Source organism: Phalacrocorax aristotelis, chromosome 9 (genome assembly GCF_949628215.1).
Source record: "Phalacrocorax aristotelis chromosome 9, bGulAri2.1, whole genome shotgun sequence".
NCBI lineage: Eukaryota > Metazoa > Chordata > Aves > Suliformes > Phalacrocoracidae > Phalacrocorax > Phalacrocorax aristotelis.
This window is the reverse complement of record NC_134284.1, coordinates 128,147-195,577: the sequence shown is the minus strand read 5'-3', so window position 1 is coordinate 195,577 and position 67,431 is coordinate 128,147. Positions and strand designations below refer to the sequence as shown.

The 67,431-nt window shown below is 50.0% G+C and overlaps 1 long non-coding RNA gene across 1 annotated transcript; it reads left to right on the top strand.

The window, feature by feature from the left end:
* The first annotated feature begins 9,460 nt into the window (after positions 1 to 9,460).
* Positions 9,461 to 35,324, top strand: LOC142061733 (uncharacterized). Its single transcript, XR_012662225.1, has 10 exons — positions 9,461 to 12,120; positions 13,305 to 13,398; positions 14,342 to 14,431; positions 17,342 to 17,433; positions 20,244 to 20,296; positions 22,240 to 22,334; positions 27,557 to 27,639; positions 29,596 to 29,662; positions 32,601 to 32,703; positions 33,190 to 35,324. It is a non-coding gene; the product is annotated as an uncharacterized LOC142061733 (long non-coding RNA).
* The last annotated feature ends 32,107 nt before the right edge of the window (positions 35,325 to 67,431 follow it).

Here is a 67,431-nt window from a genome sequence, read left to right as displayed (position 1 = left end):
GCTGCCCTTGCCGTGGCCCCGCCCCTCCCAGCCCCACCCCGCCATGCAGCAGAGCACGGGAAGCTGGAAAGGTACCCGACCCCCACAGTGAGGAGAATTAACCCCTTCTCAGCCAAAACAGCACATAAGATTAAAGGAAATTTTTATTTTCTTTTTTTTTAAGTGCTGAGAGAAGTGGTCATTGACCATGGCATTAATCCCTGAGCCAGCCACCCCTGAAAAGCGAGGCTGTGAGTGCTTACTGTCCACAAGGCTATTGGGCTGGCTGCTTGCTGTCAAATTCCTTTGTTTAATAAACTGGCATCTTATTTTCTGTCTTCCTGTAAGCCTCCTGAAGTAGTGCTATATCCACAGCTAACAGTTTGATTAATATGATTCATGGGCCATCCAACATGGATCTGGGTGGCTTTGAAGGGTTGAGATTGATGGAGGACTTTGTCTGGAACAGGTCACTGAGACCCCATGATTCTCACCAAGGGATGGTGTCAGATTGGGTTATACATCTACAAAGGCTCATCACTTTAATTGCCATTTGCTGAATGACTGTTTTCTTTGAGCTCTATAGGATAGCTCCGACTTCTGATGTGACACTAAAAATTTAATCACATGCAAAAGAAACATAATCTGTCCATGTCTCACACTGAAGACATGGATTGATGATGGTTGCTTTTGTTCCATTTAAAATAGCCTCTGTGCACAACCGTATGTCTGGGAAGTTGGAGCATCATTTTGATGGGTACATTTGACACTTTATCTTTGCACAAATGATATAAGTTAAACTTGAGCTGGACTTTATTTCTCCATGTTGTTCCAGGTACCTGCTAATACCTCCCATAATTGCTAATGATTCTCTGGGTTGAAAATGGTTGCAGAGCCTGTCAGAAAGGGCTGTAAGAAGAAAGGGAATCTGTACTGGAAGGCAAAATCTGAATCCTTCCAACTCTGCAGCAGCTCTGATCCAAATCTCAATTTCTTGGCCCCAGCCCAAGGTTTGGTTTGTTCTTTTCTGCATAAAGTACTATTGTAAGGCTGCACAGAGCATAAAGGTATAACTTTTCACTTAAAAAAAAAATACAAGCTGCCTCATCGTTTGCAGTAAGCTGGTATGTGCATCCTTAAAATGAAAGGAAGCATTTTCCAGCTTGGAGGGTGGCCTGTCATGATGGAGTATTACTTCTGGGCTAGTTTGCACTGCTGTCTGCTTCAAAGATTTTTTTCAGCAAAATTTTATTGACTTGATATGTAGGAAAAATAGAGACAACATATTAGCGCAGTAGTTCCTGTATCAGTACAATCTCTCTCCCTGTAGGAAGGTTTTTCTGAATAAAGCTCCAGCTCTTTCTCTCCAGGATGTACAGCTGTGCTTCCCCTGTGAGCCATCAAGAATGAAACATCCTTCTAAAATCTTTAAATTATTATTCTGGAACAAAAATCTTTCAGAGAAAGAGGGCAAGTGTAATCTGTATCCCTGGAAAGTATGGCCACCTCAGGTTGCTGTGCACGTAACAGAGCCAACCAAGCTTTTAGCCTCTGTTGCTTTCTTTGAGGGACAATTCCACAGCTTCCTTGCTGTGATGGTTACACACCTTCTCATTGATTCATGGCTAATTTAGGACCCTGACAGGCTTGACAGGTGGGCCCATGGGAACCTCATGAAATTCAATAAGGGCAAGTGCAAGGTCCTGCACCTGGGTCGGGGCAATCTCAAGCACAAATACAGCCTGGGCAGAGAATGGACTGACAGCAGCCCTGAGGAGAAGGACTTGGGGGTGTTGGTTGATGAGAAGCTCAGCATGACCTGGCAATGTGCACTTGCAGCCCAGAAAGCCAACCTTATCCTGGGCTGGATCAAAAGAAGTGTGGCCAGCAGGTGGAGGGAGGTGATTCTGCCCTTCTACTATGCTCTGGTAAGACCCCACCTGGAGTACTGCATTCAGCTCTGCGGCCCCCAACATAAGAAGGACATGGACCTGTTGGAGTGAGTCTAGAGGAGGACCATGAAGATGATCGGATGGCTGGAGCACCTCTCCTATGATGGCAGGCTGTGAGAGTTAGGATTGTTCAGCCTGGAGAAGAGAAGGCTCCAGGGAGACCTTATAGCAGCCTGCCAGTACCTGACGGGGGCCTACAAGAGAGCTGGAGAGGGGCTTTTTACAAGGGCATGTAGTGACAGGACAAAGGGTAATGGCTTTAAATTGAAAGAGGGTAGATTTATATTAGATATAAAGGAAGAAATTCTTAACTATGAAGGTGATGAGGCACTGGAACAGGTTGTCCAGAGGAGTTGTGAATGTCTCATCCCTGGAGGTGTTCAAGGCCAGGTTGGATGGGGATCTGAGCAACCTGGTCTAGTAGAAAGTGTCCCTGCCCATGGCAGGGGGGTTGGAACCTGATGATCTTTAAGGTCCCTTCCAATGCAAACCGTTCTGTGCATCAACCTTTACCAATACACTAAGATGGGAAAGAACGCTTGAAACTGGACAGCAATCAAATTTTCCCCTTCTCATTTAAACAAGTGAAGTCCTTGAAGCTTCCTGTCATACTATGGCTTAACTATCCATGTGATCACCCCTCAAGTACTTCTCTGCATCTCTTCAGGGTTGGGGAATCTCTTTGACCAGAACCGTACAGAACGGATCTTGTGTGGGTCTGGTACAAGGGCTTATGTCTGCCTTAACTTGTAATGCAGACCATGACTGCATTTTTCTTTTTGCACTGTTGTGACACGATTGTGCTGCTAAGGTCTGATACTCAGGTCTCCTTCCTCTGCTCTTTTTAATCTGTGAGCTCATCATTTAATTACAAATGGATTACCTCTGTATAAATATCTATGTGCTATGGGGCTGTTAGGTTTTACCAAGATCTTATAGCAAAACCAAGCCTGCTTATGCTTCCCTAAGGATTTCTGTCCCCTGGAATTTGGAGAAGGCACTTCTGCAGGACCTCACTCTCCCTACTCTCCCTGTGGTGGACCCTTTTCTCTTGGCTGGGTGTTATGACACTGTTCTTTTGACCTCGAAGTTCCTGGCCAGGTGAAGTAAGTTCTGCATCTGACAGAAGTAACTTTGAAGAACCTTTAAGCTGGCCCTTATGCTGTTACCTTCTGTTTGAGAGGCAAGTTGTTTAGACCTGTTGTGTTGCTCTCCTGCTCTTTCCTTCAGACAGGCCCCCAATTTTAGATTAGTACACACATAAAGGAAATGTTAGCATAACCACTGTTTTTAAAAATTACCTTTTCCAGACACCAGCAGTTACAGAACTTGCCCTGCTGCTGTTTACTGCCCTTGTACTGCTGGTTCCTGCCCATGTTTAACTCTTGGTGACTTTACAAAAGCAAGTTGCTTTTTATTTCCCCTGGACCTGCCCACTCGAAAGAATTTGCTGTGACTACTCAGTCCCTTGCTTGTCCTAGAAGTTTCCAGAGGAGACAATATCTGCATTTTTGGTGTTTGAAGCCGGAGAGCTCTTTTATCTCTTGGTCTCTGCAAGATAAAATTAAGTAAAGAAGCAAAGGATGAAAACCTGCTTTTCATCACTGAAGGTTGCTGCTATCAGATCTTTGCATCGCTGGTGTGCAGTACAATGGCAGAGGTACTGGATTATCCTTACACAGGAGCTCTGTGGATTTTCATTGTGCATTTGTAAATTAAGGTGATGTTGTTGGACCCACAATCCTTTTTACTCTTTCTGCAATGTAATTCCAGGGAAATATTTCCCTCTCTGGAAACCCTGGTTATAAGTAGTATTTTCTTTTCAGTGCAGAGTGTGGAATGGTCACTACAGGGTTAATACTTCTGGAATGCAGTCCTGTGTTCAAGAGCTGGGTCTCAGGCCAGATGGAGGCATCTCTGCTGCTCTCCCCTGTTCCCCACCCTCTCCCTTAATGTCACTCTGAGATGGGATTTGCTGGTGCGTGGGACATGTCTGGGACAAAAGGCCAGTCAAAGCCAGGGGAAAGTAAGTAACAAAGCATTGAGTGTGCTGACTCCCTCATTTAGAGATCAATAGTGGCTTTTATCAGGGACCTGCATCTATAATTTCCCTAGTACCAAATGGAGCCTGTGAGCTTGAGGCAGGCAGCCTGCATTTCCTTTATTTAAAATGGTTTGTAAGTGCCTGTGACCATGTAAAGCTAAGTGGGCCTGTGTCCAGTGCTGAGATCTAGCCTATGGCACATCCCAGGGTACTAATATCTGGGAATGAAAGTACCGTGTGTCTGCAGGGTGTCACTTCTGAATAACTACATTGTGAAGGGCTGACATTTGGCAATTATAGCATCAACATCAATATACATAGGGTGGCATAGGTCAAAACAGTAGCAGATGCTTCAGCATGTATGTGTCCGTATTGGTTATACTATGCCCCAGAAACTCCAGATGCTTCACTAGATACCGTGCAGGCAGTTCTTCCCCAAATCCTAATCCTGGAGGAAAGGCAGGATGCAGGAAGGAACAATATGATGCTAATGTGCTTTCCTGTGGCCATTACAAAAGATGGGATCTTTTGGAGGACTGTTGGTATCTGTGCAGGGAGGAAGGGTTTCTAAAGAGAAACACGGACTTAGGGAACTAGAATAAAAAGCTTTTTGCAGGAGTACTAAACAGGAGATGAATGGAGACTTACCTGAGCTGTGTGACATGATCCTATGTCTCTGTGCTGTGGCCAAGAAGGAGCTGGTACCTAAGAGGCAGGGCGGAGGCTGTGCTTGCCACAATAAGCTGCAGCAAGGCATGGAGGCAAGCCGTATTTTGATCCTCTAACTTTGATCAGTAATGGCCCTTTAAGGCTGAGCAAGGCATGCAGCATAGACACTGCCCAGTCCAAACCCGGCAGCCACGTGAACTGTACCTGGGTGGGCAGTGCCAGGCTGGCACAGCAAAAGCATCCCGATGGCAGAGGAAATCCGATTGAACTTGCTGGCTTCCTTCCACCCACTCTGCTCCCCTTTTCGTCTGGACAAATGAGAAGCAGCTGTCTCCAAGCACAAGATTTTGGGGGTATATGTCAGAGTAAAAGATGCCTGACAGTAAAATGTCTGTCTCACCCTGATTTCTGCCTGGGGTGCTGCAATGTCGAGTAAAATAACCTTCCAAGCTGGCTCTGGTGCAGAGGTATTTTGGTTTATGTTATTGCTGGGAGCTTTCTCTCTGATGAGCTCTTTCTGCCTCTCTGTGTTTCTGAACTCTGGCTCTTTTCACTCTTTTTCCCTTGGGCTGGGATGTGTGCTGTCTAATGCATCAGGAAGTAATGTGCAATGAGGAAACTCTCATCTGTTCATCAGGGAAAGAATTATTGACTGAGTGCTGAGAAGTCAAGTTATTGATTGAAACCGTAGCCCAGCCTCTCTGTCTGCTGCTTGGAGTGGCTGGTTATGTCCTTCTGGTTCATTGCATTTCATCGGATTCCCTGAGCTGCTGCACAGAGGGTGAGAGTCAGAACCAAATCCAGTTCTGTATCCCCTTCTCCATCCATGGAGCAGGCAGATTCAGATGCTCTGGACATCAGCACCTAAGTGCAACTGTATGGTGTGCTCTGGAAGAGACCCTTTGGGAGGCAGTCAGCCAAATGGTCTAGGAGGTAAGCCACAGTTCTGGAGGGATGCTCAGGTGAAATACAAAGCCTAAGGGTGCTGGGGTAAGTTAGAGCCTGACTGCTTGGCTCTTCAAGTGCAGCTAGCCAGGCAGAGACTAGGCGTGAAATTTTGGGCATAGCTTCCCTGCTGTTCTAAGCCTGCCTTACACACAACACCCCACTGTGCTGCCTTCTTTATCTGCCCAGCTCCTGTGCTATGTGCATTTCAGGGTGGGAGTAGGGACCAGCTGCCTCCTCTGGATAATTATCCTATCACCATTTCATAAAAGAGGAAGAGACAGCTCATACATTTTGCCCCAAAACTGCTTGAATTTGTGCATTAGCAGTTGTGAAAGCTCTTTGAGTCCTTTGAGTATGAAATGGCTAGGCTGAACTGGCTGCATGTGGGACTGTGGGTGTGCATGTATGGTCTGTTAGGAGTTTGTGGACCAGCATCAGTATTGCTGTGCTGCATGACAGTGATGGCACACTTGGAACATCAAATGTAGACTCTTCCCCTGGGGGGAAGGTGGCTCTGAATTCTCTCCCATCTGGTGCTAGGGAGTTGTAAGTGGCTGTGTGCTGTGTATTGGCAGCCAGGAAGTTTGGAGCTGGAAAGCATTTGCTATAACCTTTTACCAAGGAGGGAGGCATATCTCTAATACTGAAATGATGGGTCAGTTTGAGGTTTAAAGTTGGTGGAATTTCTTTATGTGAATTGCTGAATCTCACAGGAGAGTTTTCCGCTGGTTGTCAAATGATGAGATATGACTGTTTATGGATGAGTATGCGCACAGAAACATGTTACAGCTCTTTGTCACTGCTCACTGGGGGTACGTGATCCAATGGATTAAGTCTTCCAGCATTCCTGGATGGCAGATTAATGTCACTGCTGATAGATCTCATTGGTAAATGATTCAGTTAAGACTGGCAGCCGAGAAACTTGCATTTTCATCCTGTCACTGCCAGAGATCTGTTCTGTGACCTAGGATTAGATGTTGTGATCCACTAAAGAAGGATAGTAGTACTTACCTGCCTTTAGTAGTATGATATCTGCAGATGGAAAAGTCTGCCAGAAAAGTCAAGTAATGTTTCCCCCCACACCACTGGGGAAAGGCACAAATGAGACATTAAGGCAGCACCAGGAAGCCTGAGCTATCTCTGGAGCTGAAAGGCAGTTGTGTAGCCTTTGTAGCATAGTGTGTCTCAAAGCTTTGCAGAAGAATAACTTAACCTGCACATGAGCAATGTCTGTCAGCTACCTCTGGCACTTACCTTTTGTGAGTACCTTTTTGCTGCAGTCTGCAGTGTAGACACAACACATCAAATCCATTTCTAAACCCAGCTTTCCCAGTTTTGCTCTGTGTAGTAACCACAGTGCTCTCTGGTCTAAACCTGTGAAGATGGCACGGCCCAAAAATAGTTAAATTTTGCTTGGGAAGCAGTCTTGTGTTTGTAGCCATCTTTGACCTGCCTGCAGGATTTATTTTGTACTACACACCCGTCCACCCCTCCTGAAAACAGTGGCCTTTTTTCACCCAGGGAAGAATTTGTGCTGATGCTCCCTACTCAGCTCCCAAACACTGATGTTTAAATGAATTATGTCTGGAAACTAATGTGACTGTGTTATGGAAAAGAAGTGTATAGATTAACAGAAGGGAAGGTAATTTGCCATGGAGGAGACATTCTTGAAAGGCTTTCTTCTTCGTAATCAAAATTTCTTGCAGGCAAATGGCCCATCTCTGTTCTCCCTAACATTATTTCTTTAATGCTGTTCTATTCCTAGAAGTTGCTCCCATCTTCAGCAAGTGGTAAACATTTTAGTGATAGCAGGTGGGAAAAGCTGGGGAGGTGACTGTGGAGCAGGGATGATGTGGAAGGTTAGCCGCAAGCATGGCAGCTGAGGGTCCTGGGAGACCAGAGACAGGTCAGTGGGAGATGAACACAGGGAATCAGTAGGGTTTGCAAGGAAGGGGTTTCTGAAGTAAAAAGACTGGAATAGGAGGAATAAGATTTTCTTTATCACAGGAGAGATTTGCTTTAAAGTAAAAAATCTTGCATGTTGTTATAAGTCAGTCATTATGGGGCGATAAGGAACAATTCATCCATTCCCACCATGTGCCCCTCATGCCCAGCAGGACACAGCTGTCAAGTGTATCTTTTTATAAAAAAGAGATTTCCCACTCCAGTTAAGTTAAGAGGAAAAAATTGACTAGTGCTAGATACAGTTGAGGATCTGATCTCAGAGCAATGTAGATTTTGTCCTGAAATCTTGGATTACTACTTTTTATCTATTTTTAATTTACAGGTAGTACATTTGCTGTGAAGTAGTTTTACACTGGACAATAGTACTACTCCCTGTCCTGAGGAAAGTCTTTCCAAGTTACAGGAGATAAACCAGCATGTAATGGGAGGATTGATCACATCAGGTAATCAGCCATGCAGATGGGCATGCATGGCTCTTAAGAGATGTGTGATACTTAGTGGCTTGATCCCATCCATTTGGCTGTAGCAACAGTGCTGCTGAGAAGAAAAGCAAGTATTTAAGGGAAGGATGGAGGCTGACTGGATAATGGATCAAGGAGAAAAGTTCAGGCATGTTGTCCATTGCTTTGGTGATTGAAATCCCAGGTTTGGGGATTTCGCAGTGGTAGTGGTTATGCAAGGAGCAGGGAGGGATAGCAGAGCCTTGTTTTAGTCAGGGCTGACATCTGATGGCACCTGTGAGGGCAGCAAGATTTGACATGAGGCAGTGGTCTGGAACACTTTCAGTCCTTTCCCTTGCCCACACAATGCAGCCTATGCATTTGTGAGCTGGCTCAGGTACTGACAGGGAGTGGGCTGGGTGCTTCTGGTACTGGACCAATGTGGCTGTGCTTATCTTCCAGGCCTGACGTCTGAGCATGCTGCCTTTCAGCGCTTTATTTTGGAATGCCATTAGCAGCATCCTAGCTCTTATCTCTCCAAGAGAAGTTGTTCTATTACTAATGTGAATTCTCTTTCCTTGTGAAGTAATATCCTTCCAAGAGAGATGCAACCACCTTCTGAATTTACTGGTGCTTTTGACCAGTTTAAGCTTGGGTCACTGCTGGAGTGGCTTTGGAAAGTCATATTCTCTGCCCTTGACTTATGGTCCTTCTCTTCCCACAAAACTGCACCCCATTCTTCCTTCCAATTAACAACAAGCAGTTTAGTATCTTCCCTACTACAAAAGTTGTACTGGTAATGGCATCACCCTGGCATGGAGTCTGGAACGAAATACAGAAAGTACATATCGGCCCTGGATGCGGCATGAATGGGGTGCTGTAGCATTGCACGTAGGAAGTGACACATCTTTCTCTACTGCAAATAATCCCAGCCCCATATAGAAACATCAGGCTCTAAACTGTCTGTCACTATTCAGCTATGAGACTTTGGGGCTAAGGGGGACAGTTCCAGGAGGGCGTCTGCTCAGTGGTCAACCAGAGTCAGAGAAGCAAAGTAGAACATGAGGAACTGAAGGGAATAGAGAACAAAACACAGAATATGCTTATATCTCTGAGTAAATCCATCAGAGATGCCAGGTTGCTGCTGGAAGGAGGGAAATATAGCACAGTTAAGAGAATTTTTATCTTCTCTTAGACTAGTCCTGGCTGTGGTACTGCAAAGTATTCATGTAACCTTGCTTTCCAGCAGAGTAGCCACCAACTGTCACTGGATGTGGTCACAGGACAGATGGAAAGGATAATTGTTTAGGACTGTTTTCTAAAATGAACTAGAAAGCACGCAGCTGTGTGTGTGTCTGTGTGTGTGTGTGTCTGTGTGTGTGTGTGTCTGTGTGTGTGTGTGTCTGTGTGTGTGTGTGTCTGTGTGTGTGTGTGTCTGTGTGTGTGTGTGTCTGTGTGTGTGTGTGTCTGTGTGTGTGTGTGTCTGTGTGTGTGTGTGTCTGTGTGTGTGTGTGTCTGTGTGTGTGTGTGTCTGTGTGTGTCTGTGTCTGTGTGTGTCTGTGTGTGTGTGTCAAGCAGACCATATGCTTCCCTCTTGTCCTTGTAAACTTCCCACTTGGCTGTTTGCTGCCAGGAAGCATCCACCTCCTCCCACTCCCGACCTGGCTGGGCGCCAGGGCAGGAGGCAAGCAGGAAAGCCTGGACCTGTCAGGAGAGGAAGAGTGAGGGACAGGTACTGCAGTTTCTGACCTGACATGCTGACAAAGATCATTTGCCCATCGTTTTCTTGAGCTGCCCCAGGGAGTGGGAACTGGGCTGACCTAGTAACTGCTGCCTGTGTTCCTGGACTGGTGCCCAGAAAACCACCGTTGGAAGGAAGGACCAGTGAGACTGCTGCAGTTTTATAATGTAAATATGTAACGTGGGCCATTGTCACTTCAAAAACTTTTACAAAGATTAGCTAATTAATCTCAGCCCTCTGTGACACAAATAAAGCACTTCATCCCCAGAGATCAGGTATCTCTACTTGTCCAGTATAGAGCTGTCATGTCTAATCCTGGCACCTCTCTGGCTTTACATCCAAGTCACTCAGATTGCTACTGTTCCTCTGCTATTCCAGTTTAATTACACTTGTGGTTTCAGTGGTTTCTTACTGCGAATCTAGTGACAGGGGATGGGTGACCTAAAGGAGTTGACCATGTGTAAATGGCTCTTGTATTACTTGTACTGCGTGTGGAATGTGCATGGTTCTACCAGCTCTTCTCACCTCTCTCACCTTTGCTGCATGTCCAGGCTTTTTGAATGCTGCTGTTTTTAAATGTCTTCTTTTTTTGTTTCTTTTTTGTTTGTTTGGTGTTGTTTTTTTTTAATTAAAAAATCTTCCCCTGTCTCTCCAGCACTCCCTTGTCTTCTGCTGGTGCATTTGTGCCTAATTCAGCTATGTGGTCAGTGTCTCCAGACCCCTGGTCCTAACTGGGTGTCTCTCCCCATTCTCCCTTGGCCATCTTTTCCTTTTCTGCTCTTGCCTGGCTGATGCTTCAGTCTTCAACTTGCTTTTGAGTCTTGTAACCTTTTCTCCTCTACTCCTTCACTTCACCCCTCTTTCCATGGTGCTGCATCAGTTATCCTTGTATTGTTGTATGGAGACTTTGTCCTGAAAGTCAAAGTTAAAGTTGTTATCTCGGTTGCTTAGGTGTTACCTTTCAGATAAGGAGAGATGAGGGAATATGATCTGAGCATAAATACATTGTGTCTATCAACTACCCAGATTTTGAATGGTTTTCCTTCTTTATTTGCTGTGGGGTTTTGTTGTTGTTATATTTTTTAACTCTTATCTTGTACATTTTAATTCTAAATCCCCACAGATTCTTTCCACATCTGTGAGCTCATGGATCTAAAAGTTCATTAATCTGCCAGAGGCACGTAAATCTGAGATCTGTGCTATGCTTTGTTCTTGTTTTTGTTCTGGTTTTGTTTTCCACTGGAGCATAATCTATAATATAGGGATTATAATTAAAATTATTTATTTAATTTTAATTACTGTATTTATTTAATAATTAACTAAATTAAGTCATTGCTCCTACTTAGGTACAACTTGCTGGACAGGCTGCACTGTGAATGAGCACCTCTTTGGTCCCCAGCCAACTAAATGAGCTCAGTACAGAAGACTGGTTTTTGCACTGAGTCATGCTGTTCTGCTTAGAGATTTTGCCAGGCTGCGGTCAGGAACAAGAGGTGAGGTTAGGCAGTCAACCATGGTGTTCCCAGAGTATCAAATGAGAAGACAGTGTCCTACTGAGGAAGCAAGCTGGCTGCTTCTCCCCACCTCTGATGTCAATATGAACAGGTATAAATGAGTAGGCAAGGAAAAAGAGAAAATTTGGGGCATAATAATTGATGCTGGTGTTTGTATGTTCTGAAGATTTCTGGATGTAAATATACACATGTTCGATGACTGTGACTTTTAACATTTTGGAACAGGTGCACAGTAGGTCCAGAACTCAAGCTTGCTGCAGGCATTCAGAAGTTTATCTTTGTTCTGTGGTTTTTTTCAGTCCCTCTGTGAGCCCATGGCTTGTCTTTCCACAGCATGTAGCAATTTTATCTATGTTGCCAGAGCCACAGCAGAACATCAAGAGATAGGAGCTAGGGGAAGTGCTAAAGTTCTTCTTCCAAGTATAACAGTGATAATTATTATTAATAATAATAAATTATAATAATATATAATAATTCTCTGCCAGCTTCAGCTTCTTTGTTTAGCTTTAGGAACTAAACTGGTACCAAATTGCTGTGTTCATCTGTACTTGGCTCCATCTGATGGGCCTTCTGCTTCAGCAGAGGACCAGGGTGGGGACAGGCATGTGGAGTTATTAGAATTGCTCTTGTGGATCAGACCTCTCATCCCACAGTCCACCCCTAACACTGGCTTCAGAGGAAGGTGCAGGAATCCCTGGGCTGCACAACTGGAAAGCACCGTCTGGAGAAGTCTTTTGGATCCCTCTCAGTGGAGGCTTTCTGTCCAGAAGCAGGCGGCTTTCCTGGGGATGTTCTCAGTATTTACAGAAATACTGTGAATGTCCGTTCCAGATTCCTCATGCAGTCTTGTCCTCGGGACTATATGAAGGTGATTTACACAGCAGTGTTTTGTGCATTGTAAAAAGGCATTCTTTATTAATTTTGAGCTTATTGCCTTTCACTCTCCTTCCAAATCCCTCTCTTCTCATATTAGAAAATATGTAAAGAACAGTGCAACTTATTTTCTTTGTCACTTACTCTGTTGAAACCTTCCTATTAAACTAGTCCCCATCTTTACAGCTGTTCTTCAGCATTTTTGAGTGCTGCAGAGATTTAGACTGAATTTAAGCTAAGTCAGAGATCTCTCCCCTGTACAACTGCCTGCAGGGTAAATGCAATCTTAATTTTTGAAGGAAAGAGGGACTCTCCCAGGGGCATTTTCAATATCCAAATAAGCTAAAAATAGGACTTCTTTTATCACAATTTTGAGGACATGCTCCAGTAAGTTAGAGGCTTGGTTTACAGAAGATGTGATACTTTGTGGATACTGTATGGTGTTCATCAGAGCGTACCTAAGGCTAACTGAGCAGAACAAGGCACACTTTAATGTGATGCATATGAGAAGAAAAAAATTCAATTTCCTTTGTATTTACAAAGGTCAATGAGAGGAGACTTTGCCAGGAGCTCTGCTTAAAGTTATCTCTAAAATTTATTTCTGCTCCTGAGTGCTCTTGTGGCCAGTCTTTTGCCTTGAGACTTGCCTGGTGATGCTAGTCTGTGACTCCCTGCCATATGACTCACTGTTGTGGTGGGAACACTTCCCTTCTGGTTTATGCCAAGATGGCAGGAAAGAGGGTGGCAGGGAGTAAATTGCAAAAATAATCTTTTAGTTTCTCTTAGCCCATGTGACACCCTTAAAAAAAATAATTAAAAAAAGGAGCAGCTCACTTCCAATAGATTGAATCCAACGCGTGAGCCTGTACGGGTCAAGATGCCAAAAGGCTTTGGCTGTGCTCCTGTCTTTAACTCAGACTGCTGTCCCATTCCCCTGTGAATAAATGATCCTACAGTTTGTCTTCAACTCTGGTGTGTGCACAGAGCACTTGAACTCAGCCCTTGATGTTGAGCACTAGTACTTAGCTATTAACAGGAGTGAGGCACCTCACCTTAGGCTTGGATGGGAGTAGTAAACTCTTCTGCTCAGAGAGCAGCTTTAGTTAGGTGGAGATTGTATTGTGCTGTGAACCACGACCTCTGTTCTAGCAGAATTTATTTCCTTTCTCTATCTTAAAGGTTCTTCATCATTAAGGAAATCTTCCTGCTCTACTATGCTAAGAGTGAGAAGAAGAGCTTTGAAAGCAATAAATACTTCAACATCCACCCCAAGGTGAGCAACGTCTGCACAGGAGGAGGGGATTGTTGTCTTTCTAGCCCCCTCCCCCCAGCCATGGGCTCAGCAAGTGAAGAAGAGGTGAGCTACAAACTTCTCACAGATCCAGGGAAGCTTCATAAAAAGCAAGAATCATGTCAATACCTCTTCAGGCTCCATACTGATTCAGCAGGTACTTGACTTTAGTATTTGCTTATGGGATAATAGAGGTATCCCCTGGTTTTCTTGATCTCCTAATCAACTAATCTTGTGGGCTTGAGAATACTGTTGGCAAAGCCAGTGGTGGAGCTAACATCTTTGGTTGCTGCTTGTTCCTAACCTGTACTTGCACTTGTAAGTGGTTGCAGCCAGCCCCTGCTAAGCCTGGTGCTCTCAGCCCTGAGAAGCAGCCTCTGTAACTCTGCTGCCTGGAGCTCTCATGGTGGGATTCTGTGCTCTGAGTCTGCTTTTAGGCTCTGTAGTCACTGGAGACTGATGGAGCACATGTGCTTCCAAAGGTGCTGATTTCACCCAGCCTGGTTAGGGACAGCAGGCCACCCATCTGTCCCTACACAGCACTTGTGGGGTGTTGACCTACTGGTGGTGACTGTAATGGATGCACCACCTCTCTCATGCTACCACCTTCTGACTCTGCAACATCTGCCCCTGTTGGGAGGTCCCCCTTCTGCTTGATAAATGTGTTCCCACTTCCATTCTAGCTAGAAGACTTCCCTCCAAGCTGAATGCAGGAGACTCATCTTTACCTGCTTTCGGATACCACTTGGAGGTCTCCTGGTGGTGGTGGGACTCCTTCTGCTTTTCAGGGACTGTGTGTATTGCCCCTTCTGGGATAGCCAAGGCAGGGGCCCACAAGTGGCCAAGGGTGAAGGTTCAGCTCCTGGTTAGTTAATAGTTATACTTGATTTTCCTGACTGACTGGAGTGCGCTGGTTCATCCCCAGGGTGTCATACCCCTGGGAGGTTGCACTGTGGAGCCCAAAGAAGAGCTCAATATGCCTTATGCCATAAAGATCTCTCATGAAGACTTCCATGTAAGTAGATTTTTTTTCTCCTCAAAAAATCCCAAGCACCACAAAACATTTTTATTGCTCATGAGCAGAGCTAGATTGGCAGTCTCTCCCGCCCCACCAGTGTGTGCCTATGCTTTCTGGGCAGACTATCCTGAGAAAGAGGGTGGGTTAGTATCCTAAGTCCCCTCAAGGCTTTGCTGTTGCTTCTCCTTTGACAACCAACAAAGAAACTTGCTCTTTCTGACAGCACGTCTTATGATGATACTAACAGATCAGTATACAGATATTCAGGAGCCCTAAAGCTCATGTCGCTCTATCATTTTATTCCTACCATGACTGCTTGCTGCGTACATCTCTTTCCAAGCAAGAATGTGTGGTAGGCCTGGGTCATAACTGCTGCCATGTGATGTCTCCTGGGGAGGTGGAAGCCTGTGGTGGGCTCTCCTCCTGCCACAGGTGTGCTAGGTGTGTCCAGTTCATGCACAGAGGTCCGTAAGGCACCAGCCTCTGTAATCTGGGTGTTTTTTCCCGCTCCCCTCCCCTCTGTTCTAGCAGCTGAATCAGAGTTTGAGCAGGCTCAGTGGCTGGAGATGCTACATGAGTCTGGAAGAGTGTAAGCTTCTTTCTATTTCTTATTCTCTTTGAACTGCTCTGTAGATATGTAAAGGATAACGAGGAAAAAGCCTGACTAGAAGGACTATGGGGAGGCACAGAAACTCCCCAAAACTAGTGAGACCTTTACTTGCCTGTTAGAGCAGGCTTTCTAAATCTCAGCAGATGTAGGAAGATGCAATGTTTAAGAAGGAATTTGACTTTCCTAAGCCACGTAGAAACTTCCAGAGCTGTAGAACAGAGCCTACTATTCATCTGAACTTGAAGCAACAAGCACTTTGCTCTGCCCTTCCTGCCTGCATTAGAATGTGTATGTGATCTCTTGCGACTGTAGGGACAAAAGCTGCTCTTTCAGTGAAGTTTAACTTTTAATACCAGTGTGTGCACTTCCTACTTGTCCCAAGAGCCTTCCTGATGCTGTGCGTTCCAGAATTTTAAGTAATGTGGCTTTTTAGGGTGAAAACTCACTTGGTAAGAAGTACAAAATAAAAAAAGCACTTGCTCACACCTCAGCTGAATTTATAGCCTGTATCTCCCCACTGCTGCAGTTACGCACCAGCACTGGTTCCAGCAGATAAAAGCTTAAATGTTGCACAGTGCATCTTCTAAGTTATACAGCAGTAGATGTAGTAACCTTTGAGTAACAGAGAGAAACATCTTGTTAAGCTGGGGAAGGGAGTGAGCACCGAAAAAGTGAATCTAATAAACAGATACCTTAAAGGCTACAGCCATTTTGGAACCCTCCAAGTAATCATATTGAAACTCTGTCATAGTGTCCATCCCCCCTTCCCCCCCACCTTGAGCTGTTTGCTGTTGGTTTCTCTGGAATCAGATTCATCCTGTATCAGAGAATGTTAGTGGAAAAATATATTCACACCCACATGAGTTCACTCAAGATGAAGATGTCTACCTGTGGGCAAAACATCACCTTTTAAATTAGTGTTCTTATTTCCTCTGCACTTTAGAAGTATCCTAGTTGCTTATTAGCTGAAAAGAAACCCATCTGTCTGCAAAGTGCACAAAGCAGTGCTTGGGCTGCTGGAGCTGTGAGCTGCTTGGTCCCTGGGGTGATGTGTTTTTAATATATTTGCCTGGCTTTTGTAAGAGATGAAGTACAGGTTGCCTTGAAATTTTTTATGAGAGGTTGCCAACTTAGTGGTTTCTGAAAAGCTACTATTTCAAACAGATCACAAAGAGGTTTGGTACTAGAAGGCTTACACGTATTTAATATTAATAAGCTCCCTTAGGATTTAACAAAGATGGCAGAATTTCTAGGCAGCAGTTGTTGTTTCTGTATGTGCATCTATATAAATAGATTGGGATGAATTTTACATATGCATACATACATATTGTGTGTGTAGATATTTTTTTTCTAATGGAACACTAATTGCAGTGAGCATCAAACTCCATTTTTAGTTCTGTTTTTTGATTTGTCTGTCCTTGTCCTTGGTATTTAATGTCTGTGTTAAAGCCCACCCTGTCCATCAACTCAATCAGTAATGAGCATCTGCTCCACAGGCCTTTTCTGCAGCTTAGTTTTATAATGTGTTGAAAAGACCATGAGATCCTCTGGACAGTGGTCCTATGGTAACATGAGGTACTCTTTGAATATGCCTGCTTCCTTTAATTCTGCCTACCTGCCAGCATCTTGTCTAGCTTTCATCTCTGGTTCTGTATTGTTTTTATAGGGAGAGGCACTTAGCTCACAGTGTAAGGCCAGACACTAAATACTAATGGTTTGCAAGTTCATCACAGGTGGGATTGATTGGTTCCAGAATGGATGGATGATGGATACCAGAAAGGCTGAATATAGAGGGCTATTGGGAGGAGTCAATAAACAGTTAATGTTTGCAGGGAAGAGTAGCTATAGCAGCAAAATATTGGAAAGGATGCAGAAGACAATGTCACCAGCAGATGGAAAGTTAGTTGAGTTAAAAGCTAAAATCTGGTTCTGAAGTCTGTCAGTATCCATTTAATGGGTTCCAGGTACATCCTGTTGCAGCTGGAGGCTGTGCATGTGCTGGTTTGATCTGGAGAGCCCTTAAGGCTAAGCTTGGTGTAGAAATCTCTGAAACACTGGAAAAAACATTTGAATAACTGTGTGGTGTTGATGCACAGCTCCTGTATTTAAAAAAAATAATTACTGAATTCCAGGGAAATTTCTCCAATTCATTTGTGGAGAAAAATTTACAGAATCACTGTTCCAATTGATGAGAGTCTGTCTGAATTCGTTGGCAGATTGCTAGGCTGAGTCCCCTGCCTCGATCTGTGGAACACTTAGCTCTCTTACATTGTCTGCTTTGTGTCTGCTCTCCCTAGGACCTGGAAGAATGCCCAGCTGGGAGAAGCCATGACTGAGAGACTGGAAGCCCAAGGGCTGCAGCTGGCCAGGGAGAAACAGGAGTAATTAGGTAGGAAACTCTTACTTCCAAAAGCCATAAACCCTAAAATCGCCCTTTTGCTTTTTTGGAATTGTCACTATGGTCAAGCCAAGCAGCTACAGGTTTTTACTGGTCACTTTTACTGGATGAAGCTTTTGAGTAGGGAGCAGCTGAAATTCACATTTTAGAGAGAGTCAAAATGTGAAAACGTTAAGGTAGGATCTGGACATTTGTGTGGAGTGTGAAAGGAAGATTGTGCCTTGGCCAACATCCTGCAGTCCTGCATCTCTGCATGGCTGGACTGTACAAATGTTTGCTGCCCCTCCAGGTAGTTTGGGTGTGCCTATTTCCACTACTCACCAGGCAAACAGCCAGTATTCTTGTCTCCCTGAATCACACAGGACTGGTATTTCTGAAGCTGATCACAGCTTTTCATGCAGGAGTTTTCTTCCTCTAGTTGGTTTTATTTATTTTTTGGTCTTACTCAGTCTGCATTTGCCTACACTGTTCATGCTGAAAATGGAAGCATTTACATGGGCTTGTTTGAGGTGTCTAATGGCAATGGCTAATTTATCATTGCTCTCTCTGGGGGCAATGGAGAGAGAGCAGCTGCTCCAGATGAACACAAAAGGTTGGAAGAGACTTCTGGAGATTATCTAGTCCAATCCCCTACTCGGAAAACAGCCTCTGGATGGCAGTACCCTCCTGACTGCCTCAGGAGGTCCAGCTGTCTCTCCTACATTGTGTATAGCAAGAGCGAAGGGAGAGCAGCCTCTTTAAACCAGATGTCTCCTAAGTTGGAGCATTCTCCAAGATAGACATAACAGCCCTTCTGGCCTGGGAGCTGCTGGTCACATGTCCAGGCCCAGGGATTTGCCTGGACAGTCGTCTACTCTAAACAAGCTAGCGGCACCTTTGTGTGCTTTCAGGTTGGTGATGCCTTGAGCAGGGGCTCCTGGTTTCTACTCCTAATCATCAAGCCACTAGAGGAATTTTGAGCCTTTTGCATTTCTGCATCCATGCTGATCGGGGTGATCTCACTATATGGTTTCACGTGTAACAGTGATCATAATTCAAGAATCAAGGCATTTTGTTCTAGCCATCTAAGTGCCATTCACACATGTGAGCTGATGGATGGGCTCATAGTGAGGCGGGGGGAGGAGTGGTTCCACACCTGCCAAACAGATAACAGGTAGTGCTGAGAGGAGGACCTGAAGAGACAGGAGGAAAGTTAGAAAGAGGAAAGTTTTTGTCAAAACATTATTCTGCAGCCACCAGAGCAGACTAAAGAGGGCTAAAAGACAAGGTGATGGAGGAATAGAGAAAAACACATTCTATGGCAAACAGGAGGTATTTGGAATATAAAATATACATTCCACTGGGTTCTTTAGCCCATGACAAGAACATTCAGAACTGGTCAATTGTCACAGTTGGTTACTTTCTTTTGACAGCAATTGTCCATTTATTTCTACGTAACTGCTGAGCCTTCTACCTCATTAGCCTTATCTTCAATGATCTGTGTCCATCCTGTAGGTAAGTTTTGAAGTCAGGCACTGCTCCTGGCAGCAGCCAAGGCTCTCTGGAGGAGGCAAACACTGCTTTGGGAAACTGCCTGAATCTCCCAGAGTTATTCTTCTACCTGCTCTGCTCCTGTCTGCCCCGCCCCCACTGGGATTTGGGTTTCTCACTCAGGGTGGGAATTTGCAGAAGCCTATCACACCATGGGGTTGGCCACACTGGGAGGGGCAGAAGAGAGAAGGTGGGAGAGTGTCTGTGTAATTACAGTGCAGCTGCGCTGGGTCCAGACAAGGAGGAAGAGGGTGGGAGTGGGAAGGGAAGGCCAGCAGAACTTTAGTAATGTAACAGGACACCTGTGGTGAGCAGGAGGTAGGAGAGATCTGGGTTCCTTCTAGCAGTAGGAATCCACCCAGCAGGAGTAACCTCTTCAGGTGCCCAGTACAAAGGAAACTGGTAGCACCCTCTTCACCTGATATGGGGAAGACTTAATCATGAAGTGCTACAGTGAATCTGCCCCAGCTTACATCGCAGCCAGGTGGCAGAGCTGAGAGCTAACCCCTAGGCTTAACTATGAGGACTGTGTTTCTGTGTAGTTTCCTGTAAGCATGACTAAGCGCTGCCTAAGGCAGAGGCTCTGTTTAAGGTTAGAGCGTAGCACAACATAGGTACCTCTGGTCACAGTGTAAGGACCAGAGCAGAGTCTCTGGTGGGCTTGTGTCCTTCTCAGTAGAGAGAAGCAACTGGTGGTGAGGGGAGCTATTCTTAACAGCAGAAAGGTTTGTGGCTAAGTTTGGGGATTGATGTCTGGGCTTGGCTGGGACATCCTAAGGTGGCAATAGGGAGCTGGCAGCAATGCCCAAGGAGCTGAAGGAGAGGGTGATGCGCTGGGCGAGTAGGGATGGGGCAATGAACTGCAGGAGGAGAACTGACTGCTGCTACACAGTGTGCAACCCTGGGCACCCACTTAACCTATCTGTGCCTTTGCTTCCTTATGTGTGAAGCAGAGATAACGGTATTTTCCTGACTCAGCTAGAGGATGGCAAAGATCAGTTTGTCGATGGTTTTTAAGAACGTTGAGAGGAAACCTTAGGAGGAGTACAAAGCAATATGGTTGCTTAGTTTCATTAAAGTTTTTTGGTAGGCAGGAAATTACAGAACATCCCATTAGTGTCGCCTCAGCCTTTAGATCCTCCCAGACAGGTACATACAGAGCAAGAGGGAACGCTGCATTTTCAAGCTGCAAGCACTCAGTGTTCCATACTCATAAATATCCCCAGGGCATAAATTTCTTTTCTCTGTGTTTGGCCTTTGTGTGTTTGCAGATAAGCTTATGGAAGAAACAGAAGAGCTGTGTCTGCAGAGGGAGCAAAAAGAGGTGTGTTCATCACAAGCAAATTCCCTTCATCTTCTATATGGCAGGTCTGGGAGGTTGGGAGTTGCTGGTTGGAGAGCACACCAGGTTTCAGGGAGGGAGGCTGTGCAGCCCAAAGAGTCTCCAGCCAACCTCTGGGCTCTGTTTATGGAGAGAGGAATATGAGCCATGCTATGGGGTGAGTCTGGAGGTGTTTCTCTGCTCCCCTTCCCAGGTACTTTCCATTCAGCGTGCTTGTGATTACGTCTCCAGAAGGGCCAAGGAGGAAGATCAGATTAAATTAATATTCACTGTGTTGAATTAAACACTTATTTGGTAGATTCAAGAGGACTCTGACAATCAACTTGTCTGTCTCCCCAGTTAGAAAGCAAACAGACCTGACATTGTTCTAGTGTAGAGATACTATTGTGAGAAACAAGGAGCAGCAAGAAGCAATGTGGCTTATTCTTTGGACACACCGGAGACGGGAAAATAGTAAACATTGCACTAGGGAAAACCCAAGAGAGCACTCCCTTAGATGTGACTAATATACCTTAATTTATCATAGTTTATTATTGTTTTCCAAACTATTCCTAACTTATAATTACTTACCATAGTAAAAGTAGCTCATTCTTATATTTACATCAAATCTATATCAGTTTTTATAGCACCATCATAAAGTTATTCCAAGATTTCTTTGCAAATGGCTTGTCCTATTACATGGTAGGAAATCCTGCATGGATGTGGACTACCACATTGCAATCTTGCAAACTGCTGCATGCTCTCTTTTCCAGTTAATTGAAAATTACTGTTGTCCTTCGTTAGCAAAAGATGGCAATGTTGACCTAGTCTTCTTAGGCCTGTGTTTTTCCTGTGCACATTTCTGCACAGCTAAAGTCCAAAGGTAGTTTAGACACTTATTTAAGGCTCAGCTACTTCTGCCTTTGCAGGGAGACATCCCTTTCTGGTGACACAGCCTGCTGCTCAACCCGCAGCTGTAGGGAAGGAAATGCCCCTGTCTAAAGACTCTGGAACAAATCTTGGCTCTTACAGAGCCATGCACAGTATCTCCATTGCCCACAAAGAGCGGATGGGACCATGTTAGTTTGAAGGAGTCTGTTACTGAGCTGTGACAATTTGACCTGCTGTGAGCCTGAAGGCTTCAGAGCAATATGTTGGGAAAGCAGCTTGAACCATGTACCTGCACCATAGAGCAAGAGTCTTATTATGAATTTATCTGGTGTCAGTGCTGTTCTGTGAGCTGCCTGGGCATGCAGCAGGAGTTCTGCCTAGCACCTAAGGCTGCAAGGGGACCTGAGCAGGAGTGGGACCCTTGCTGTATTTCATCCCTCTCTCCCTCCATCTGCAGTAAGTCTCAGTATAACTGCTTCCTCTAGACTAGGGGAAGAGACTGTTTCACTGCTTGAGGATAGCTTGTTGTATTCAGTGCTTGTTAAGCATGGTTTTATTAGTCCAAAGACAGTGGCAGGCTGATAAACTGTGCAAAGCTGTAACTGTGCAGTTCATGTTTTCCTGTCCAGTGGGGATGGGAGGCAAGGCTGAGTCAGTAGAAACATCACACTTCAGGCCCAGCAGTGCTGGGGCTGTCACATTCCTGTTGGGCTTTCTGTACATACACATGTACCTGGAAATGGTATATGCATGTGGAATCCAGCTTCCCCAGGGAGCTTTGGGCCTCCTGTATATGTGCAGCAGAGCTGATCTACGCAGGGAGCATCTCTGGGATTTCCAGGTGCCTGGTAACATGGCTGGGACTTCCGGATGTCTGGAAATCCTCAACCAACCTTCAGTCCCTTCTAATTGCCCTGGTCAAAAGTGTGGTGGAATTGGACACTCAGTGGCTCTATGTAGCTCAGGTTAAAAGTCCTAGGCATTGTTAACAGGAAAGATTTTCCAAACAGTAAGTGTGTCAGCCGAGTACATTCTTGTCTTCTCTTTTGGTGCAGAAACTCGAGTGTCTGAACCAGGTCCTGGAAGCAGAGAAGCACCAGTTTAAAGAGGTGGTATGGGACCTGCGGCTGGAGCAGGAACAGATCAGACGGTAAGGTGGCAAACTGCTCAGGGCAGGAAAAGGACACGAACTCCCACAATAGGCAGAAGTGCTGCTGCGGTGCTGAATCAACAGTTCATAAAATCCACCTATTTTGCTTATGTAGGAGAGAGATAAATGCTATATGGACCAAACCAGGAATGGTTGCGATGTTTACCTGCATTTGCTATCACTTGTGTGATGAATAGTCTACAGCTTAGTTTCATTTTGCGTTCCAGGCCCCAGCAACTTAATTTTCAAAGGGGTGGGACATGAGCAAGCCCCAGATTAGTTGGGGTAGCATGCTGTCATGGATTAGGCGGCAGCTCAGCCCCACACAGTCGCTCGCTCACTCCCCCACCGGTAGATGGGGGAGAGAATCAGAAGGATAACGCTCGTGGGTTGGGATAAGAACAGTTCAGTAATTTAAAAAAAAAAATGCAATGGAAAAGAAAACAACAAGAGGTGTGAAACCCAAGGGGGGAGGGGAATGAACTGCTGAAACAAACCGCACGCGCCGCAGCCGCTCGCCGCACGCCAACGCGACGCCGCGCTGCTCCCGAGCCACAACTGCCACCCCTTAATATACTGGTCATGGAGTCACGTGGTATGGAATGAACATCCCATTGGCCAGTCAGGGTCAGCTGCCCTGGCTGTGGCCTCGCCCCTCCCAGCCCCCCACCACGCGGCAGAGCATGGGAAGCTGGAAGGGCAGCCACCCCCCCACGGTGAGGAGAATTAACCCCTTCTCAGCCCAAACCAGCACATTCTCCACCCCTTATTCCATACCATTTACACCATGCCCAGGTCCCATATGATCCAATACAACCTCACCAACCACCACCCCTCCCCTTCCCATAACATAACACACAGACATCATTCGCTTAGTTCATGGACATTCCCTGTAAAATGTCCATTAAAATGTCCATGAAAATGTCCATTGAGTTCACCCAGTCCATGACTCTGGGCTCCATCTGCCGTATCAGGCTTTCAGGGCGGGAGAGATGGTGTGTGTGCGTTGGGTCACTGCATAGCGAGTCAGTCATTGTTCCATCACTGCTGCACTTCGCTTGTTTCATCAAAGTTTATCTTCCATGGGTTGGGAGGTTTGTACTATGATATCATTGATACAACACAGAGGTGACACACAATATTATATAGCAGTTTGCATTGTGCCATTCAGTTCATTGGCTGTTTTCACCCAAAATCAAATCCCCTTGAGGTGCACATCGGATTTCTCCATCATACTGCATCACCTACCAATTGCACCCATGAGCAAACGCAATCCCACAAATGGGTTTGCCTTTGCCCAAGGCAGGAAGGACCCAGACTGTGTTGCCCAGCATACTTTTTGCGTGCACTACAGGGACTCCAGCCCCTTCCACAGTGTGTAGGATTCCTGAATGGGCAGGGCCAGCTCGCCTGGCAGATTCCCTCGTGTTGGCTAACCACATGGCTTTTGCTAAACATGTATCCCAGTGCCTGAATGTCCCACCCCCCCATTGCTCTCAGTGTAGTTTTTAACAGTCCATTGTACTGTTCCATTTTCCCAGAGGCTGGTGCGTGACAGGGGATGTGATACACCCACTCAAGGCCGTGTTCTTTGGCCCAGGTGTCTATGAGGTTATTTCGGAAATGAGTCCCGTTGCCTGACTCAGTTCTCTCTGGGGTGCCATGTCGCCACAGGACTTGTTTTTCGAGACCCAGGATAGTGTTCCAGGCAGTGGTGTGGGGGACAGGAGATGTTTCCAGCCAGTCAGTCGTCGTTTCTACCATTGTAAGCACATGGCACTTGCCTTGGCGGGTCTGTGGGAGTGTGATATAGTCAATTTGCCAGGCCTCCCCATATTTATATTTCAGCCATCGTCCCCCACACCACAGAGGCTTTACCCGCTTCGCTTGCTTGATTGCAGTGCACGTGTCACATTCGTGGATAACCTGTGCAATAACATCCATGGTCAAGTCCACCCCTCGATCACGAGCCCACCTGTATGTTGCATCTCTCCCTTGATGGCCTGAGGTGTCATGGGCCCACCAAGCTAGAAATAGTTCACCCTTTTGCTGCCAGTCCAGATCCACCTCAGCCACTTCAATCGTGGCAGCCTGATCCACCTGCTGGTTGTTTTGATGCCCTTCAGTGGCCCAACTCTTGGGGACGTGAGCATCCACATGCTGTACCTTTACAACCAGGTTCTCTACCCGGGCAGCAATATCTTGCCACAGTGCGGCAGCCCAGATGGGTTTGCCTCTGTGCTGCCAGTCCTGCTTCCACTGCTGTAGCCAGCCCCACAGGGCATTTGCCACCATCCAGGAGTCAGCAGAGAGATAGAGCACTGGCCACTTTTCCCATTCAGCGATGTCTAAGGCCAGCTGGATGGCCTTTACCTCTGCAAAATGGCTCGATTCACCTTCTCCTTCAGCAGTTTCTGCTACTTGTGGTGTAGGACTCCATACAGCAGCCTTCCATCTGGTGCTCTCCCACAAGGCGGCAGGACCCATCAGTGAACAGGGCATACTGCTTTTCACCTTCTGACAGTTTGTTATAGAGTGGGGCTTCTTCAGCACGTGTCACCTCCTCATCTGGTGATAATCCAAAATCTTTGCCTTCTGGCCAGTCCATAATCACTTCCAAGATTCCTGGGCGACTGGGGTTTCCTACTCAAGCCCACTGGGTGATCAGTGCAACCCATTTACTCCACGTAGCATCGGTTGCATGGTGTGTAGAGGGGAACCTCCCTTTGAACATCCAGCCCAGCACTGGTAGTTGGGGTGCCAGGAGCAACTGTGCCTCAGTACCAACCCCTTCATATGCTGCCAATATCGCTTTTTCAGCTGGAGTATAGCGGGCTTCAGACCCTCTGTATCCCTGACTCCAAAACCCTAGGGGTTGACCTCGGGTCTCCCCATATGCTTTCTGCCAGAGGCTCCAGGTAGGGCCATTCTCCCCGGCTGCCGTGTAGAGCACATTTTTTACATCTTGTCCTGCCCGGACTGGCCCAAGGCCTACTGCATGAACTACTTCTTGTTTAATCTGTTCAACGGCTTGTTGTTGCTCAGGGCCCCATTTGAAATTATTCTTTTTCTGGGTGACTTGATAGAGAGGGCTTACGATCAGACTGTAATTTGGAATATGCATTCTCCAAAAACCCACAACGCCCAAGAAAGCTTGTGTTTCCTTTTTGCTAGTTGGTGGAGACATGGCTGCTATTTTGTTGATCACATCCATTGGAATCTGATGATGTCCATCTTGCCATTTGATTCCCAAGAACTGGATCTCTTGTACGGGTCCCTTCACCTCACTTTGTTTTATGGCAAAACCAGCTTTCAGAAGGATTATTTGGACTATTTTCTCTCCTTTCTCAAAAACTACTTCTGCTATGTTGCCCCACATGATGATGTCATCAATGTATTGAAGGTGTTCTAAAGCTTCTCCCTGTTCCAGTGCAGTCTGAGTCAGTCCACGGCAAATGGTAGGACTGTGTTTCCACCCCTGGGGCAGTCGATTCCAGGTGTACTGGACCCCCCTCCAAGTAAAAGCAAACTGTGGCCTGCACTCTGCTGCCAGAGGTATTGAGAAGAATGCATTAGCAATATCAATTGTGGCATACCACTTGGCTGCCTTGGACTCCAGTTCGTATTGAAGTTCTAGCATGTCTGGCACAGCTGCACTCAACGGTGGAGTGACTTCATTCAGGCCACGATAGTCTACTGTTAGCCTCCACTCTCCATTAGACTTCCGGACTGGCCATATGGGACTGTTAAAGGGTGAATGGGTCTTACTGATGACTCCTTGGCTCCTCAGTTGGTGAATGAGCTCATGGATGGAGATCAGAGAGTCTCAGTTGGTGTGATATTGCTGCCAGTGCACTGTTGTGGTGGTGATCAGCAACTGTTGTTCTTTGACCCTCAGCAACCCCACAACAGAAGGGTCCTTTGAGAGACCGCGCAAGGCAGACAGCTGTTTAATTTCCTCTGTCTCCAAGGCAGCTACACCAAAAGCCCCACCTGTACCCTTTTGGGTCAGACTAAGCTGAAGGGCTGTGAGAAAGCAGTATAGAGCTGATTTTCCCCTTTACACTGTCCTAATACCATCTCTGCCTATTTTCCAGTTACAAGGTCTATATTATGTGATGCTGGCAGAAAAAAAGGACACCCAGGGAGCATAGCTGTAATTCAGGCAGTTAAAAAATCAGCCTGTGGCTCGTGAATGCAGCAGCTTTGATCTATCACCATCAAAAGCCACAATACCAGACTTCACAGAAGTATTGTACTCAGGAAGTAGCCACACCAGGTCTTCCTTTATTTATGTATTGCTGTCAATATGCACAGTAAAAGTTATGCTGACACTAGAGTGAATTCCTGTGTGTTCTTGATACACTGTCACTGAAATAGTGTTAAATTGCCTCTGCAGGTGTTGAGATGAATCTTTGTGACATGTTCATTTACTGCATGTACATCTTCTCTGCTTCACTGAGCTGTGTTATGTGCTTAACATCACCTCTAAAAAGGACTGACTATATGTAAAATGCTTTTGCACTTGCTACCCACTTCCTCTTTTAAAATGTGTATGAAGTTAAAGCCAGGATGTATCAAATCTAAAGAAGAAATCTCCCACTTGCTTACCTGAAGTCAGCAAGCAGCTCTGTGTAACCAGCAAGGCATGTCCTAAGCAACCTGTGGTGAGTTGCTTGCCATCAGTTGTTCCTTGCTGCAAATCCAAGTCCTGCAGAGGAATCTACTACCCTGAAAACTCCCTGGCAGAGTCAGCATGGAGCTGGGTCTCTGCACCACAGCATCTTGTCTGTCTCAATACTCTGAAAGGACACAGAATTACTTATTTCAATGTTATCTCTGCATTTTTAATGCAACACGGTAACAGGAAGACGGTGTAGGGAGTGACCCACCTCTGTTCAAATAACCTTCACTAGTAACCCTGGGTCAGCTTGCTTTCTCCTACTGGGAAAACTGGGAATCAGATGAGCACTCCTTCCACTGAGGAGCGTTCCATGAATTGCTCCCTCATGTCCAAGGACAGGAGAAGATAGATTTAGTATGGTTTGCACCTCTAAGATTCTCTTTGGAAGTTGCAGAACAGTTAGACTGGGTCTGAAAAGCCTGTGGGTATTCTTCTACCACCTCCACCTTCTGGCTATCATCTGGAAACTTCTCTTCCCTCTGAAGACTTTCATTGTTGTTCCCTTCAGAGACATATTGAAATATGGTTTCATTTGCAGATACTGCCAAACATAAAGCCTCCTGATTCTCCTCTGGGTCATCTGGCCTGCTTTTCACAGTGTAAATGGTTGCTCCCACTAAGGTCAGTTTAAGGGTTAATTTCATCCTCTACATATGATGCATGAAGCCTCCAGGCTGGTTTATGCCCTGGTATGAAAGAGTGGTTCCTGCTGAAGGACCAGGCTTTGGTGGATCCCTTGGTTCTTGCTGCCCCAAGCCTTTGCTCTTACACAGAAGTAAATGGCAGAGAGAGGAAGGGAGCGCCAGCCCCACTGCCTCCAATATGTGCTGCTTCTAAAGCAGAGAAAGGGGGCAAGAAATGGAAACTTCCCTTGAGGTCAGAAGTCAGTAATGAAGGATAAATGCTTGCTGGTGTGTGTTATGCATTACTGTGCACAGCATGTGAGTGACACAGGCTGGTACCCATTTTCAGCTACAGAGTATGACTTTTTTTTCCCCTCCCCCCAAGATGGTAGGCAGGCTTTCCATTTAGGACATTGGTACAGCTCTTTGGAGACAAGATGATAGTTTCCCACAGAACTAGTCTGTTTTGAATGCTTTTCATGCAGTCATTTTCTGTGGTTAGTGGAATGACAGAGAATGGCTCATGTTGTACATAGTATGGAGAAGTTTGCTCCCAAGTAGGTGGCCATGCTCTGAAAGTTTTGTCCAAGGCTTAGCTTCAGGCAGGTCCTGGGGCTTGCATGGAGACTCAGTGCTTCATTGTCCTGGTGTGACTGTGAGGGATGCTATTATTTTCAGCATCTTCCACCTGATACACTTGGCACAAAGGATAATTCTGCAGTTTTTCCATGTAGTCCACACACAGTTTGTTATCCATCTAGTCTGAGCACAGCCGTGAATAGGAGAAATGACTGAGCCAGAGGCATTGGCTGTAGTCAGTCACTGGAGAGCTGGGTCCAAGGTACCCTGTTGGGGTGACAGTCACCATGAGCAGGGACAGGTGGGACCACAAACTTGGAAGTACATGTGGTTTGTTGAAGAACCTGCAGTGCCTTTCTGCCCACCAAGGTAACATCCCCCCTTCAACTCATTTACTTCTTACTGCAGGTTTAACTCTAAAGCTGAAATGGAGAAAGATCAAACTGAGTACTTAGTCAGGTCTGTGGGTCCTTTCTGCTTCTTTTTGTCACCAGTACTAAGACATGCCATAGTGCTCATCTCTTTTTTCAATATTGACAAATCTGGCACTTCAGAGAAAAAAATTATAAAGGCTGTTTTGTGGGAGTAGCAAAGGCACCTTCTGCTAACTCAGAGGTGTTGCAATAAGTAACTCAGCAGGGTCATGTGTTCTTATTTTGCTTTATTATAAAAACTGTAAACTTTGCACTGCTTAAAAGTGAACTTGCTTACCCTTGAGTTCTTCTTGACTGCATCCCTGCCTCAAACCTCTGTGGAAACCATCCAAGATCAGAGGAACAGGTCTTCTCCTAGAGCTGCTGCTCCTATCAGCTTCCTCATTGTTGATTCCAGGGTCAGGAGAGAGCTCCCATTTTTCCTCCATACATCAGCAGCTACCTGCATGAGATGCCAGACCCTACTCCAGGGGGTCCCCCCATCCCTCCCAAGTTCTGCAAAATAGAGTAACTGTCTTTAGCAGCTCCCTTTTTCTAAGGGGGCTTGAAAGTAAGCTCTTTATGGTGGGTGTGAGAAAGCTGACTGGCTGCAATGGAATTTGCATCAGCCCTTATGGAAGCATGGCTAGAGGATTGTATTAGAGTCACTGCTGAAAGCACAGCTGTCGACAGGGTAATAGCACTTATGGCAGAGTTCTGTCTTTGGGAGGATACACAAGGACTCTGGGTGTCAGAGGTAGGCTGTGCTCTTAGGTGCACTCATCTCAGCAGTATGCAGGGCTGTGAGAAGAATTAAAAACACCTGGCAAGAAGGTGGGAATGCTGTGGCTTTTGCAGCAAGACAGAGGAGCAGGCTTATTGGAAAGATTGCCAGAAAGAAGGGATTGTAACTCACTTGGGAATAGGCACTGCTTTAATTTGTCCTTTCCTTATTCTTCTAGAGGCACAACACTTGTGCTTGCTATGGGGAAGAAGGTGAGGAGGCTTCACCAGGACTGAGATGGAAAGGTAGGAGTGTAGCAGATGTGATTAAAAGCTAAAGCTCTGCTGACTGGTTTTTAAACACACAGACCAGCTAACAAACAAAAATGTGTGCTATGGCATGTGCATCTCACCAAGCAAAAGCTGTCCTATTTCTCAGTAAGCAAAAGCCACTTAGAGTCCCAACTGAGGTCCAGTCCCAGGTGCTCAGAGAGAAGGGGTCTGTAACCAAGGCCCTCTTTTCTCTCCCCAACTGCTGCTGAGCAAGACACTGAGAAAACACAGCTGAACTTACACTGGCATGGCCCAGCTGGGTTGCAGGGACATGGCTAATGGTTGTTCTCCTTTGCAGCTAACTGCTTATGTGGCAGCTGCTCAGGGGGGCAGAAGTCAGTCTTTTGCTGCTGGAAAGGTTTTGGGTACCTAAACATTGACTGGAAGAGGCTAGAAAACCCTGCAACTTTCAATGGAGTTGGTTGTTCAGAAAATCCTGTAGCCCAGAGCAGCAGCTCTTTAGATTCCTCTCTGATCAAGAACGTGTTACTTCAGAGAGATGCTCTGACTCATGAAGTGATGCGGGGAATAGAAAGAGAGAGTCGCTGCCTCACTGCTAAATTTCTGATGTAGTTTCTCCCTGAACATAGAGGAGCTGTGGTTTAATGTGGAAGTTATTTTAGATTAAGAAAAACAAGGTAGACTTACTGTGCAGGCAGAGCTGGATGTCTTCCCTATATAGGGGGAACATGGGTTTCAAAATGAGGACAGAAATTTCCCAGCCATTCAAAGGTACCTTGGGTGCATAACGTAAGTGTGCTTATTTTATGTGGCAAGCTTGGATGAGGAGGAGTAGCAGGACAGTCTGTATTCAGAGTTTGAAGCCGGCCTGCAGTAGGGGAAGAATGAGTTTGTCTGGACAAGGAGATGTTTTAGCATCTTGCTTTGGCTAATTCTGAAGGAGCGAGAAGAGCTCCACTAAGCCCATGTTCTCCTTTTAACTATGGCTGGCTGCTGGTGCTGGGTTTGGTGACTGCTCACTACACAGAAAGTCATTCCAGCTGCAACTGACTGAACAAGGCTATTACTCAGCAGCAAAAGCAGTGGTGGTAGTTGTGAGTCCAAGGGACCACCCTCAGACCTGTATGCAGCAAAGGACAAGCATGACACCCCTCCTATCTAAACTCAGAGGCACAATTTCATGGGAGCCTTTGGCTTACTCCTGCAAGCAGGCATGAGTCCAGCTTGCAGCTCTGTGCTGGCATCCAGGAGCCGAGATCCCTATATGCCCACTCCTTGAGCTGCTCCTGCATCCCAGCCTTCCCACTGCCTCTGGCCTGTTGAATCCCAGCACACCAGGGCAGACTTTTGCCATGAAGCTTTCATCCAGCAGCATGGAAGAAGCTGATTTAATGAGCCAGCCTTAGGAAAGGCCATTGGGAGCCATCCCGTTCACTTCCTGAAGGAAGAATAGCATCTGCCTGTCCCTGCCCCTACAGTGCTCTGCTGCAAGCACTCTGGCTCTTAAGTGCAGTGCAGGGAGGATCCAGAGGCAGGCTGTCAAAGGAGCTGCACCTGGGCTCTGCTTCATTCCTGGATCAGGACAGGAGAGCAAGGGAAGGGAGAACAGTTGCTTTCCAGGTTAACTGGAAGGAAAGAGCAGATCTCACAGGGGAGCAAAGAATAGCTGTTCTGGATTGGGCCCTGCAAAGGAATAAAGCATCCCAATAATATTTTCTTTGTCCAGGCAGGAGGGAGGAAGCTTGAAACATGTTTCTTTGTCTTTGTTGTAGTTTTCCCTGTATGCCAGGTATATTGATCGTGTCTGTACTAGGAGAGGATTGCAAAGTTGCAAACAGATTGCTTCACATGAGGAACATTCTTCCCCTCCCTTTGTAGTGGACTAGAAAGTTGTCTCAACATTGTTGGCAGGACAGTTTAACCACCACAGCAACTGGGCAGGACAGTTTAACCACCAGAACCTTATAACCACCTCAAACAGGACAGTCAGACTGGACAGGAACACATATGCACCAAATTTCATGATGTCCCAGCATTGCTCCCACACCAAAGGTGCTACCATAGAATCACAGTATGGTAGGGGTTGGAAGCCACCTCTGGAGATCATCTTGTCCAACCCCTCTGCTTGAGCAGGGACACTTAGGGCAGGGGGTACAGGAACACATCCAGACAGGTTTTAAAGGTCTTCAGGGAAGGAGACTCCACAACCTCCCTGGGCAGCCTGTTCCACTGCTCTGTCACCCTCACAGGAAAGATGTTTTTTCTCATATTGAAAAGCTAGTGCCGGTACTTACTAGGAAATTGGCAGCCCTTTCACAGACACACCAACACTGGGGCTCTACACCTGCCTAGCCTCCAATAAATCCAAATATTCTTTCACTCTCTACCTCTCCTTTTCAACATAGACAGGCTCCAAAACTCGGAATGTTCAAGTACTGCTCCCACACCAAAGGTGCCAAAACGGAAAGGTATTTCTGTCCTCGCAAGACTTTGGCAGGCCTTTCACAGACACACCCACACTGGGGCTCTGCGCCTGCCTAGACTCTGATAAACCTAAACATTCACTCCCTCTTTGCATCTCATATTTGTCTCAGAAAGCCAATATTCAGAATGTTTGAGTATTTTTCCCACACCAAAAGGTGCCATAACTGAAAGATATTGCTGGTCCTCACCAGTCATTGGCTGCTCTTGCAGACACACCAACACTGGGGCTCTGCACCTGCCTAGCCTCCCAAAAATCCAAATGTTCTCTGCCTCTCTGACTGTCATTGTCACCGCAGATGGGCTAGACAGTTCAACATGTCCAAAGATTGCTCCCACACCAAAGGTGCCACCACTAAAAGCTATTGCTGGTCCTTGGCAGCCCGTTCACAGACCCACCAATGATGAGGTGCTTTTGCCTTGATCCTACCTTTGCCCTGCCTTGACTTTGCTCTCTGTTGTGGTTTAGCCACTGTCAGCAACCAATTACCACACAGCTGCTCTCAATCCCCCCACCCCTGTCCAATGGAGGAGGCAATCAGATGGGCAAAATTAAGAAAACAGAGGTTGAGGTAAGAACAGTTCATAATTAAAATATAACAGTAATAACACTATTAATAACACAATAAAAAAGATAATGAGAGAAAGAGATGAACCCTCAGGAGGAGAAAAAACAGGAATCCAGACAAATGATGCAGCTGCTCACTGCCCATCAATTGACCCTGCTGGTGTCCAAGCTGCAATTGCTCTCCCCCCAATTAATATGCTGGGCATGATGTCACATGATATGTAATTTTCTTTGGCCAGTTTGATTCTGCTCTTAGGTGTGCTCCCTCCCCTCCCAGCTTCTTGCAGACCTAGCACAACATGGTAAGCTAAAAGTTCCTTGACTAGTATAAGCACTACCTAGCAACAACAAAAACTGTGTGTGTAAGGGACTAGAAACTTGTCTCAACATTGCCAGCAGAATGGCTTGACTACCAAGGCTTCACCACGACAGCAACTGAGGAAGTTCTACCCAACAGGAGCATATATATATCTATATCTTGTTGTCTCAGAGCACATAGGCCCAGTCCTCAGCACATGCGCCTGGCCCCACGGTCATCTTACAACATATGGGAGGGGGGTTTGGGCCCTCTGGAACCGTTGAGCGCCCTCTAGTGACGATACTGCGCATGCGCCCCACTGCCGAGTGGGAGGTGTGGCCATGCAAACCAGCTCATTGACTATGCAATGAGACAACGCTATAAATGGCGGAACCAGCAGCGACAACTTGGAACGTTCCCCCACCAGCCTGAAGATACATCGGACTGACAGGACGCCGCAGATCCGTGGTGGTAGCTATTGTAACTCTGTCTCTCTTTTTCCTTTTTTTTTTCCCTTTCTCTCCTTTTCTCTTGTGTACTTGTTGGCAGCCAAATAAAGTGACTTGGCACTTGACTCCATTTTGAGTCTTAATTCTGTTCCCAGGAATACAACAAACCTGGTCATGATAACACATCCAATTGAACATCACTCAGAAGTTAAGCCCAGCCACCCCTAGCCACCCAGAATTATCTGAGGTTGGTTAGAAAGCAAGGGGGCTCAACTTCTGCCAAATTGTGCAACCCAACAGTGGATCATGACATCAGGCACATCCTTATATAGTTGCTTCATTTCCAGTGACTCAGGAACCTTAACTTTTGATCCCAGACCCACCTCAAGACAAGTATGGAGAGGCACACAGATATTATAAGCCACTTTCAAAAAGCAAGAGCCCAGCATGCAAAACAGACTAACAAATCCCTTCGGCTGGCTCACCTGGCAACATGGAGACCCCAGAAGAACTAAACCAAAATGACCAACCATACTTTCCATAACAACCCACACACTGCCTGCTCCCTTTTGCTCGGTGGCATGACGCAGTGACTCAGAGATCTGAGACACCTTAGGACAACAGTAACCGGTGTTAAACACACAATAGGTAAATGAGAAGAGAACATAAGTGCTATCATAGATACTGGAGCAATACTCACTAGACACGTAAAGAAAAAAAGCAAAAAGGGAATTAGAGAAAACAATTGGGCACCTAGGATGGAGATAAGAGACAAACCCCCAGGGGAGATTGTTTAAAATATAAGAAAACCAATCTGAGAAATGCTGATGGACCCACCTCCCTTTCCTAACCATCCACCTACCCCCAAACATAGAGACCCTTTCTATTCTCTTGAATAGTTACAGAAGTAACCCCACTCCTTCCCTGTGTTTGTACACCTAAAAACCCTTTGTAAACTGCTCCTCAGGAGCTGCTCTTCAGAACTCTGCCTTTGGTTCTGCAAGTATCCTGTAAATTCTATCTTCCCACAGACTCTGGGCCCTGCTACAGACCCACAAGCTAAGTGAAATCCTGATGCTTGTAACATACAAGGGGCCTGCCACAACCTCTAGAACTTTTAAGAACAGTGCAGTAGACAGCAGATAGTAGGGCAAAGACAATGATAAGGTCCATACACTGAAAAACACTATGCTTAATGTCCCTGCTACTTTTTTCACAAGACTAAAACACTCTATATGAGTATACACAGAATGCTCACCCTAACCCCTACCACATCATCTCACTATCAATACTATTAAGAGTATCAACATCTCACAGATTATACAAGAGAGCTAATGAAAAAAAATCTTACGGTTAATTTTTTAATGAAGTTAGGAACAAAAAAAGTCCCCCAGAAAAACAGCACCCACCCAAAAAAAAGAGTTCCCCATGTTATTATTAAACCACCTTACCACACCTGAACCCCCAATCCAATATTAGGTGAGAAAGCCATCTTAGATACATATGATACCTGAAATTTAAACACCCCCAAACCTTATCAAGTTCTAAAATCCTTACCTCAAACAGACATCTACACTTCTCCAAACATCAACATGCACCTACCCAAAAAACTGGCACAGCTCAAAAGCCATAATTAGGTAAAAGAATACTAGAATGCTCACAAAAAAGCTACCCAAGAAAAGAATGAGCCTCCTGAGCAGAGGGCTGTGGCTCATATACCCCAGGCCCCACCCACCACCTTTCCCTCAAACACCTGGGAAAAGGGAGGGGCGAACCACCACTGAGGATAAAGGCAGCTGAAGAAGAAACAGCAGAGAGTTTTCTCAAGTGCTTTAGATTCACAGCATGGAAGAAAACAAAGATAGCAGGTTTTACTGCAATTGCATCAGCAATGTAACCAGGTAAGAAGCTTCACTTTACTGGGATACACATGGGGGGGAAAAAAAAGCCAACATGATATACCAATCTATATAGAAGAGCAACTCCTTGAGTGCAGTGACATTATAATGACTAATAGCTGTGTGTATAACTTCCCTTTAAAATAACCAAATACTATAGAGTTATACTTCATTTCTAGTAAAACTATGGGTGCCATCTACATTCTAGCAGAACTTTATTCTGCATAAAACTGCATGATAAAACTGAATTAAATCATCTAAGAACCTTTTCTCAAAAATATCTCTGGTTCAAAGTAAATTGTTGTAAATCACTAAGAAGTCAAATTAACCTTGACGCTCTCCAACTGACTTCCTTAAGAGACTGGTATCAGTCTCAAGAGGGAAAAAAAAGATGACCACAAAATACAGGAATTGTATCAAAACTCATATGAAGCATCTTAATTAACATATAAGTAGCTAAATTATGAAAAAATGGGAAAGGGCAACAAAATTATCTACATGCATGTTGATAAAAACGGATTGATGCTATCAATGTCTCCAAGAATTTCAAGAAATCTAAACCAACTACAGACATCTTCTGCTTTGCGGTGTTCTCTCCCCGGCACCTTCCCTCCGTCGTTGGCTGTCTCTGCTCCCTGACCCCGTGGCTTCATTCTTCCCTCTCTGCCCTGTTCTTGTCGCTTTTCTTGTCTGTCTCCATCTCGCTCGGTCCAGCTTCCTGCCCCTATTCTTCTTTCCTCCCGCGCTGTCGTGCTGCCTGCCCCAGGTTCTTTGTGCGTTTCCAGCCTGCTCCTCCTCCTTCTTTGTTGGTCTGTGTCCTGCTCTTTCCCTCTTTCTGCTGCCTCTCTTCCCCTCTCTCTGCTGCTTCTAGCTCCACCTCTGTCAGGCTCCCTGGCCTTCTCTGGCCGTCCTGTTCCCTGCCTCGTGCCTTCTCACTACGCGCACACACGCCCCCTCCCCGTCCAGCCGCATGCCGCTTTTCTCTCCTCCTACTGTCCTGTGCCCTGCTCCTCATCTTTGGTGGCCTCCCCCTCTGCCCAGCAGCCCGGCGCTCCAGGAGCCAGGTGACCGACGGTCCGCTCCCTGCCAAACCAGGGCAAGCGCGTGCTGTGGCTTAGCCCCAGCTGGCAACTCTGCACCAGGGAGCTGCTTGCTCACTCCACCCTCAGTGGGCTGGGGGAGAGAGCTGGAAGGGTAAAAGTGAGAAAAATCATGGGTGTTGAATAGGTAAAGCAAAAGCTGTGCGTGGAAGCGAAGCAAGGAATTAAGTCACTCCTCCTTTTCGGCAGGCAGGTGTTGAGCCACCTCTGGGAAAGCAGGGCTCTATCACGTGTAATGGTTACTTAGGGAGAGAAATGCTGTAGCCCCTAAGGACTCCCCCTTCTTCCCCCAGCTGTATGTACTGAGCATGATGTCAAATGGCTTTGTGTGAGTCTCTCTGCGATTCTGGTTTTCTCTGCCTCGCTTTTCCCAGCTCCCCGTCCCTTACTTTTAACGCCCGTTAGCCTTCACCAGCTCACTCTTCCTTGGGTCCCATCCGCGTTTCTGAATTCCTCCTGCTTTGCCACGTGGCCCGTGACTTTTTTCTTAATCTCTCTCTGTCTTCCTCAACGCCCCCCGCGCTTTTTAATTCGTCTTCTCTGCTCTGTGCCCTGCTACTCTTCTTGCCTTTCTGAGTTCTTCTCTGTCCAGCTCCCTTTCCCTAGTCATGAATTCCTGCTCTTCCTGCACCCACCGCTCTTCCCTGTCATCTCCATCTCTCTGCCCAGCTCCCTGTCCCTAGGTTTTAATTCCCGCCTCTGCCCACTCTAGCCTGCCTAGCTTTTTCTCTCGGCCCCTCTCTGTCCGGCTCCCTCCCTCTGTGTTCTAATTCCACGGTCTCTGTCACGTAGACCCGTGCTGTTTGGTTGTCCTCATCTCTCCCTGTCCAGCTCCTTGCTGCTATGTTTTATTTCCTCCCTCTCTCTCTTGGTAGCCCATTGCTGTTGGTTTTTTTACTTGTTTCTTCATTTGTCTCTGTCTGCCTCCCAGTGCCTGATCTTTAATTCCTCCTTCCCTGTAGGCCATTGCTGTTCCTTTTTTCCGTTCTACATTGTGTTCTCTCTGGTCTCCTCTTCTGATTCATCGGTTCCCTCCTCGCTGCCCCGTGGCCCGTCCCCATTTTATTGTTGCCTCTCCCTCTCTCTGGCTTCTTGCCCCTGTTTTTCAAATTCCTCCCTCTCTTCCCTGTTGGCCCTGTGATCTTTAGCCTTTCTCCATCGCTTTCTGCCCAGCTCGCTTCTGTGTCTATTCGTTAATTCTTCCCTCTCTGCCCTGTAACCTGTAGCTTTTCGCCTTTCGCCATCTTGCCGTCTCTGGCTTCCCCATGACCCTATTTTAGGCTTGTTTCTCTCTCCTTTCTCGACGCATTACGATTCCTTATGCTCTCCCTCTCCCTCTGTGCTTTTTTGGTTTTTCTCTGACTCCCTGTCCCTAATTGTTAATTCTCTCCCTTCTCACGCTCTGTACCACGTAGCCCCCTGGTTTGTTTTGTGGTGGTCCCTCCCCGGCTCCTTCCCTCCGTCGTTGGCTCTCTCGGCTCCCTGTCCTCGCGGCTTCATTCTTCCCTCTCTGCCCTGTTCTTGTCGCTTTTCTTGTCTTTCTCCATCTCGCTCGGTCCAGCTTCCTGCCCCTATTCTTCTTTCCTCCCGCGCTGTCGTGCTGCCTGCCCCAGGTTCTTTGTGCGTTTCCAGCCTGCTCCTCCTCCTTCTTTGTTGGTCTGTGTCCTGCTCTTCCCTCTTTCTGCTGCCTCTCTTCCCCTCTCTCTGCTGCTTCTAGCTCCGCCTCCGTCAGGCTCCCTGGCCGTCCTGTTCCCTGCCTCGTGCCTTCTCACTACGCGCACACACGCCCCCTCCCCGCCCCGTCCAGCCGCATGCCGCTTTTCTCTTCTCTCCTCCTACTGTCCTGTGCCCTGCTCCTCATCTTTGGTGGCCTCCCCCCGCCCAGCAGCCCGGCGCTCCAGGAGCCAGGCGACCGACGGTCCGCTCCCTGCCAAACCAGGGCAAGCGTGTGCCGTGGCTTAGCCCCAGCTGGCAACTCTGCACCAGGGAGCTGCTTGCTCACTCCACCCTCAGTGGGCTGGGGGAGAGAGCTGGAAGGGTAAAAGTGAGAAAAATCATGGGTGTTGAATAGGTAAAGCAAAAGCTGTGCGTGGAAGCGAAGCAAGGAATTAAGTCACTCCTCCTTTTCGGCGGGCAGGTGTTGAGCCACCTCTGGGAAAGCAGGGCTCTGTCACGTGTAATGGTTACTTAGGGAGAGAAATGCCGTAGCCCCTAAGGACTCCCCCTTCTTCCCCCAGCTGCTCAGTACATGTACTGAGCATGATGTCAAATGGCTTTGTGTGATTCTCTCTGCGATTCTGTTTTTTCTCTGCCTCGTTTTTCCCAGCTCCCCGTCCCTCACTTTTAACGCCCGTTGGCCTTCACCAGCTCACTCTTCCTTGGGTCCCATCCGCGTTTCTGAATTCCTCCTGCTTTGCCATGTGGCCCGTGACTTTTTTCTTAATCTCTCTCTGTCTGCCTCAACGCTCCCCCCGCGCTTTTCAATTCGTCTTCTCTGCTCTGTACCCTGCTACTCTTCTTGCCTTTCTGAGTTCTTCTCTGTCCAGCTCCCTTTCCCTAGTCATGAATTCCTGCTCTTCCTGCACCCACCGCTCCTCCCTGTCATCTCCATCTCTCTGCCCAGCTCCCTGTCCCTAGGTTTTAATTCCCGCCTCTGCCCACTCTAGCCTGCCTAGCTTTTTCTCTCGGCCCCTCTCTGTCCGGCTCCCTCCCTCTGTGTTCTAATTCCACGGTCTCTGTCACGTAGACCCGTGCTGTTTGTTTGTCCTCATCTCTCTCTGTCCAGCTCCTTGCTGCTATGTTTTATTTCCTCCCTCTCTCTCTTGGTAGCCCATTGCTGTTGGTTTTTTCACTTGTTTCTTCATTTGTCTCTGTCTGCCTCCCAGTGCCTGATCTTTAATTCCTCCTTCCCTGTAGGCCATTGCTGTTCCTTTTTTCCGTTCTACATTGTGTTCTCTCTGGTCTCCTCTTCTGATTCATCGGTTCCCTCCTCGCTGCCCCGTGGCCCGTCCCCATTTTATTGTTGCCTCTCCCTCTCTCTGGCTTCTTGCCCCTGTTTTTCAAATTCCTCCCTCTCTTCCCTGTTGGCCCTGTGATCTTTAGCCTTTCTCCATCGCTTTCTGCCCCGCTCGCTTCTGTGTCTATTCGTTAATTCTTCCCTCTCTGCCCTGTATCCTGTAGCTTTTCGCCTTTCGCCATCTTGCCGTCTCTGGCTTCCCCATGACCCTATTTTAGGCTTGTTTCTCTCTCCTTTCTCGACGCATTACGATTCCTTATGCTCTCCCTCTCCCTCTGTGCTTTTTTGGTTTTTCTCTGACTCCCTGTCCCTAATTGTTAATTCTCTCCCTTCTCACGCTCTGTACCACGTAGCCCCCTGGTTTGTTTTGTGGTGGTCCCTCCCCGGCTCCTTCCCTCCGTCGTTGGCTCTCTCGGCTCCCTGTCCTCGCGGCTTCATTCTTCCCTCTCTGCCCTGTTCTTGTCGCTTTTCTTGTCTTTCTCCACCTCGCTCGGTCCAGCTTCCTGCCCCTATTCTTCTTTCCTCCCGCGCTGTCGTGCTGCCTGCCCCAGGTTCTTTGTGCGTTTCCAGCCTGCTCCTCCTCCTTCTTTGTTGGTCTGTGTCCTGCTCTTCCCTCTTTCTGCTGCCTCTCTTCCCCTCTCTCTGCTGCTTCTAGCTCCGCCTCCGTCAGGCTCCCTGGCCGTCCTGTTCCCTGCCTCGTGCCTTCTCACTACGCGCACACACGCCCCCTCCCCGCCCCGTCCAGCCGCATGCCGCTTTTCTCTTCTCTCCTCCTACTGTCCTGTGCCCTGCTCCTCATCTTTGGTGGCCTCCCCCCGCCCAGCAGCCCGGCGCTCCAGGAGCCAGGCGACCGACGGTCCGCTCCCTGCCAAACCAGGGCAAGCGCGTGCCGTGGCTTAGCCCCAGCTGGCAACTCTGCACCAGGGAGCTGCTTGCTCACTCCACCCTCAGTGGGCTGGGGGAGAGAGCTGGAAGGGTAAAAGTGAGAAAAATCATGGGTGTTGAATAGGTAAAGCAAAAGCTGTGCGTGGAAGCGAAGCAAGGAATTAAGTCACTCCTCCTTTTCGGCGGCCAGGTGTTGAGCCACCTCTGGGAAAGCAGGGCTCTGTCACGTGTAATGGTTACTTAGGGAGAGAAATGCCGTAGCCCCTAAGGACTCCCCCTTCTTCCCCCAGCTGCTCAGTACATACTGAGCATGATGTCAAATGGCTTTGTGTGATTCTCTCTGCGATTCTGTTTTTTCTCTGCCTCGTTTTTCCCAGCTCCCCGTCCCTCACTTTTAACGCCCGTTAGCCTTCACCAGCTCACTCTTCCTTGGGTCCCGTCCGCGTTTCTGAATTCCTCCTGCTTTGCCACGTGGCCCGTGACTTTTTCCTTAATCTCTCTCTGTCTGCCTCAATGCTCCCCCCGCGCTTTTCAATTCGTCTTCTCTGCTCTGTACCCTGCTACTCTTCTTGCCTTTCTGAGTTCTTCTCTGTCCAGCTCCCTTTCCCTAGTCATGAATTCCTGCTCTTCCTGCACCCACCGCTCTTCCCTGTCATCTCCATCTCTCTGCCCAGCTCCCTGTCCCTAGGTTTTAATTCCCGCCTCTGCCCACTCTAGCCTGCCTAGCTTTTTCTCTCGGCCCCTCTCTGTCCGGCTCCCTCCCTCTGTGTTCTAATTCCACGGTCTCTGTCACGTAGACCCGTGCTGTTTGGTTGTCCTCATCTCTCCCTGTCCAGCTCCTTGCTGCTATGTTTTATTTCCTCCCTCTCTCTCTTGGTAGCCCATTGCTGTTGGTTTTCTTACTTGTTTCTTCATTTGTCTCTGTCTGCCTCCCAGTGACTGATCTTTAATTCCTCCTTCCCTGTAGGCCATTGCTGTTCCTTTTTTCCGTTCTACATTGTGTTCTCTCTGGTCTCCTCTTCTGATTCATCGGTTCCCTCCTCGCTGCCCCGTGGCCCGTCCCCATTTTATTGTTGCCTCTCCCTCTCTCTGGCTTCTTGCCCCTGTTTTTCAAATTCCTCCCTCTCTTCCCTGTTGGCCCTGTGATCTTTAGCCTTTCTCCATCGCTTTCTGCCCCGCTCGCTTCTGTGTCTATTCGTTAATTCTTCCCTCTCTGCCCTGTATCCTGTAGCTTTTCGCCTTTCGCCATCTTGCCGTCTCTGGCTTCCCCATGACCCTATTTTAGGCTTGTTTCTCTCTCCTTTCTCGACGCATTACGATTCCTTATGCTCTCCCTCTCCCTCTGTGCTTTTTTGGTTTTTCTCTGACTCCCTGTCCCTAATTGTTAATTCTCTCCCTTCTCACGCTCTGTACCACGTAGCCCCCTGGTTTGTTTTGTGGTGGTCCCTCCCCGGCTCCTTCCCTCCGTCGTTGGCTCTCTTGGCTCCCTGTCCTCGCGGCTTCATTCTTCCCTCTCTGCCCTGTTCTTGTCGCTTTTCTTGTCTTTCTCCACCTCGCTCGGTCCAGCTTCCTGCCCCTATTCTTCTTTCCTCCCGCGCTGTCGTGCTGCCTGCCCCAGGTTCTTTGTGCGTTTCCAGCCTGCTCCTCCTCCTTCTTTGTTGGTCTGTGTCCTGCTCTTCCCTCTTTCTGCTGCCTCTCTTCCCCTCTCTCTGCTGCTTCTAGCTCCGCCTCCGTCAGGCTCCCTGGCCGTCCTGTTCCCTGCCTCGTGCCTTCTCACTACGCGCACACACGCCCCCTCCCCGCCCCGTCCAGCCGCATGCCGCTTTTCTCTTCTCTCCTCCTACTGTCCTGTGCCCTGCTCCTCATCTTTGGTGGCCTCCCCCCGCCCAGCAGCCCGGCGCTCCAGGAGCCAGGCGACCGACGGTCCGCTCCCTGCCAAACCAGGGCAAGCGCGTGCCGTGGCTTAGCCCCAGCTGGCAACTCTGCACCAGGGAGCTGCTTGCTCACTCCACCCTCAGTGGGCTGGGGGAGAGAGCTGGAAGGGTAAAAGTGAGAAAAATCATGGGTGTTGAATAGGTAAAGCAAAAGCTGTGCGTGGAAGCGAAGCAAGGAATTAAGTCACTCCTCCTTTTCGGCGGGCAGGTGTTGAGCCACCTCTGGGAAAGCAGGGCTCTGTCACGTGTAATGGTTACTTAGGGAGAGAAATGCCGTAGCCCCTAAGGACTCCCCCTTCTTCCCCCAGCTGCTCAGTACATGTACTGAGCATGATGTCAAGTGGCTTTGTGTGATTCTCTCTGCGATTCTGTTTTTTCTCTGCCTCGTTTTTCCCAGCTCCCCGTCCCTCACTTTTAACGCCCGTTGGCCTTCACAGCTCACTCTTCCTTGGGTCCCATCCGCGTTTCTGAATTCCTCCTGCTTTGCCACGTGGCCCGTGACTTTTTCCTTAATCTCTCTCTGTCTGCCTCAATGCTCCCCCCGCGCTTTTCAATTCGTCTTCTCTGCTCTGTACCCTGCTACTCTTCTTGCCTTTCTGAGTTCTTCTCTGTCCAGCTCCCTTTCCCTAGTCATGAATTCCTGCTCTTCCTGCACCCACCGCTCTTCCCTGTCATCTCCATCTCTCTGCCCAGCTCCCTGTCCCTAGGTTTTAATTCCCGCCTCTGCCCACTCTAGCCTGCCTAGCTTTTTCTCTCGGCCCCTCTCTGTCCGGCTCCCTCCCTCTGTGTTCTAATTCCACGGTCTCTGTCACGTAGACCCGTGCTGTTTGTTTGTCCTCATCTCTCCCTGTCCAGCTCCTTGCTGCTATGTTTTATTTCCTCCCTCTCTCTCTTGGTAGCCCATTGCTGTTGGTTTTCTTACTTGTTTCTTCATTTGTCTCTGTCTGCCTCCCAGTGCCTGATCTTTAATTCCTCCTTCCCTGTAGGCCATTGCTGTTCCTTTTTTCCGTTCTACATTGTGTTCTCTCTGGTCTCCTCTTCTGATTCATCGGTTCCCTCCTCGCTGCCCCGTGGCCCGTCCCCATTTTATTGTTGCCTCTCCCTCTCTCTGGCTTCTTGCCCCTGTTTTTCAAATTCCTCCCTCTCTTCCCTGTTGGCCCTGTGATCTTTAGCCTTTCTCCATCGCTTTCTGCCCCGCTCGCTTCTGTGTCTATTCGTTAATTCTTCCCTCTCTGCCCTGTAACCTGTAGCTTTTCGCCTTTCGCCATCTTGCCGTCTCTGGCTTCCCCATGACCCTATTTTAGGCTTGTTTCTCTCTCCTTTCTCGACGCATTACGATTCCTTATGCTCTCCCTCTCCCTCTGTGGTTTTTTGGTTTTTCTCTGACTCCCTGTCCCTAATTGTTAATTCTCTCCCTTCTCACGCTCTGTACCACGTAGCCCCCTGGTTTGTTTTGTGGTGGTCCCTCCCCGGCTCCTTCCCTCCGTCGTTGGCTCTCTCGGCTCCCTGTCCTCGCGGCTTCATTCTTCCCTCTCTGCCCTGTTCTTGTCGCTTTTCTTGTCTTTCTCCATCTCGCTCGGTCCAGCTTCCTGTCCCTATTCTTCTTTCCTCCCGCGCTGTCGTGCTGCCTGCCCCAGGTTCTTTGTGCGTTTCCAGCCTGCTCCTCCTCCTTCTTTGTTGGTCTGTGTCCTGCTCTTCCCTCTTTCTGCTGCCTCTCTTCCCCTCTCTCTGCTGCTTCTAGCTCCGCCTCCGTCAGGCTCCCTGGCCGTCCTGTTCCCTGCCTCGTGCCTTCTCACTACGCGCACACACGCCCCCTCCCCGCCCCGTCCAGCCGCATGCCGCTTTTCTCTTCTCTCCTCCTACTGTCCTGTGCCCTGCTCCTCATCTTTGGTGGCCTCCCCCCGCCCAGCAGCCCGGCGCTCCAGGAGCCAGGCGACCGACGGTCCGCTCCCTGCCAAACCAGGGCAAGCGCGTGCCGTGGCTTAGCCCCAGCTGGCAACTCTGCACCAGGGAGCTGCTTGCTCACTCCACCCTCAGTGGGCTGGGGGAGAGAGCTGGAAGGGTAAAAGTGAGAAAAATCATGGGTGTTGAATAGGTAAAGCAAAAGCTGTGCGTGGAAGCGAAGCAAGGAATTAAGTCACTCCTCCTTTTCGGCGGGCAGGTGTTGAGCCACCTCTGGGAAAGCAGGGCTCTGTCACGTGTAATGGTTACTTAGGGAGAGAAATGCCGTAGCCCCTAAGGACTCCCCCTTCTTCCCCCAGCTGCTCAGTACATGTACTGAGCATGATGTCAAATGGCTTTGTGTGATTCTCTCTGCGATTCTGTTTTTTCTCTGCCTCGTTTTTCCCAGCTCCCCGTCCCTCACTTTTAACGCCCGTTGGCCTTCACCAGCTCACTCTTCCTTGGGTCCCATCCGCGTTTCTGAATTCCTCCTGCTTTGCCATGTGGCCCGTGACTTTTTTCTTAATCTCTCTCTGTCTGCCTCAACGCTCCCCCCGCGCTTTTCAATTCGTCTTCTCTGCTCTGTACCCTGCTACTCTTCTTGCCTTTCTGAGTTCTTCTCTGTCCAGCTCCCTTTCCCTAGTCATGAATTCCTGCTCTTCCTGCACCCACCGCTCTTCCCTGTCATCTCCATCTCTCTGCCCAGCTCCCTGTCCCTAGGTTTTAATTCCCGCCTCTGCCCACTCTAGCCTGCCTAGCTTTTTCTCTCGGCCCCTCTCTGTCCGGCTCCCTCCCTCTGTGTTCTAATTCCACGGTCTCTGTCACGTAGACCCGTGCTGTTTGGTTGTCCTCATCTCTCCCTGTCCAGCTCCTTGCTGCTATGTTTTATTTCCTCCCTCTCTCTCTTGGTAGCCCATTGCTGTTGGTTTTCTTACTTGTTTCTTCATTTGTCTCTGTCTGCCTCCCAGTGCCTGATCTTTAATTCCTCCTTCCCTGTAGGCCATTGCTGTTCCTTTTTTCCGTTCTACATTGTGTTCTCTCTGGTCTCCTCTTCTGATTCATCGGTTCCCTCCTCGCTGCCCCGTGGCCCGTCCCCATTTTATTGTTGCCTCTCCCTCTCTCTGGCTTCTTGCCCCTGTTTTTCAAATTCCTCCCTCTCTTCCCTGTTGGCCCTGTGATCTTTAGCCTTTCTCCATCGCTTTCTGCCCCGCTCGCTTCTGTGTCTATTCGTTAATTCTTCCCTCTCTGCCCTGTATCCTGTAGCTTTTCGCCTTTCGCCGTCTTGCCGTCTCTGGCTTCCCCATGACCCTATTTTAGGCTTGTTTCTCTCTCCTTTCTCGACGCATTACGATTCCTTATGCTCTCCCTCTCCCTCTGTGCTTTTTTGGTTTTTCTCTGACTCCCTGTCCCTAATTGTTAATTCTCTCCCTTCTCACGCTCTGTACCACGTAGCCCCCTGGTTTGTTTTGTGGTGGTCCCTCCCCGGCTCCTTCCCTCCGTCGTTGGCTCTCTCGGCTCCCTGTCCTCGCGGCTTCATTCTTCCCTCTCTGCCCTGTTCTTGTCGCTTTTCTTGTCTTTCTCCACCTCGCTCGGTCCAGCTTCCTGCCCCTATTCTTCTTTCCTCCCGCGCTGTCGTGCTGCCTGCCCCAGGTTCTTTGTGCGTTTCCAGCCTGCTCCTCCTCCTTCTTTGTTGGTCTGTGTCCTGCTCTTCCCTCTTTCTGCTGCCTCTCTTCCCCTCTCTCTGCTGCTTCTAGCTCCGCCTCCGTCAGGCTCCCTGGCCGTCCTGTTCCCTGCCTCGTGCCTTCTCACTACGCGCACACACGCCCCCTCCCCGCCCCGTCCAGCCGCATGCCGCTTTTCTCTTCTCTCCTCCTACTGTCCTGTGCCCTGCTCCTCATCTTTGGTGGCCTCCCCCCGCCCAGCAGCCCGGCGCTCCAGGAGCCAGGCGACCGACGGTCCGCTCCCTGCCAAACCAGGGCAAGCGCGTGCCGTGGCTTAGCCCCAGCTGGCAACTCTGCACCAGGGAGCTGCTTGCTCACTCCACCCTCAGTGGGCTGGGGGAGAGAGCTGGAAGGGTAAAAGTGAGAAAAATCATGGGTGTTGAATAGGTAAAGCAAAAGCTGTGCGTGGAAGCGAAGCAAGGAATTAAGTCACTCCTCCTTTTCGGCGGGCAGGTGTTGAGCCACCTCTGGGAAAGCAGGGCTCTGTCACGTGTAATGGTTACTTAGGGAGAGAAATGCCGTAGCCCCTAAGGACTCCCCCTTCTTCCCCCAGCTGCTCAGTACATGTACTGAGCATGATGTCAAGTGGCTTTGTGTGATTCTCTCTGCGATTCTGTTTTTTCTCTGCCTCGTTTTTCCCAGCTCCCCGTCCCTCACTTTTAACGCCCGTTGGCCTTCACCAGCTCACTCTTCCTTGGGTCCCATCCGCGTTTCTGAATTCCTCCTGCTTTGCCATGTGGCCCGTGACTTTTTTCTTAATCTCTCTCTGTCTGCCTCAACGCTCCCCCCGCGCTTTTCAATTCGTCTTCTCTGCTCTGTACCCTGCTACTCTTCTTGCCTTTCTGAGTTCTTCTCTGTCCAGCTCCCTTTCCCTAGTCATGAATTCCTGCTCTTCCTGCACCCACCGCTCTTCCCTGTCATCTCCATCTCTCTGCCCAGCTCCCTGTCCCTAGGTTTTAATTCCCGCCTCTGCCCACTCTAGCCTGCCTAGCTTTTTCTCTCGGCCCCTCTCTGTCCGGCTCCCTCCCTCTGTGTTCTAATTCCACGGTCTCTGTCACGTAGACCCGTGCTGTTTGGTTGTCCTCATCTCTCTCTGTCCAGCTCCTTGCTGCTATGTTTTATTTCCTCCCTCTCTCTCTTGGTAGCCCATTGCTGTTGGTTTTCTTACTTGTTTCTTCATTTGTCTCTGTCTGCCTCCCAGTGACTGATCTTTAATTCCTCCTTCCCTGTAGGCCATTGCTGTTCCTTTTTTCCGTTCTACATTGTGTTCTCTCTGGTCTCCTCTTCTGATTCATCGGTTCCCTCCTCGCTGCCCCGTGGCCCGTCCCCATTTTATTGTTGCCTCTCCCTCTCTCTGGCTTCTTGCCCCTGTTTTTCAAATTCCTCCCTCTCTTCCCTGTTGGCCCTGTGATCTTTAGCCTTTCTCCATCGCTTTCTGCCCCGCTCGCTTCTGTGTCTATTCGTTAATTCTTCCCTCTCTGCCCTGTATCCTGTAGCTTTTCGCCTTTCGCCATCTTGCCGTCTCTGGCTTCCCCATGACCCTATTTTAGGCTTGTTTCTCTCTCCTTTCTCGACGCATTACGATTCCTTATGCTCTCCCTCTCCCTCTGTGCTTTTTTGGTTTTTCTCTGACTCCCTGTCCCTAATTGTTAATTCTCTCCCTTCTCACGCTCTGTACCACGTAGCCCCCTGGTTTGTTTTGTGGTGGTCCCTCCCCGGCTCCTTCCCTCCGTCGTTGGCTCTCTCGGCTCCCTGTCCTCGCGGCTTCATTCTTCCCTCTCTGCCCTGTTCTTGTCGCTTTTCTTGTCTTTCTCCATCTCGCTCGGTCCAGCTTCCTGCCCCTATTCTTCTTTCCTCCCGCGCTGTCGTGCTGCCTGCCCCAGGTTCTTTGTGCGTTTCCAGCCTGCTCCTCCTCCTTCTTTGTTGGTCTGTGTCCTGCTCTTCCCGCTTTCTGCTGCCTCTCTTCCCCTCTCTCTGCTGCTTCTAGCTCCGCCTCCGTCAGGCTCCCTGGCCGTCCTGTTCCCTGCCTCGTGCCTTCTCACTACGCGCACACACGCCCCCTCCCCGCCCCGTCCAGCCGCATGCCGCTTTTCTCTTCTCTCCTCCTACTGTCCTGTGCCCTGCTCCTCATCTTTGGTGGCCTCCCCCCGCCCAGCAGCCCGGCGCTCCAGGAGCCAGGCGACCGACGGTCCGCTCCCTGCCAAACCAGGGCAAGCGTGTGCCGTGGCTTAGCCCCAGCTGGCAACTCTGCACCAGGGAGCTGCTTGCTCACTCCACCCTCAGTGGGCTGGGGGAGAGAGCTGGAAGGGTAAAAGTGAGAAAAATCATGGGTGTTGAATAGGTAAAGCAAAAGCTGTGCGTGGAAGCGAAGCAAGGAATTAAGTCACTCCTCCTTTTCGGCGGGCAGGTGTTGAGCCACCTCTGGGAAAGCAGGGCTCTGTCACGTGTAATGGTTACTTAGGGAGAGAAATGCCGTAGCCCCTAAGGACTCCCCCTTCTTCCCCCAGCTGCTCAGTACATGTACTGAGCATGATGTCAAGTGGCTTTGTGTGATTCTCTCTGCGATTCTGTTTTTTTCTCTGCCTCGTTTTTCCCAGCTCCCCGTCCCTCACTTTTAACGCCCGTTAGCCTTCACCAGCTCACTCTTCCTTGGGTCCCATCCGCGTTTCTGAATTCCTCCTGCTTTGCCACGTGGCCCGTGACTTTTTTCTTAATCTCTCTCTGTCTGCCTCAACGCTCCCCCCGCGCTTTTCAATTCGTCTTCTCTGCTCTGTACCCTGCTACTCTTCTTGCCTTTCTGAGTTCTTCTCTGTCCAGCTCCCTTTCCCTAGTCATGAATTCCTGCTCTTCCTGCACCCACCGCTCTTCCCTGTCATCTCCATCTCTCTGCCCAGCTCCCTGTCCCTAGGTTTTAATTCCCGCCTCTGCCCACTCTAGCCTGCCTAGCTTTTTCTCTCGGCCCCTCTCTGTCCGGCTCCCTCCCTCTGTGTTCTAATTCCACGGTCTCTGTCACGTAGACCCGTGCTGTTTGGTTGTCCTCATCTCTCCCTGTCCAGCTCCTTGCTGCTATGTTTTATTTCCTCCCTCTCTCTCTTGGTAGCCCATTGCTGTTGGTTTTCTTACTTGTTTCTTCATTTGTCTCTGTCTGCCTCCCAGTGCCTGATCTTTAATTCCTCCTTCCCTGTAGGCCATTGCTGTTCCTTTTTTCCGTTCTACATTGTGTTCTCTCTGGTCTCCTCTTCTGATTCATCGGTTCCCTCCTCGCTGCCCCGTGGCCCGTCCCCATTTTATTGTTGCCTCTCCCTCTCTCTGGCTTCTTGCCCCTGTTTTTCAAATTCCTCCCTCTCTTCCCTGTTGGCCCTGTGATCTTTAGCCTTTCTCCATCGCTTTCTGCCCCGCTCGCTTCTGTGTCTATTCGTTAATTCTTCCCTCTCTGCCCTGTAACCTGTAGCTTTTCACCTTTCGCCATCTTGCCGTCTCTGGCTTCCCCATGACCCTATTTTAGGCTTGTTTCTCTCTCCTTTCTCGATGCATTACGATTCCTTATGCTCTCCCTCTCCCTCTGTGCTTTTTTGGTTTTTCTCTGACTCCCTGTCCCTAATTGTTAATTCTCTCCCTTCTCACGCTCTGTACCACGTAGCCCCCTGGTTTGTTTTGTGGTGGTCCCTCCCCGGCTCCTTCCCTCCGTCGTTGGCTCTCTCGGCTCCCTGTCCTCGCGGCTTCATTCTTCCCTCTCTGCCCTGTTCTTGTCGCTTTTCTTGTCTTTCTCCATCTCGCTCGGTCCAGCTTCCTGCCCCTATTCTTCTTTCCTCCCGCGCTGTCGTGCTGCCTGCCCCAGGTTCTTTGTGCGTTTCCAGCCTGCTCCTCCTCCTTCTTTGTTGGTCTGTGTCCTGCTCTTCCCTCTTTCTGCTGCCTCTCTTCCCCTCTCTCTGCTGCTTCTAGCTCCGCCTCCGTCAGGCTCCCTGGCCGTCCTGTTCCCTGCCTCGTGCCTTCTCACTACGCGCACACACGCCCCCTCCCCGCCCCGTCCAGCCGCATGCCGCTTTTCTCTTCTCTCCTCCTACTGTCCTGTGCCCTGCTCCTCATCTTTGGTGGCCTCCCCCCGCCCAGCAGCCCGGCGCTCCAGGAGCCAGGCGACCGACGGTCCGCTCCCTGCCAAACCAGGGCAAGCGCGTGCCGTGGCTTAGCCCCAGCTGGCAACTCTGCACCAGGGAGCTGCTTGCTCACTCCACCCTCAGTGGGCTGGGGGAGAGAGCTGGAAGGGTAAAAGTGAGAAAAATCATGGGTGTTGAATAGGTAAAGCAAAAGCTGTGCGTGGAAGCGAAGCAAGGAATTAAGTCACTCCTCCTTTTCGGCGGGCAGGTGTTGAGCCACCTCTGGGAAAGCAGGGCTCTGTCACGTGTAATGGTTACTTAGGGAGAGAAATGCCGTAGCCCCTAAGGACTCCCCCTTCTTCCCCCAGCTGCTCAGTACATGTACTGAGCATGATGTCAAATGGCTTTGTGTGATTCTCTCTGCGATTCTGTTTTTTCTCTGCCTCGTTTTTCCCAGCTCCCCGTCCCTCACTTTTAACACCCGTTGGCCTTCACCAGCTCACTCTTCCTTGGGTCCCATCCGCGTTTCTGAATTCCTCCTGCTTTGCCACGTGGCCCGTGACTTTTTTCTTAATCTCTCTCTGTCTGCCTCAACGCTCCCCCCGCGCTTTTCAATTCGTCTTCTCTGCTCTGTACCCTGCTACTCTTCTTGCCTTTCTGAGTTCTTCTCTGTCCAGCTCCCTTTCCCTAGTCATGAATTCCTGCTCTTCCTGCACCCACCGCTCTTCCCTGTCATCTCCATCTCTCTGCCCAGCTCCCTGTCCCTAGGTTTTAATTCCCGCCTCTGCCCACTCTAGCCTGCCTAGCTTTTTCTCTCGGCCCCTCTCTGTCCGGCTCCCTCCCTCTGTGTTCTAATTCCACGGTCTCTGTCACGTAGACCCGTGCTGTTTGGTTGTCCTCATCTCTCTCTGTCCAGCTCCTTGCTGCTATGTTTTATTTCCTCCCTCTCTCTCTTGGTAGCCCATTGCTGTTGGTTTTCTTACTTGTTTCTTCATTTGTCTCTGTCTGCCTCCCAGTGCCTGATCTTTAATTCCTCCTTCCCTGTAGGCCATTGCTGTTCCTTTTTTCCGTTCTACATTGTGTTCTCTCTGGTCTCCTCTTCCGATTCATCGGTTCCCTCCTCGCTGCCCCGTGGCCCGTCCCCATTTTATTGTTGCCTCTCCCTCTCTCTGGCTTCTTGCCCCTGTTTTTCAAATTCCTCCCTCTCTTCCCTGTTGGCCCTGTGATCTTTAGCCTTTCTCCATCGCTTTCTGCCCCGCTCGCTTCTGTGTCTATTCGTTAATTCTTCCCTCTCTGCCCTGTATCCTGTAGCTTTTCGCCTTTCGCCATCTTGCCGTCTCTGGCTTCCCCATGACCCTATTTTAGGCTTGTTTCTCTCTCCTTTCTCGACGCATTACGATTCCTTATGCTCTCCCTCTCCCTCTGTGCTTTTTTGGTTTTTCTCTGACTCCCTGTCCCTAATTGTTAATTCTCTCCCTTCTCACGCTCTGTACCACGTAGCCCCCTGGTTTGTTTTGTGGTGGTCCCTCCCCGGCTCCTTCCCTCCGTCGTTGGCTCTCTCGGCTCCCTGTCCTCGCGGCTTCATTCTTCCCTCTCTGCCCTGTTCTTGTCGCTTTTCTTGTCTTTCTCCACCTCGCTCGGTCCAGCTTCCTGCCCCTATTCTTCTTTCCTCCCGCGCTGTCGTGCTGCCTGCCCCAGGTTCTTTGTGCGTTTCCAGCCTGCTCCTCCTCCTTCTTTGTTGGTCTGTGTCCTGCTCTTCCCTCTTTCTGCTGCCTCTCTTCCCCTCTCTCTGCTGCTTCTAGCTCCGCCTCCGTCAGGCTCCCTGGCCGTCCTGTTCCCTGCCTCGTGCCTTCTCACTACGCGCACACACGCCCCCTCCCCGCCCCGTCCAGCCGCATGCCGCTTTTCTCTTCTCTCCTCCTACTGTCCTGTGCCCTGCTCCTCATCTTTGGTGGCCTCCCCCCGCCCAGCAGCCCGGCGCTCCAGGAGCCAGGCGACCGACGGTCCGCTCCCTGCCAAACCAGGGCAAGCGCGTGCCGTGGCTTAGCCCCAGCTGGCAACTCTGCACCAGGGAGCTGCTTGCTCACTCCACCCTCAGTGGGCTGGGGGAGAGAGCTGGAAGGGTAAAAGTGAGAAAAATCATGGGTGTTGAATAGGTAAAGCAAAAGCTGTGCGTGGAAGCGAAGCAAGGAATTAAGTCACTCCTCCTTTTCGGCGGGCAGGTGTTGAGCCACCTCTGGGAAAGCAGGGCTCTGTCACGTGTAATGGTTACTTAGGGAGAGAAATGCCGTAGCCCCTAAGGACTCCCCCTTCTTCCCCCAGCTGCTCAGTACATGTACTGAGCATGATGTCAAGTGGCTTTGTGTGATTCTCTCTGCGATTCTGTTTTTTTCTCTGCCTCGTTTTTCCCAGCTCCCCGTCCCTCACTTTTAACGCCCGTTAGCCTTCACCAGCTCACTCTTCCTTGGGTCCCATCCGCGTTTCTGAATTCCTCCTGCTTTGCCATGTGGCCCGTGACTTTTTTCTTAATCTCTCTCTGTCTGCCTCAACGCTCCCCCCGCGCTTTTCAATTCGTCTTCTCTGCTCTGTACCCTGCTACTCTTCTTGCCTTTCTGAGTTCTTCTCTGTCCAGCTCCCTTTCCCTAGTCATGAATTCCTGCTCTTCCTGCACCCACCGCTCTTCCCTGTCATCTCCATCTCTCTGCCCAGCTCCCTGTCCCTAGGTTTTAATTCCCGCCTCTGCCCACTCTAGCCTGCCTAGCTTTTTCTCTCGGCCCCTCTCTGTCCGGCTCCCTCCCTCTGTGTTCTAATTCCACGGTCTCTGTCACGTAGACCCGTGCTGTTTGGTTGTCCTCATCTCTCTCTGTCCAGCTCCTTGCTGCTATGTTTTATTTCCTCCCTCTCTCTCTTGGTAGCCCATTGCTGTTGGTTTTCTTACTTGTTTCTTCATTTGTCTCTGTCTGCCTCCCAGTGCCTGATCTTTAATTCCTCCTTCCCTGTAGGCCATTGCTGTTCCTTTTTTCCGTTCTACATTGTGTTCTCTCTGGTCTCCTCTTCCGATTCATCGGTTCCCTCCTCGTTGCCCCGTGGCCCGTCCCCATTTTATTGTTGCCTCTCCCTCTCTCTGGCTTCTTGCCCCTGTTTTTCAAATTCCTCCCTCTCTTCCCTGTTGGCCCTGTGATCTTTAGCCTTTCTCCATCGCTTTCTGCCCCGCTCGCTTCTGTGTCTATTCGTTAATTCTTCCCTCTCTGCCCTGTATCCTGTAGCTTTTCGCCTTTCGCCATCTTGCCGTCTCTGGCTTCCCCATGACCCTATTTTAGGCTTGTTTCTCTCTCCTTTCTCGACGCATTACGATTCCTTATGCTCTCCCTCTCCCTCTGTGCTTTTTTGGTTTTTCTCTGACTCCCTGTCCCTAATTGTTAATTCTCTCCCTTCTCACGCTCTGTACCACGTAGCCCCCTGGTTTGTTTTGTGGTGGTCCCTCCCCGGCTCCTTCCCTCCGTCGTTGGCTCTCTCGGCTCCCTGTCCTCGCGGCTTCATTCTTCCCTCTCTGCCCTGTTCTTGTCGCTTTTCTTGTCTTTCTCCACCTCGCTCGGTCCAGCTTCCTGCCCCTATTCTTCTTTCCTCCCGCGCTGTCGTGCTGCCTGCCCCAGGTTCTTTGTGCGTTTCCAGCCTGCTCCTCCTCCTTCTTTGTTGGTCTGTGTCCTGCTCTTCCCTCTTTCTGCTGCCTCTCTTCCCCTCTCTCTGCTGCTTCTAGCTCCGCCTCCGTCAGGCTCCCTGGCCGTCCTGTTCCCTGCCTCGTGCCTTCTCACTACGCGCACACACGCCCCCTCCCCGCCCCGTCCAGCCGCATGCCGCTTTTCTCTTCTCTCCTCCTACTGTCCTGTGCCCTGCTCCTCATCTTTGGTGGCCTCCCCCCGCCCAGCAGCCCGGCGCTCCAGGAGCCAGGCGACCGACGGTCCGCTCCCTGCCAAACCAGGGCAAGCGTGTGCCGTGGCTTAGCCCCAGCTGGCAACTCTGCACCAGGGAGCTGCTTGCTCACTCCACCCTCAGTGGGCTGGGGGAGAGAGCTGGAAGGGTAAAAGTGAGAAAAATCATGGGTGTTGAATAGGTAAAGCAAAAGCTGTGCGTGGAAGCGAAGCAAGGAATTAAGTCACTCCTCCTTTTCGGCGGGCAGGTGTTGAGCCACCTCTGGGAAAGCAGGGCTCTGTCACGTGTAATGGTTACTTAGGGAGAGAAATGCCGTAGCCCCTAAGGACTCCCCCTTCTTCCCCCAGCTGCTCAGTACATGTACTGAGCATGATGTCAAGTGGCTTTGTGTGATTCTCTCTGCGATTCTGTTTTTTTCTCTGCCTCGTTTTTCCCAGCTCCCCGTCCCTCACTTTTAACGCCCGTTAGCCTTCACCAGCTCACTCTTCCTTGGGTCCCATCCGCGTTTCTGAATTCCTCCTGCTTTGCCACGTGGCCCGTGACTTTTTTCTTAATCTCTCTCTGTCTGCCTCAACGCTCCCCCCGCGCTTTTCAATTCGTCTTCTCTGCTCTGTACCCTGCTACTCTTCTTGCCTTTCTGAGTTCTTCTCTGTCCAGCTCCCTTTCCCTAGTCATGAATTCCTGCTCTTCCTGCACCCACCGCTCTTCCCTGTCATCTCCATCTCTCTGCCCAGCTCCCTGTCCCTAGGTTTTAATTCCCGCCTCTGCCCACTCTAGCCTGCCTAGCTTTTTCTCTCGGCCCCTCTCTGTCCGGCTCCCTCCCTCTGTGTTCTAATTCCACGGTCTCTGTCACGTAGACCCGTGCTGTTTGGTTGTCCTCATCTCTCCCTGTCCAGCTCCTTGCTGCTATGTTTTATTTCCTCCCTCTCTCTCTTGGTAGCCCATTGCTGTTGGTTTTCTTACTTGTTTCTTCATTTGTCTCTGTCTGCCTCCCAGTGCCTGATCTTTAATTCCTCCTTCCCTGTAGGCCATTGCTGTTCCTTTTTTCCGTTCTACATTGTGTTCTCTCTGGTCTCCTCTTCTGATTCATCGGTTCCCTCCTCGCTGCCCCGTGGCCCGTCCCCATTTTATTGTTGCCTCTCCCTCTCTCTGGCTTCTTGCCCCTGTTTTTCAAATTCCTCCCTCTCTTCCCTGTTGGCCCTGTGATCTTTAGCCTTTCTCCATCGCTTTCTGCCCCGCTCGCTTCTGTGTCTATTCGTTAATTCTTCCCTCTCTGCCCTGTAACCTGTAGCTTTTCGCCTTTCGCCATCTTGCCGTCTCTGGCTTCCCCATGACCCTATTTTAGGCTTGTTTCTCTCTCCTTTCTCGACGCATTACGATTCCTTATGCTCTCCCTCTCCCTCTGTGCTTTTTTGGTTTTTCTCTGACTCCCTGTCCCTAATTGTTAATTCTCTCCCTTCTCACGCTCTGTACCACGTAGCCCCCTGGTTTGTTTTGTGGTGGTCCCTCCCCGGCTCCTTCCCTCCGTCGTTGGCTCTCTCGGCTCCCTGTCCTCGCGGCTTCATTCTTCCCTCTCTGCCCTGTTCTTGTCGCTTTTCTTGTCTTTCTCCACCTCGCTCGGTCCAGCTTCCTGCCCCTATTCTTCTTTCCTCCCGCGCTGTCGTGCTGCCTGCCCCAGGTTCTTTGTGCGTTTCCAGCCTGCTCCTCCTCCTTCTTTGTTGGTCTGTGTCCTGCTCTTCCCTCTTTCTGCTGCCTCTCTTCCCCTCTCTCTGCTGCTTCTAGCTCCGCCTCCGTCAGGCTCCCTGGCCGTCCTGTTCCCTGCCTCGTGCCTTCTCACTACGCGCACACACGCCCCCTCCCCGCCCCGTCCAGCCGCATGCCGCTTTTCTCTTCTCTCCTCCTACTGTCCTGTGCCCTGCTCCTCATCTTTGGTGGCCTCCCCCCGCCCAGCAGCCCGGCGCTCCAGGAGCCAGGCGACCGACGGTCCGCTCCCTGCCAAACCAGGGCAAGCGCGTGCCGTGGCTTAGCCCCAGCTGGCAACTCTGCACCAGGGAGCTGCTTGCTCACTCCACCCTCAGTGGGCTGGGGGAGAGAGCTGGAAGGGTAAAAGTGAGAAAAATCATGGGTGTTGAATAGGTAAAGCAAAAGCTGTGCGTGGAAGCGAAGCAAGGAATTAAGTCACTCCTCCTTTTCGGCGGGCAGGTGTTGAGCCACCTCTGGGAAAGCAGGGCTCTGTCACGTGTAATGGTTACTTAGGGAGAGAAATGCCGTAGCCCCTAAGGACTCCCCCTTCTTCCCCCAGCTGCTCAGTACATGTACTGAGCATGATGTCAAGTGGCTTTGTGTGATTCTCTCTGCGATTCTGTTTTTTCTCTGCCTCGTTTTTCCCAGCTCCCCGTCCCTCACTTTTAACGCCCGTTGGCCTTCACCAGCTCACTCTTCCTTGGGTCCCATCCGCGTTTCTGAATTCCTCCTGCTTTGCCACGTGGCCCGTGACTTTTTTCTTAATCTCTCTCTGTCTGCCTCAACGCTCCCCCCGCGCTTTTCAATTCGTCTTCTCTGCTCTGTACCCTGCTACTCTTCTTGCCTTTCTGAGTTCTTCTCTGTCCAGCTCCCTTTCCCTAGTCATGAATTCCTGCTCTTCCTGCACCCACCGCTCTTCCCTGTCATCTCCATCTCTCTGCCCAGCTCCCTGTCCCTAGGTTTTAATTCCCGCCTCTGCCCACTCTAGCCTGCCTAGCTTTTTCTCTCGGCCCCTCTCTGTCCGGCTCCCTCCCTCTGTGTTCTAATTCCACGGTCTCTGTCACGTAGACCCGTGCTGTTTGGTTGTCCTCATCTCTCTCTGTCCAGCTCCTTGCTGCTATGTTTTATTTCCTCCCTCTCTCTCTTGGTAGCCCATTGCTGTTGGTTTTCTTACTTGTTTCTTCATTTGTCTCTGTCTGCCTCCCAGTGCCTGATCTTTAATTCCTCCTTCCCTGTAGGCCATTGCTGTTCCTTTTTTCCGTTCTACATTGTGTTCTCTCTGGTCTCCTCTTCCGATTCATCGGTTCCCTCCTCGCTGCCCCGTGGCCCGTCCCCATTTTATTGTTGCCTCTCCCTCTCTCTGGCTTCTTGCCCCTGTTTTTCAAATTCCTCCCTCTCTTCCCTGTTGGCCCTGTGATCTTTAGCCTTTCTCCATCGCTTTCTGCCCCGCTCGCTTCTGTGTCTATTCGTTAATTCTTCCCTCTCTGCCCTGTATCCTGTAGCTTTTCGCCTTTCGCCATCTTGCCGTCTCTGGCTTCCCCATGACCCTATTTTAGGCTTGTTTCTCTCTCCTTTCTCGACGCATTACGATTCCTTATGCTCTCCCTCTCCCTCTGTGCTTTTTTGGTTTTTCTCTGACTCCCTGTCCCTAATTGTTAATTCTCTCCCTTCTCACGCTCTGTACCACGTAGCCCCCTGGTTTGTTTTGTGGTGGTCCCTCCCCGGCTCCTTCCCTCCGTCGTTGGCTCTCTCGGCTCCCTGTCCTCGCGGCTTCATTCTTCCCTCTCTGCCCTGTTCTTGTCGCTTTTCTTGTCTTTCTCCACCTCGCTCGGTCCAGCTTCCTGCCCCTATTCTTCTTTCCTCCCGCGCTGTCGTGCTGCCTGCCCCAGGTTCTTTGTGCGTTTCCAGCCTGCTCCTCCTCCTTCTTTGTTGGTCTGTGTCCTGCTCTTCCCTCTTTCTGCTGCCTCTCTTCCCCTCTCTCTGCTGCTTCTAGCTCCGCCTCCGTCAGGCTCCCTGGCCGTCCTGTTCCCTGCCTCGTGCCTTCTCACTACGCGCACACACGCCCCCTCCCCGCCCCGTCCAGCCGCATGCCGCTTTTCTCTTCTCTCCTCCTACTGTCCTGTGCCCTGCTCCTCATCTTTGGTGGCCTCCCCCCGCCCAGCAGCCCGGCGCTCCAGGAGCCAGGCGACCGACGGTCCGCTCCCTGCCAAACCAGGGCAAGCGCGTGCCGTGGCTTAGCCCCAGCTGGCAACTCTGCACCAGGGAGCTGCTTGCTCACTCCACCCTCAGTGGGCTGGGGGAGAGAGCTGGAAGGGTAAAAGTGAGAAAAATCATGGGTGTTGAATAGGTAAAGCAAAAGCTGTGCGTGGAAGCGAAGCAAGGAATTAAGTCACTCCTCCTTTTCGGCGGGCAGGTGTTGAGCCACCTCTGGGAAAGCAGGGCTCTGTCACGTGTAATGGTTACTTAGGGAGAGAAATGCCGTAGCCCCTAAGGACTCCCCCTTCTTCCCCCAGCTGCTCAGTACATGTACTGAGCATGATGTCAAGTGGCTTTGTGTGATTCTCTCTGCGATTCTGTTTTTTTCTCTGCCTCGTTTTTCCCAGCTCCCCGTCCCTCACTTTTAACGCCCGTTAGCCTTCACCAGCTCACTCTTCCTTGGGTCCCATCCGCGTTTCTGAATTCCTCCTGCTTTGCCACGTGGCCCGTGACTTTTTTCTTAATCTCTCTCTGTCTGCCTCAACGCTCCCCCCGCGCTTTTCAATTCGTCTTCTCTGCTCTGTACCCTGCTACTCTTCTTGCCTTTCTGAGTTCTTCTCTGTCCAGCTCCCTTTCCCTAGTCATGAATTCCTGCTCTTCCTGCACCCACCGCTCTTCCCTGTCATCTCCATCTCTCTGCCCAGCTCCCTGTCCCTAGGTTTTAATTCCCGCCTCTGCCCACTCTAGCCTGCCTAGCTTTTTCTCTCGGCCCCTCTCTGTCCGGCTCCCTCCCTCTGTGTTCTAATTCCACGGTCTCTGTCACGTAGACCCGTGCTGTTTGGTTGTCCTCATCTCTCCCTGTCCAGCTCCTTGCTGCTATGTTTTATTTCCTCCCTCTCTCTCTTGGTAGCCCATTGCTGTTGGTTTTCTTACTTGTTTCTTCATTTGTCTCTGTCTGCCTCCCAGTGCCTGATCTTTAATTCCTCCTTCCCTGTAGGCCATTGCTGTTCCTTTTTTCCGTTCTACATTGTGTTCTCTCTGGTCTCCTCTTCCGATTCATCGGTTCCCTCCTCGCTGCCCCGTGGCCCGTCCCCATTTTATTGTTGCCTCTCCCTCTCTCTGGCTTCTTGCCCCTGTTTTTCAAATTCCTCCCTCTCTTCCCTGTTGGCCCTGTGATCTTTAGCCTTTCTCCATCGCTTTCTGCCCCGCTCGCTTCTGTGTCTATTCGTTAATTCTTCCCTCTCTGCCCTGTATCCTGTAGCTTTTCGCCTTTCGCCATCTTGCCGTCTCTGGCTTCCCCATGACCCTATTTTAGGCTTGTTTCTCTCTCCTTTCTCGACGCATTACGATTCCTTATGCTCTCCCTCTCCCTCTGTGCTTTTTTGGTTTTTCTCTGACTCCCTGTCCCTAATTGTTAATTCTCTCCCTTCTCACGCTCTGTACCACGTAGCCCCCTGGTTTGTTTTGTGGTGGTCCCTCCCCGGCTCCTTCCCTCCGTCGTTGGCTCTCTCGGCTCCCTGTCCTCGCGGCTTCATTCTTCCCTCTCTGCCCTGTTCTTGTCGCTTTTCTTGTCTTTCTCCACCTCGCTCGGTCCAGCTTCCTGCCCCTATTCTTCTTTCCTCCCGCGCTGTCGTGCTGCCTGCCCCAGGTTCTTTGTGCGTTTCCAGCCTGCTCCTCCTCCTTCTTTGTTGGTCTGTGTCCTGCTCTTCCCTCTTTCTGCTGCCTCTCTTCCCCTCTCTCTGCTGCTTCTAGCTCCGCCTCCGTCAGGCTCCCTGGCCGTCCTGTTCCCTGCCTCGTGCCTTCTCACTACGCGCACACACGCCCCCTCCCCGCCCCGTCCAGCCGCATGCCGCTTTTCTCTTCTCTCCTCCTACTGTCCTGTGCCCTGCTCCTCATCTTTGGTGGCCTCCCCCCGCCCAGCAGCCCAGCGCTCCAGGAGCCAGGCGACCGACGGTCCGCTCCCTGCCAAACCAGGGCAAGCGCGTGCCGTGGCTTAGCCCCAGCTGGCAACTCTGCACCAGGGAGCTGCTTGCTCACTCCACCCTCAGTGGGCTGGGGGAGAGAGCTGGAAGGGTAAAAGTGAGAAAAATCATGGGTGTTGAATAGGTAAAGCAAAAGCTGTGCGTGGAAGCGAAGCAAGGAATTAAGTCACTCCTCCTTTTCGGCGGGCAGGTGTTGAGCCACCTCTGGGAAAGCAGGGCTCTGTCACGTGTAATGGTTACTTAGGGAGAGAAATGCCGTAGCCCCTAAGGACTCCCCCTTCTTCCCCCAGCTGCTCAGTACATGTACTGAGCATGATGTCAAGTGGCTTTGTGTGATTCTCTCTGCGATTCTGTTTTTTTCTCTGCCTCGTTTTTCCCAGCTCCCCGTCCCTCACTTTTAACGCCCGTTAGCCTTCACCAGCTCACTCTTCCTTGGGTCCCATCCGCGTTTCTGAATTCCTCCTGCTTTGCCACGTGGCCCGTGACTTTTTTCTTAATCTCTCTCTGTCTGCCTCAACGCTCCCCCCGCGCTTTTCAATTCGTCTTCTCTGCTCTGTACCCTGCTACTCTTCTTGCCTTTCTGAGTTCTTCTCTGTCCAGCTCCCTTTCCCTAGTCATGAATTCCTGCTCTTCCTGCACCCACCGCTCTTCCCTGTCATCTCCATCTCTCTGCCCAGCTCCCTGTCCCTAGGTTTTAATTCCCGCCTCTGCCCACTCTAGCCTGCCTAGCTTTTTCTCTCGGCCCCTCTCTGTCCGGCTCCCTCCCTCTGTGTTCTAATTCCACGGTCTCTGTCACGTAGACCCGTGCTGTTTGGTTGTCCTCATCTCTCTCTGTCCAGCTCCTTGCTGCTATGTTTTATTTCCTCCCTCTCTCTCTTGGTAGCCCATTGCTGTTGGTTTTCTTACTTGTTTCTTCATTTGTCTCTGTCTGCCTCCCAGTGCCTGATCTTTAATTCCTCCTTCCCTGTAGGCCATTGCTGTTCCTTTTTTCCGTTCTACATTGTGTTCTCTCTGGTCTCCTCTTCCGATTCATCGGTTCCCTCCTCGCTGCCCCGTGGCCCGTCCCCATTTTATTGTTGCCTCTCCCTCTCTCTGGCTTCTTGCCCCTGTTTTTCAAATTCCTCCCTCTCTTCCCTGTTGGCCCTGTGATCTTTAGCCTTTCTCCATCGCTTTCTGCCCCGCTCGCTTCTGTGTCTATTCGTTAATTCTTCCCTCTCTGCCCTGTATCCTGTAGCTTTTCGCCTTTCGCCATCTTGCCGTCTCTGGCTTCCCCATGACCCTATTTTAGGCTTGTTTCTCTCTCCTTTCTCGACGCATTACGATTCCTTATGCTCTCCCTCTCCCTCTGTGCTTTTTTGGTTTTTCTCTGACTCCCTGTCCCTAATTGTTAATTCTCTCCCTTCTCACGCTCTGTACCACGTAGCCCCCTGGTTTGTTTTGTGGTGGTCCCTCCCCGGCTCCTTCCCTCCGTCGTTGGCTCTCTCGGCTCCCTGTCCTCGCGGCTTCATTCTTCCCTCTCTGCCCTGTTCTTGTCGCTTTTCTTGTCTTTCTCCACCTCGCTCGGTCCAGCTTCCTGCCCCTATTCTTCTTTCCTCCCGCGCTGTCGTGCTGCCTGCCCCAGGTTCTTTGTGCGTTTCCAGCCTGCTCCTCCTCCTTCTTTGTTGGTCTGTGTCCTGCTCTTCCCTCTTTCTGCTGCCTCTCTTCCCCTCTCTCTGCTGCTTCTAGCTCCGCCTCCGTCAGGCTCCCTGGCCGTCCTGTTCCCTGCCTCGTGCCTTCTCACTACGCGCACACACGCCCCCTCCCCGCCCCGTCCAGCCGCATGCCGCTTTTCTCTTCTCTCCTCCTACTGTCCTGTGCCCTGCTCCTCACCTTTGGTGGCCTCCCCCTCTGCCCAGCAGCCCGTCGCTCCAGGAGCCAGGCGACGGACGGTCCGCTCCCTGCCAAACCAGGGCAAGCGCGTGCCGTGGCTTAGCCCCAGCTGGCAACTCTGCACCAGGGAGCTGCTTGCTCACTCCACCCTCAGTGGGCTGGGGGAGAGAGCTGGAAGGGTAAAAGTGAGAAAAATCATGGGTGTTGAATAGGTAAAGCAAAAGCTGTGCGTGGAAGCGAAGCAAGGAATTAAGTCACTCCTCCTTTTCGGCGGGCAGGTGTTGAGCCACCTCTGGGAAAGCAGGGCTCTGTCACGTGTAATGGTTACTTAGGGAGAGAAATGCCGTAGCCCCTAAGGACTCCCCCTTCTTCCCCCAGCTGCTCAGTACATGTACTGAGCATGATGTCAAGTGGCTTTGTGTGATTCTCTCTGCGATTCTGTTTTTTCTCTGCCTCGTTTTTCCCAGCTCCCCGTCCCTCACTTTTAACGCCCGTTGGCCTTCACCAGCTCACTCTTCCTTGGGTCCCATCCGCGTTTCTGAATTCCTCCTGCTTTGCCATGTGGCCCGTGACTTTTTTCTTAATCTCTCTCTGTCTGCCTCAACGCTCCCCCCGCGCTTTTCAATTCGTCTTCTCTGCTCTGTACCCTGCTACTCTTCTTGCCTTTCTGAGTTCTTCTCTGTCCAGCTCCCTTTCCCTAGTCATGAATTCCTGCTCTTCCTGCACCCACCGCTCTTCCCTGTCATCTCCATCTCTCTGCCCAGCTCCCTGTCCCTAGGTTTTGATTCCCGCCTCTGCCCACTCTAGCCTGCCTAGCTTTTTCTCTCGGCCCCTCTCTGTCCGGCTCCCTCCCTCTGTGTTCTAATTCCACGGTCTCTGTCACGTAGACCCGTGCTGTTTGGTTGTCCTCATCTCTCTCTGTCCAGCTCCTTGCTGCTATGTTTTATTTCCTCCCTCTCTCTCTTGGTAGCCCATTGCTGTTGGTTTTCTTACTTGTTTCTTCATTTGTCTCTGTCTGCCTCCCAGTGCCTGATCTTTAATTCCTCCTTCCCTGTAGGCCATTGCTGTTCCTTTTTTCCGTTCTACATTGTGTTCTCTCTGGTCTCCTCTTCTGATTCATCGGTTCCCTCCTCGCTGCCCCGTGGCCCGTCCCCATTTTATTGTTGCCTCTCCCTCTCTCTGGCTTCTTGCCCCTGTTTTTCAAATTCCTCCCTCTCTTCCCTGTTGGCCCTGTGATCTTTAGCCTTTCTCCATCGCTTTCTGCCCCGCTCGCTTCTGTGTCTATTCGTTAATTCTTCCCTCTCTGCCCTGTATCCTGTAGCTTTTCGCCTTTCGCCATCTTGCCGTCTCTGGCTTCCCCATGACCCTATTTTAGGCTTGTTTCTCTCTCCTTTCTCGACGCATTACGATTCCTTATGCTCTCCCTCTCCCTCTGTGCTTTTTTGGTTTTTCTCTGACTCCCTGTCCCTAATTGTTAATTCTCTCCCTTCTCACGCTCTGTACCACGTAGCCCCCTGGTTTGTTTTGTGGTGGTCCCTCCCCGGCTCCTTCCCTCCGTCGTTGGCTCTCTCGGCTCCCTGTCCTCGCGGCTTCATTCTTCCCTCTCTGCCCTGTTCTTGTCGCTTTTCTTGTCTTTCTCCACCTCGCTCGGTCCAGCTTCCTGCCCCTATTCTTCTTTCCTCCCGCGCTGTCGTGCTGCCTGCCCCAGGTTCTTTGTGCGTTTCCAGCCTGCTCCTCCTCCTTCTTTGTTGGTCTGTGTCCTGCTCTTCCCTCTTTCTGCTGCCTCTCTTCCCCTCTCTCTGCTGCTTCTAGCTCCGCCTCCGTCAGGCTCCCTGGCCATCCTGTTCCCTGCCTCGTGCCTTCTCACTACGCGCACACACGCCCCCTCCCCGCCCCGTCCAGCCGCATGCCGCTTTTCTCTTCTCTCCTCCTACTGTCCTGTGCCCTGCTCCTCATCTTTGGTGGCCTCCCCCCGCCCAGCAGCCCGGCGCTCCAGGAGCCAGGCGACCGACGGTCCGCTCCCTGCCAAACCAGGGCAAGCGCGTGCCGTGGCTTAGCCCCAGCTGGCAACTCTGCACCAGGGAGCTGCTTGCTCACTCCACCCTCAGTGGGCTGGGGGAGAGAGCTGGAAGGGTAAAAGTGAGAAAAATCATGGGTGTTGAATAGGTAAAGCAAAAGCTGTGCGTGGAAGCGAAGCAAGGAATTAAGTCACTCCTCCTTTTCGGCGGGCAGGTGTTGAGCCACCTCTGGGAAAGCAGGGCTCTGTCACGTGTAATGGTTACTTAGGGAGAGAAATGCCGTAGCCCCTAAGGACTCCCCCTTCTTCCCCCAGCTGCTCAGTACATGTACTGAGCATGATGTCAAGTGGCTTTGTGTGATTCTCTCTGCGATTCTGTTTTTTTCTCTGCCTCGTTTTTCCCAGCTCCCCGTCCCTCACTTTTAACGCCCGTTAGCCTTCACCAGCTCACTCTTCCTTGGGTCCCATCCGCGTTTCTGAATTCCTCCTGCTTTGCCACGTGGCCCGTGACTTTTTTCTTAATCTCTCTCTGTCTGCCTCAACGCTCCCCCCGCGCTTTTCAATTCGTCTTCTCTGCTCTGTACCCTGCTACTCTTCTTGCCTTTCTGAGTTCTTCTCTGTCCAGCTCCCTTTCCCTAGTCATGAATTCCTGCTCTTCCTGCACCCACCGCTCTTCCCTGTCATCTCCATCTCTCTGCCCAGCTCCCTGTCCCTAGGTTTTAATTCCCGCCTCTGCCCACTCTAGCCTGCCTAGCTTTTTCTCTCGGCCCCTCTCTGTCCGGCTCCCTCCCTCTGTGTTCTAATTCCACGGTCTCTGTCACGTAGACCCGTGCTGTTTGGTTGTCCTCATCTCTCCCTGTCCAGCTCCTTGCTGCTATGTTTTATTTCCTCCCTCTCTCTCTTGGTAGCCCATTGCTGTTGGTTTTCTTACTTGTTTCTTCATTTGTCTCTGTCTGCCTCCCAGTGCCTGATCTTTAATTCCTCCTTCCCTGTAGGCCATTGCTGTTCCTTTTTTCCGTTCTACATTGTGTTCTCTCTGGTCTCCTCTTCCGATTCATCGGTTCCCTCCTCGCTGCCCCGTGGCCCGTCCCCATTTTATTGTTGCCTCTCCCTCTCTCTGGCTTCTTGCCCCTGTTTTTCAAATTCCTCCCTCTCTTCCCTGTTGGCCCTGTGATCTTTAGCCTTTCTCCATCGCTTTCTGCCCCGCTCGCTTCTGTGTCTATTCGTTAATTCTTCCCTCTCTGCCCTGTAACCTGTAGCTTTTCGCCTTTCGCCATCTTGCCGTCTCTGGCTTCCCCATGACCCTATTTTAGGCTTGTTTCTCTCTCCTTTCTCGACGCATTACGATTCCTTATGCTCTCCCTCTCCCTCTGTGCTTTTTTGGTTTTTCTCTGACTCCCTGTCCCTAATTGTTAATTCTCTCCCTTCTCACGCTCTGTACCACGTAGCCCCCTGGTTTGTTTTGTGGTGGTCCCTCCCCGGCTCCTTCCCTCCGTCGTTGGCTCTCTCGGCTCCCTGTCCTCGCGGCTTCATTCTTCCCTCTCTGCCCTGTTCTTGTCGCTTTTCTTGTCTTTCTCCATCTCGCTCGGTCCAGCTTCCTGCCCCTATTCTTCTTTCCTCCCGCGCTGTCGTGCTGCCTGCCCCAGGTTCTTTGTGCGTTTCCAGCCTGCTCCTCCTCCTTCTTTGTTGGTCTGTGTCCTGCTCTTCCCTCTTTCTGCTGCCTCTCTTCCCCTCTCTCTGCTGCTTCTAGCTCCGCCTCCGTCAGGCTCCCTGGCCGTCCTGTTCCCTGCCTCGTGCCTTCTCACTACGCGCACACACGCCCCCTCCCCGCCCCGTCCAGCCGCATGCCGCTTTTCTCTTCTCTCCTCCTACTGTCCTGTGCCCTGCTCCTCATCTTTGGTGGCCTCCCCCCGCCCAGCAGCCCGGCGCTCCAGGAGCCAGGCGACCGACGGTCCGCTCCCTGCCAAACCAGGGCAAGCGCGTGCCGTGGCTTAGCCCCAGCTGGCAACTCTGCACCAGGGAGCTGCTTGCTCACTCCACCCTCAGTGGGCTGGGGGAGAGAGCTGGAAGGGTAAAAGTGAGAAAAATCATGGGTGTTGAATAGGTAAAGCAAAAGCTGTGCGTGGAAGCGAAGCAAGGAATTAAGTCACTCCTCCTTTTCGGCGGGCAGGTGTTGAGCCACCTCTGGGAAAGCAGGGCTCTGTCACGTGTAATGGTTACTTAGGGAGAGAAATGCCGTAGCCCCTAAGGACTCCCCCTTCTTCCCCCAGCTGCTCAGTACATGTACTGAGCATGATGTCAAGTGGCTTTGTGTGATTCTCTCTGCGATTCTGTTTTTTTCTCTGCCTCGTTTTTCCCAGCTCCCCGTCCCTCACTTTTAACGCCCGTTAGCCTTCACCAGCTCACTCTTCCTTGGGTCCCATCCGCGTTTCTGAATTCCTCCTGCTTTGCCACGTGGCCCGTGACTTTTTTCTTAATCTCTCTCTGTCTGCCTCAACGCTCCCCCCGCGCTTTTCAATTCGTCTTCTCTGCTCTGTACCCTGCTACTCTTCTTGCCTTTCTGAGTTCTTCTCTGTCCAGCTCCCTTTCCCTAGTCATGAATTCCTGCTCTTCCTGCACCCACCGCTCTTCCCTGTCATCTCCATCTCTCTGCCCAGCTCCCTGTCCCTAGGTTTTAATTCCCGCCTCTGCCCACTCTAGCCTGCCTAGCTTTTTCTCTCGGCCCCTCTCTGTCCGGCTCCCTCCCTCTGTGTTCTAATTCCACGGTCTCTGTCACGTAGACCCGTGCTGTTTGGTTGTCCTCATCTCTCTCTGTCCAGCTCCTTGCTGCTATGTTTTATTTCCTCCCTCTCTCTCTTGGTAGCCCATTGCTGTTGGTTTTCTTACTTGTTTCTTCATTTGTCTCTGTCTGCCTCCCAGTGCCTGATCTTTAATTCCTCCTTCCCTGTAGGCCATTGCTGTTCCTTTTTTCCGTTCTACATTGTGTTCTCTCTGGTCTCCTCTTCCGATTCATCGGTTCCCTCCTCGCTGCCCCGTGGCCCGTCCCCATTTTATTGTTGCCTCTCCCTCTCTCTGGCTTCTTGCCCCTGTTTTTCAAATTCCTCCCTCTCTTCCCTGTTGGCCCTGTGATCTTTAGCCTTTCTCCATCGCTTTCTGCCCCGCTCGCTTCTGTGTCTATTCGTTAATTCTTCCCTCTCTGCCCTGTATCCTGTAGCTTTTCGCCTTTCGCCATCTTGCCGTCTCTGGCTTCCCCATGACCCTATTTTAGGCTTGTTTCTCTCTCCTTTCTCGACGCATTACGATTCCTTATGCTCTCCCTCTCCCTCTGTGCTTTTTTGGTTTTTCTCTGACTCCCTGTCCCTAATTGTTAATTCTCTCCCTTCTCACGCTCTGTACCACGTAGCCCCCTGGTTTGTTTTGTGGTGGTCCCTCCCCGGCTCCTTCCCTCCGTCGTTGGCTCTCTCGGCTCCCTGTCCTCGCGGCTTCATTCTTCCCTCTCTGCCCTGTTCTTGTCGCTTTTCTTGTCTTTCTCCACCTCGCTCGGTCCAGCTTCCTGCCCCTATTCTTCTTTCCTCCCGCGCTGTCGTGCTGCCTGCCCCAGGTTCTTTGTGCGTTTCCAGCCTGCTCCTCCTCCTTCTTTGTTGGTCTGTGTCCTGCTC